This window comes from Hordeum vulgare, chromosome 3H (genome assembly GCF_904849725.1).
Source record: "Hordeum vulgare subsp. vulgare chromosome 3H, MorexV3_pseudomolecules_assembly, whole genome shotgun sequence".
In the NCBI taxonomy this organism is placed as follows: domain Eukaryota; kingdom Viridiplantae; phylum Streptophyta; class Magnoliopsida; order Poales; family Poaceae; genus Hordeum; species Hordeum vulgare.
The window spans coordinates 36,427,782-36,499,870 of NC_058520.1; the positions used below are offsets into that span (position 1 = coordinate 36,427,782).

The 72,089-nt window shown below is 43.7% G+C and overlaps 2 protein-coding genes across 5 annotated transcripts; one reads left to right on the plus strand and one right to left on the minus strand.

Moving 5' to 3' along the window:
• The first annotated feature begins 10,147 nt into the window (after positions 1–10,147).
• LOC123442831 lies at positions 10,148–17,446 on the plus strand. 4 transcript variants are annotated; one of them, XM_045118985.1, is made up of 19 exons: positions 10,156–10,283; positions 10,540–10,562; positions 10,667–10,842; positions 11,316–11,423; positions 11,682–11,694; positions 11,774–11,910; positions 12,200–12,295; positions 12,734–12,788; positions 13,268–13,352; positions 13,773–13,968; positions 14,062–14,221; positions 14,297–14,334; positions 14,772–14,841; positions 14,911–15,018; positions 15,144–15,169; positions 15,291–16,416; positions 16,498–16,607; positions 16,711–16,862; positions 17,093–17,446. In XM_045118985.1, the coding sequence occupies exons 1-19, from the start codon at positions 10,242–10,244 to the stop codon at positions 17,144–17,146; spliced, it is 2,775 nt and encodes a 924-aa protein (XP_044974920.1). In that variant the 5' UTR covers positions 10,156–10,241; the 3' UTR covers positions 17,147–17,446. The 4 variants fall into 4 exon arrangements, with proteins under 4 accessions (XP_044974923.1, XP_044974920.1, XP_044974921.1 ...); XM_045118986.1 differs by having other exon boundaries at positions 15,294–16,416; XM_045118987.1 differs by having other exon boundaries at positions 14,140–14,221.
• A 7,792-nt stretch (positions 17,447–25,238) lies between these two features.
• On the minus strand, positions 25,239–26,475 carry LOC123439447. The gene is made up of 3 exons (XM_045116158.1): positions 26,071–26,475; positions 25,881–25,994; positions 25,239–25,739 (listed from the first exon to the last, which is right to left on the minus strand). The coding sequence occupies exons 1-3, from the start codon at positions 26,404–26,406 to the stop codon at positions 25,548–25,550; spliced, it is 642 nt and encodes a 213-aa protein (XP_044972093.1). The 5' UTR covers positions 26,407–26,475; the 3' UTR covers positions 25,239–25,547.
• Between the last annotated feature and the right edge of the window lie 45,614 nt (positions 26,476–72,089).

Genomic DNA, 72,089 nt, shown 5'->3' on the forward strand with positions numbered 1-72,089 from the left:
GCGTGCCCTTGTGGACCTTCGCGGTTCAGTAGTAACTTGATACGAAGCTTCATGATCATCATCATTAACTTCATCTACAGTTGGAGTAGGCGCCACAGGAACAACTTCCCGCGCTGCGCTACTATCCTGTTCGAGAGGGGGTGTAATTACCTCATCAAGTTCTACCTTCCTCCCACTTCTTTCGAGAGAAACTCTTTCTCTAGAAAGGATCCGTTCTTGGCAACAAAGGTTTTACCTTCGGATCTAAGATAGAAGGCATACCCAATAGTTTCCTTAGGGTATCCTATGAATACGCATTTCTCCGCTTTGGGTTCGAGCTTTACTGGTTGAAGTTTCTTCACATAAGCATCGCAGCCCCAAACTTTAAGAAACGACAACTTAGGTTTCTTGCCAAACCATAGTTCATACGGTGTCGTCTCAACGGATTTAGACGGTGCCCTATTTAAAGTGAATGCTGCAGTTTCTAATGCGTATCCCCAAAATGATAGCGATAAGTCGGTAAGAGACATCATAGATCGTACCATATCTAATAAAGTGCGATTACGACGTTCAGACACTCCGTTGCGTTGCGTTGTGCCAGGCGGCGTCAGTTGTGAAACGATTCCACACTTCCTTAGGTGTGTGCCAAACTCGTGACTCAAATATTCTCCTCCACGATCAGATCGTAGACATTTAATTTTTCTGTCACGTTGATTCTCAACCTCACTCTGAAATTCCTTGAACTTTTCAAACGTCTCAGATTTGTGCTTCATCAAGTAGATATACCCATACCTACTCAAATCATCGGTGAGAGTGAGAACATAACGATAACCACCGTGAGCTTCCACGTCCATTGGACCACACACATCAGTATGTATTATTTCCAATAAGTCGGTTGCTCTCTCCATTATTCCTGAGAATGGAGTCTTAGTCATCTTGCCCATGAGGCACGGTTCGCATGTGTCAAATGATTCAAAGTCAAGAGACTCTAATAGTCCATCAGTATGGAGCTTCTTCATGCGCTTAACGCTGATATGACCAAGGCGGCAGTGCCACAAGTATGTGGGACTATCATTATCAACTTTACATCTTTTGGTACTCGCACTATGAATATGTGTAACATCACGATCGAGATTCATCAAGAATAAACCATTCACCAGCGGAGCATGACCATAAAACATATCACTCATATAAATAGAACAACCATTATTCTCTGACTTAAATGAGTAGTCGTCTCGCATTAAGCAAGACCCTGATACAATGTTCATGCTTAAAGCTGGTACAAAATAACAATTATTAAGGTTTAAAACTAATCCCGACGGTAGATGTAGAGGTAGCGTGCCGACGGCGATCACATCGACCTTTGAACCATTCCCGACGCGCATCGTCACCTCGTCCTTGGCCAGTCTTCGCCTATTTCACAGTTCCTGCTTCGAGTTGCAAATGTGAGCAACAACACAGGTATCAAATTACAGGAGCTACTACGAGCGCTGGTAAGGTACACATCAATAACATGTATATCACATATACCTTTAACGTTGCCGGCCTTCTTGTCCGCTAAGTATTTGGGCCAGTTCCGCTTCCAGTGACCCTTTCCCTTGCAATAGAAGCACCCAGTCTCAGGCTTGGGCCCGTTCTTTTTCTTCTTCCCGGCATCTGGCTTACCGGGCGCGGCAACAGCTTTGCCGTCTTTCTTGAAGTTCTTCTTACCCTTGCCTTTCTTGAAACTAGTGGTCTTGTTGACCATCAACACTTGATGCTCTTTCTTGATTTCTACTTCTGCAGACTTGAGCATCGAGTACAACTCGGGAATGGTCTTCTCCATCCCTTGCATGTTGTAGTTAAGCACAAAGCCTTTGTAGCTTGGTGGGAGAGACTGGAGGATTCTGTCAATTATAGCATCATCCGGAAGTTCGACTCCAAGTGAAGTCAGACGACCGTGTAACCCAGACATTTTGAGTATGTGCTCACTGACAGAACTGTTCTCCTCCATCTTACAGCTAAAGAACTTGTCGGAGACTTCATATCTCTCGACACGGGCATGAGCTTGAAAAACTAGCTTCAGCTCCTGGAACATCTCATATGCCCCGTGTTGCTCAAAACGCCTTTGGAGCCCCGTTTCTAAACTGTATAGCATGCCACACCTAACCAGAGAGTAGTCATCACTCCGCGTTTGCCAGACATTCAGAATGTCCTGGGCTGCTGCGGGAGCGGGAGGGTCACCTAGCGGCACATCAAGGACATAAGCCTTTTTAGCTGCTTCAAGGATGAGCTTCAAGTTGCGAACCCAGTCCGCATAGTTGCTACCATCATCTTTCAGCTTGTTTTTCTCTAGGAATGCATTGAAATTGAGGTTGACGTTGGACATCTACAATATTTATAAAGACAACTTTTAGACTAAATTCATGACAATTAAGTTCATTTAATCAAATTAAGTATGAACTCCCACTTAAATCGACATCCCTCTAGTCATCTAAGTGATACATGATCCATGTTGACTAACCCGTGTCCGATCATCACGTGAGACGGACTAGTCACCATGGTGAGCAACTCCATGCTGATCGTATTCAACCATACGACTCATGTTCGACCTTTAGGTCTCTTGTATTCGAGGTCATGTCTGTACATGCTAAGCTCGTCGAGTCAACCTAGGTGTTTCGCGTGTGTAAATCTGGCTTACACCCGTTGTATGCGAACGTTAGAATCTATCACACCCGATCATCACGTGGTGCTTCGAGACAACGAACCTTCGCAACGGTGCACACTTAGGGGAATACGTTCTCGAAATTTTAAGAGGGATCATCTTATTATGCTACCGTCTTTCTAAGCAATAAGATGTAAAACATGATAAACATCACAACGCAATCATATAGTGACATGATATGGCCATTATCATCTTTGCTCTTTCGATCTCCATCTTCAGGCATCACATGATCATCATCGTCACCGGCGTGACACCATGATCTCCATCATCGTGTCTCCGTGAAGTCGTCACGCCAACTACTACTATCACTACTACTACAGCTAACCGTTAGCAATGAAGTAAAAGTAGTAAGCACATGGCGTTGCATCTCATACAATAAATTAAGACAACTCCTATGGCTCCTGCCGGTTGTCATACTCATCGACATGCAAGTCGTGAAACTTATTACAATAACATGATCATCTCATACATCATACATGCAACATCACAACTTTGGCCATATCACATCACATGTCAAACCCTGCAAAAACAAGTTAGACGTCCTCTAATTGTTGTTGCAAGTTTTATGTGGCTGATTTGGGTTTCTAGCAAGAACGCCTTCTTACCTACGTGACAGCCACAACGATGATATGCGAAAGCTATTGACCCTTCATAAGGACCCTTTTCATCAAATCCAATCCGACTAGAGTAGGAGAGGCAGACACCCGCTAGCCACCTTTATGCACGGTGTGCATGTCTGTCGGTGGAACCAGTCTCACGTAAGCGTACGTGTAAAGTCGGTCCGGGCCGCTTCATCCCACAATACCGCCGGAAAAGAATAAGACTAGTAGCGGCAAGAAAATTGACAAATCATCGCCCACAACTTTTGTGTTCTACTCGTGCATAGAATCTACGCATAGAAAACCTGGCTCTGATGCCACTGTTGGGTAACGTAGCATAAAATCGAAATTTTCCTACGCATATTCAGATCTTCCTATGGAGAGACCAGCAATGAGAGAGGGGTAAGAGCATCTTCATACCTTTGAAGATCGCTAAGCGGAAGCGTTGCTAGAACGCGGTTGATGGAGTCGTACTCGCAGCGATTCCGATCTAGTGCCGAACCACGACACCTCCGCGGTCAACACACGTGCAGCCCGGTGACGTCTCCCGCACCTTGATCCAGCAAGGAGGAGGGAGAGGTTTGGGAAGAACTCCAGCAGCACGACGGCGTGGTGTCGATGGAGAGACGAGGTCTCCCGGCAGGGCTTCGCCAAGCACCGGCAGAGAGGAGGAGGAAGAGGAGCAGGGATGCGCCGAGAGAGAGGGAAAACCGTGTGTCTCAATGGCCAAAACCCCTCTATATTTATAGGAGGAGGGGGAGGGGGGTGCGCCACCCCTAGGGTTCCCCCCTAGGTGGTGCGGCAGCCACCAGATGGGAGGGGGGCGGCGGCCAGGGCAGGGAAAGGGGGGGCGCACCCTAGGTGGGCCTTGGGCCTCACCTGCGCCTAGGGTTTCCCCCTCCCCCCTTCTCTAGTGTGCATGGGCTGGGTGGGGGCGCACCAGCCCACCTAGGGGCTGGTTCCCTTCCCCACTTAGCCCATCTAGCCTCCCTTCGGTGGACCCCTGGGGCCACCTCCGGTGGTCCCGGTGGTCCCGGTACGTTACCGGTGACGCCCGAAACACTTCCGGTGTCCAAAACCATCCGTCCTATATATCAATCTTTACCTCCGGACCATTCTGGAGCTCCTCGTGACGTCCGGTATCTCATCCGGGACTCCGAACAACTTTCGGTAACCTTGTATAACAATTCCCTATAACCCTAGCGTCATCGAACCTTAGGTGTGTAGACCCTACGGGTTCGGGAGACAGGCAGATATGACCGAGACACCTCTCTGGCCAATAACCATCAGCGGGGTCTGGATACCCATGGTGGCTCCCACTTGCTCCATGATGATCTCATTGGATGAACCACGATGTCAAGGATTCAATCAATCCCGTATACGATTCCCTTTGTCTATCGGTATAGAATTTGCCCGAGATTCGATCGTCGGTATACCTATACCTTGTTCAATGTCGTTACCGGTAAGTCTCTTTACTCGTTCCGTAGCACGTCATCGTGTGACTAACTCCTTAGTCACATTGAGCTCATGATGATGTTCTACCGAGTGGGCCCAGAGATACCTCTCCGTCACACGGAGTGACAAATCCTGATCTTGATTCGTACCAACCCAACAGACACTTTCGGAGGTACCCGTAGTGCACCTTTATAGTCACCCAGTTACGTTGTGACGTTTGATACACCCAAAGCACTCCTACGGTATCCGGGAGTTGCACAATCTCATGGTCGAAGGAAAAGATACTTGACATTAGAAAAGCTTTAGCATACGAACAATACGATCTAGTGCTATGCTTAAGATTGGGTCTTGTCCATCACATCATTCTCCCAATGATGTGATCCCGTTATCAATGACATCTAATGCCCATGATCAGGAAACCATGATCATCTATTGACTAACGAGCTAGCCAACTAGAGGCTTGCTAGGGACACATTGTGATCTATTTATTACACATGTATTACTATTTCCTGTTAATACAGTTATAGCATGAACAATAGACGATTATCATGAACAAGGAAATATGATAATAACCATTTTATTATTGCCTCTAGGGCATATTTCCAACACGTGTGTCCTCATGGAAACATGGGCAGGCGTGGCGAAGGAGCAGATCGTGAGATCAAGGAGACCATGGCGGAGACCAGCCGCTCGATAAAAAGAACTATTCAAAAACATATAATATTGGTACACAGGATGCTACAATTTTTAGAATGCAGGCCATCCCGACATTTTATTGATAGGTAAGTCAAACTACTAATAACAACACTTAGGTGCCCGTGCCCCCGCGAAATTCAGATCATGTGTAGAAGCTAGCACTTTGTAGAAAGGTACAACCTTTGAGGTTCATTCTTAAGTAAAATTCAGAGCGATAATCCTACACCTACGGATAATTAACGGAAGGTTACGGACCTCCCTTCTCTTCTAACCAAACCTCCGCGGTGGGCCCGTGCCCCCAAAACTGACCAATGAAAAAATGCCGCATCACCATGTAAACCTTTCTTCCCCGTAATACCCTATAGATGTAGCATTGCTCAATTCAGAGTGTGTAAACAGACCTGGCAATACAACTCAATAGCATCTGTTTTGTATGGTTCTCATCCCATGGCAAAGGTGGAATGGGAACATGTTTGTTAGTTAAGTCCAGCATGAAAGAACATCAAGTAAAATTTATATTGTTCCTTTTTTTCCCGATGAAAAGTAGCTATTCATTCCTTTACATACTATCATCCGGGTAGAGCAAAAGAACAGAGCACACCCAGCAAATCCAGCTCGGCTCCTGCAGCTAGTTCATGATATGCAATGCACGTATAACCTTAATCGAAATTTTATTGCTCATCAAGTTAGGATGGGCATATATTTAAATGAATCAACTAATTCTCCCCTTCAGTCTGACCATCGCTCACGTATCGACCAAAATTTAGAAAATTCAATACAACATATAATTCATAATTGAGCATATACATAGCTGGTCTATTTACATATTTTCTGAAATTAATATATATATTTACCAAAATCTTCTAACTTATAGTGCAACGTCGTATGCATTTGTTTCTAATCTAATGCTGGAAACAATCAGTACTCTTGCATGTCAACCATCGCTTTGTAGGTCGCTCACCATCCGTGTCATTGTCGTTGATGGCAGCTTGTCCTTCGGCACACCCTACAGACTATGGAAATGATGAAGGCGATGAGAAGTTCCACGGCACACAAGCGCATGTCTACAATAAGACCTGCATAACTGCATAACTTAAAAGCATGTGGTACTTATCAGGACTTCAGTATTTTAAGAGAGAGCATTAGGAGTACATATACTCTAGTTGGTCAATATTCTGGTGCAGCTGCTAAAGAAAAATGATGAAGCTGTTAGATAACATATAAACCAAGTAACGGATTAATAGTTTTGTAGAGCGGAAAATATTTCAAAGTGGAAAAAAATTAGGCAAAATCATAGCACTAACTAACACTATGCTTTTGAATCCAACAACTTGTGTATTTTGTATAGGGGATGCAATGTCAGTTCAGAATAATTATATTAGTTTAATATCAAAGCAGTAAATCACTTGTTATCACTACAACAAGAAAATATTATAGCAGGTTGAAGAACCTTGCATTTCATTCATAGTTAATATCAGAAATAAGACGTAACTATAGATTAACAATCTCATATCACACGATACTTTCACTAAAACAATAGGCTCATCCATAGCATGATGCCTGAATGATTCCATAATTACAATGTGATGTTCCAAATTTTCTCATGACGTCAACAAACGAAAATACAATCTACTTACATATCTTAGATCTGGGTAATACCAAAGAACTTCTGTTACATTTTCAATAACCCCAAACATGCATACACCCTTCCTTTCTAAAAAAATAGCACCAACTGGTGTATACGGTCCCCTTTTTAGAAGTCAATATAAATCAAATGTTTAACCAGCAATACTCTCATTTTTTAAAGTTAAGCCAAATGAATTGATCATCCAGCAATAGTCTTGAATATCGTCTAGCTAGTTCAACATAAAGGGAAGAATTCATTCAAAGGTTAGAGAAGGTTATAGGATTCAGAATTGATTTGTATTATGAGCAATGGAGTGTTCGTTCAAAGATCATAGAAGCTTACATGATATCCAAAGTATGAGCAATAAGTTCATTTGTTAGGAAGGCAGTGTAAACCAAAAAATCACAAACGACCTAATTATAATTTATCCAGGAAATTAAAATCAGCGTCAAGCACATAGTAATTAGAGCAGAAGTTCGTACCCAAGCTACCATCGAGCACTGATTACAACCGCCCCTACATATTGCAGACTTCACTCAAAATACACATTGTGGACTCGCGACCATCCAATACTCGTAGTTCTAAACATACCGTGCAAGGCGGAGGGGACATTGAGCAGGGGAGGAAGACAATCAAACGATATAGCAAAAGAGTTCTAAGTTTACATCACAAAATAAATTTTTAATTTTCATGAGCCATGTCAATTAGACTCTGATGAATCATGGTTACATGGATTTCCATAATATTTTCGAAAGTTGCGATAGCACACATGATCTGTTAAGCCCTAATAGCCCCCAGAATCAGAGAAGCAATTTAGTTGCATTTAATGTTTCTATAGATTCTCCTTACAAACAGTTTTCTCCATTCTCTACCACTTCGAAGGTAATTTAGAATTTTAGTAATTTCGGAAGAAGCAAGACAACCAGAACATGAACTGTATGGTACAATATAGAGAAAACCTGGTGAATCAAGTTTTAACTCCTTGCTCTCAACTTCATCTCCTAGCTGACAGTAATCCAAGGCCTGAAATGTCGAATAACATTTTTCAGAAAAGTTAAGAAGATCATAGGGCCTCTGTATTTGATAAATGCACACAACCATTGTTGTGGATCAACATGACAACCTCTCGGATGAAAATAATGAGCCATATTTGTGAACAAAGCTGTTAATTTTGAACCATCTCTTAAGCTTGCCTGCTTCCTTTTTTACACCCTGAATTACATGCGCAAGGTCAAATCTAGATTCATAGGGAAAAAACAAAAAATGATCCAAGTAGTCAGTTTGAGTGGTATAGGCAACTGTCTGAAACATCAAATTCACTACGCTGGCTGATACAACCATAAAGTACATAACTTGCATATACTAATTTATTAAGCTCTACAGTGTGGTCACAAAATTGTTGAAGCAATCTGTAGACAAAGTTCCTTACCTATGCAGAAGCAAGTCTGGTCGTGGTGGTGGTCTGACTTGAGGTCAGAGGAGAGGAGACCGGCGCAAAGCTCCCTCGCTTGGTGGTAGTCATCGTGGAGCACGGCCAGACCATTACTCTCATGTGGACAGCCACGAGCACATCTGACCATGGATGAAGGAGGTCGTTGACCCAGAGGAATAGATCGACAACGGCCTAGCCCCCGCGAGCGATGGCCTCAATGGTGACACATCCGTAGTGCGAGGTATGGTGGCCACCGAGATCTCATCAGGCTCAGAGAAGTCGGTCAGGGTCGAGGACGTATTCGTGGAGTTGCAGGGCGTGGCGTCGTCCGTGACTGAAGGGCAGAAGGAGGCTCACGCGGGCTTGGGAGAGCGTGGGTAGCCCCTGCGCCGGCTTGTGGATGGGGCCGGCTTGTTGGACGAGCCACGGGTGAGGGAGCCGACAACGACCCCTGTAGAACGCCACGGGCATGTGCGCACTTGGGGAAGGGGTAGGAACGTCGGCGAGGAAGGTGGTGGCGACACGCGGCGGTGGGGCGTAGGCCGGCAGCGCGTGGCGACGTGGCGGAGGCTGGTGGCGTGGAGGCCGGCAGCACGCTGGAGGTTGGAGATGCGATTAGGGTTGGTGGGAGCGTGGGTGTTTTTTTCTCTTCGGTCGCTGTAACTGTTCAGGTTGACTCCATCAGGACTGCGGATTGAATAACTAAAATCTTAGGGGCTTTTTTTGCAAAAACGGCGCGGGTTTTCCGACAGAAACGATAGCCTCTTTATTATTGAAAAAAAGGTAAAGATAGTTGAAGAGAACTCCCCTCCGTTTTTAAAATAATTATAGTTGGGAAAAACTTGGAAGTAGATTTTAGTTAAATCGCACCGTCGCTCTTGGTGGCTAGAGCATGGCCTCAAATGATAGGTTTGTTGTTTGATTCAAATCTCCACGGGTGCACGTATAGTTTTTTCTTTCACTTCAGCTGACGGATGGGCCCCTACGTGCATGGATTAAATGTGATGTTGTGCTATACACAATCATCGCTACATGGTGTTTGACCGGTCAACCGTACGTCAGTTGAATGAAATATGTACACAAAAATGTATGAGGACAGTATGTGACAACTTTAGTAGCCTTATTTCGGCTATTCTGAAATCGATGAACTAAAATGAGTTTCAGAGCAACTTTAATTACCTCTGATGATTTTATTAACACAATACAGGCACATACATTTATACATTTATACATTTATACGTACACACATATACTTATTTCTATAAATGCATACACTCATGCACATTTTACTCCTATGAATTTCTTTAAAAGACTGAGCCAACACATCGTTTTAAAATTGTTCAACGACGCCATTTGGAACTTTGAAATTCATCTATGCATTTTGGCACAAAAAAAACAAAAAAACAATCGGGGTCACCCAATGATTCTCCCACGGTCCCACCCAATGACCCGATGTGAGTGGGAGTGCCAAGGCGCCACCCTCCCCCCTTTCCCATTTCACTTGCGCGCCTCCTCTCTCCGTGCTCGCGCTGCTCCTGCTCCCGACGCCGCCTCCCCGTCCCCGCTCGCCAGCGGCGCCGCGGCCTCGACGCCGCACCCCCAACCGACTACTCTCCGCCGCGGCGCCGCCACTCTCCCTCCCCGCCGGCAGCCTCCGCGCCCCCTCCCTCCCCCTCCGCCTCCGCGCCCTACGCGCGCCTCCCTCCCACCCCGTGCCACCCGGGGAGGTAGCTCGGCCGCTTCCCCGCGATGCTGCAGTGGACCGGAGGCTCCAGGAGGCAGGTGTACGCCGTGAGTTCTCGCATCCCCCGCCCCGCGTTTACTCCGCGCTCCAGCATCGATTGATTTGGGAATTCAGCACGATTCGGGCTGTTTTTGTTTGAAATCTGTACTATTTGGGTAGTTTCTGCACCGCAACATTGCAACGGCGGGTGCTGGCCGACCTAATAACCGTAGCATGCAGCAGTGTATTTCGTAACCAAGTGCTAACATTCGGTTGATTTTTTGGGAACCTGACGCGGTATGTTCGTCCTTGAAATGAGCGCAGTCCAGGAAATCGACACAGAGCAGGTAACCTTGCTAGGCTCACGGATTTCAAGCTGTAAAAGCTGCTTCGGCACGGTTATTGTTCTCATGTCGCTGTGACTGATTGTGGGAACAAACATGGTGGGCAGGCAGAGGCAGTACTTTGAACAGAAGAAGCGGCAGCAGCACACGGCAGGGCTGCAGAACCAGGATGGCACAGATGGTGCAGGCGGTCAAGCTGTCGGTGATCAGGCGCCTCGATCCCTTGACATCCTAAGCCTGAACAATTTGGCAGCTCCAGTCAGTCAGCGCAATGGCCCTGAAAGTGAGTTTCTGTACATGTTTTGCAGCCTTAATAGTGAACTTGCTACACATGATTTTGTCTGCGGTTGATCCTGCTGCTCTCTAGCACAATGCCAGAGAATCTGGTCGAGTAGGCTGGCCAATGTCACTCTAGTCAAATAGAAAATTTCAAGTATATGAACCAGAACAAACAATGGATCTGTTCTGGTTTCCTTCAGGAATAGAAGAAACTGGAAAACAGCGTTCCTGTAGCTATGCATTATAACTAGTGAGCTGCTCCTTGGCTAAGCCATAAATATAAATTCAACAATGGTATTATTTAACAGTTGCACTTTTACAATGCATTATCTACGTCTTATTTTGTTTTGCATGGTGTTTTTTGGGAGCACTTTTCCATTATTAATTAATGATGCATGCTTCATCATGAACCTGTATGCGTGCCATATTTTTAATCTCTTGATGTTTCTTAGTATGGTCCTTTTACTCTTATTTCAGATGCAGATAGTGTTCTTCCGCACATGGACAGCACACATTTTAGTGCTTCCCCTCTAGAGGCGCTGAAGAAGATCATTTCTTCATATAATATTGATCCGAGGGAAACAAGTAAGAGTACAGCTATATGTATATCAGATGCTGGAATTAATTATGCTTTTCTTGTTATATTTTATGGCATGCTTAGCAAAGATATATTAACAAGATCAATTGCATCCACAAATTTCACATCGTGTGTACTGGGTTTATATGTTTCTCTCCTGAATATGTAGCTGTCAAAAGTAGAACGAGATATGCTATTAACTGCTGAGCTGTGCAATATGCTAGGTAAATTTGAGTTTAATGTGAATTTTTCCTGCTATTTTGCAGGTTCTCAGCCTAGGTCAGTATCTCAATGCAGTACGATAAGAGTGTGCTTAATTGATCTAGTGTTGTGAGATACCAGTCTTGTATGTTGCCAGATTGTCATCACCCGTTGCTCATCAAGATGTTGCAGCTGCCGTTAACCCTCATGAAGATCCTCTTGCACGCAAAATATCCACATCGAATAACTATGATGCCACGAAGCGAAATCCAAATGTGGATCTCAACAGTGGTGGTGATGTTTCCTACTTTCCTTCACTACTGCCAGTCAATTGTTTATGGCCCTACCGGCTGAGTCATAGTTCAGGTTTATACGTTGCACGTATCTGAAAGATATTCAGTAATGAAAAATCACATAGCCCTAATAGGTGTGCTTAGTTAGGTCAGCAATTATTTAATCCAACCAGCGTTTCTTAGTCTTTCAAATTGCAGCATTGATTTATAAATGTAAATTGCATAATTGAGATTAATTCACTTGCTGTGTATTGTTGGAACTATTATTTAACTATGTTTTATCCTTGCAGAAATTTCACTTATTGATTTGGTCAGATACGAGGGATCAAAAAATAAATCTACCGCTCAACCTGCCCGTGAATCTCATGTTTCATTTTCTGTTAAAGGTGCATTTTCAATAACATTTAGTGCATACAATTATTTTATCTACAAACATCTTAATCTGGACTATTTTGTTATGGTTTTGTGCATTGATGTACTTTTCCTGGTTTCCATGAGAACATACACCTAAAGGACATTCTTGTGTTTTTTTGAAAGAAAAAAGAACATTCTTGTGTTTACATTTGTTTCTCAGGTTTAGCGTATACAAAAGAAATTGTTATGACTTACAAGGTCATATTGACAGTTTTTCTCATGTCAAGTATAGTTGGTAGGACTTCCAAGTTTGTTAATGTATTTTCATTATGGAACTCCTATGAGCATCGTGGTAGTACATCTGTGGTTTTTAACTTATTATCCTTGATGAATTCTGGGTCCATTTTGTTTTCCTCTTTTAGCAACATAAGAAGGTGATCTAATAGACATAACTATGCTTCTGTTTTCAGGCCTTGGCCATGTCAAGATGGAAACTCCTCTCCAGTCACCAAGATCCACCAAAAGGTTGCTTTGTGCTAAATGCCCGTTTCATCTATGAAGTTAATTCGGTTTAAAGAAGTCCAAATGATACACACTTTTCAGTTTTACAGAAAATGGTATTGCTAAATCATCTTTGTATTTATTGATAAAGTTCGAGAACAGTAGGTTGACATATCTGGGATACAATTAAAGTACCCATAGGCTCATGCAATAAATGAGTCAACTATTGTGAAGTTCTTTACCTCAAGGAAATCCATTCCTTACAATGAAGAAAACTGTCTTTAATACTAGTTGTATTGCTGGAATTAAAATTCATCACCAAGTGCAATAATGAATTATTGGTCTGGTTGGTTGGCTTTGGTCCACATGGTCTAGTTTCCCCACCGTGTCACTACAGTTAAGGGATAAAGCTTCTTGCCTAACATAAAAATAATAATGTCTGAACCTTTCTCACAGCTCAATGCTGTGCGCCTAGCTACATTACGATTATTTTGTTTTTGCAGGACTTTACCTTTGCCACCAAAGGCCTCGCGGTACACGCAAAATAAATCAAGAAGGTCCATCCCTTTTGATACCACAAAAGGACTGGTGAGAATCTCAGCTCCCTCATCTTTTGTTTGGGATCATGTACAAAAGTTTTGTAAGATAAGTACTCACTCCGTCCCAAAACAAGTGTATTAACCTTAGTACAACTTTAGACTAAAGTTAGTACAAAGTTGGGAAACTTATTTTGGGACAGAGGGAGTAGAAAAGAACATCAAAACAGGTATAAAGCCTAGAGAAAAGTAGAAACATGATTCCAAAATTATGGCTGGTTGGCTGCTCTCACCTGTAGCCGCTAGCTCTATTTTATTAATACTTTCTTACAGATCTGTATTGAAGAATTCACTTGTACAGCTGATGTGGTTTATGTTCTTGATTGAATTACTTGAGGGAGTAGCTGTAGATTTTTATATTCTTCCCTAGCTAGTAATGGCTTTCAAATGTTCTTTTCTATCATTTCAACAGGATTCTCTAATGTATGGTATTAGCATGATGAGAGAGCGAAGCACTTCACACAAAATGGGTAGTCTTGTAGATGAGTCAAGCTATGTAAGGAGGGAAAACTGTTATTTTTCACATTCATTTGAGAACTACAATGATAATCTCTATGCCGGGGATGAGGACATGTTTTGTAAACCTCAAGCTCCAAAAGGTTGGCAATGTAAGTTCTGCTGCGCCATCTTATTACCGAGTAGGGCCACTCCAATGTTGTGGCCTTAGAAAATATTACATTCTATTTTTCTACTGTGGACAGCAAATTGTAGTAGAAGATATGACGGTCTACCTGATGTAAATTCTGATCATTTGTGGAACATGGAATCATTCGATTCAGATGCTCATTTTCCTACTCCAAGAGCGGAACATTTTGATACAGTTGACTATGGTGTTAAAGAAAGATACTCTCCAGAGCGAAGGTTATTTCTCCACTTATATCAAGATACGACTAATAACTTCCAAGGGGCTATGAATAATTTATTTTATTGTTGCAGAACTTCAACAAGAACTAGCATAAGATTTGAGACTTCAGGTCAGAATTATCTGTGTTAGTGTTCTCCTTATTTCAATGCACCAGCCAGAGTTCCATATTACTGTTCCTGTACTTTCCCAATTGATCTCTAACTGGAATGTGATTGTGTATTATTTCATACAATAATATTGAAGTATCATGGATATTTTTTATGTACTGGTAGAGAGCATTGGAAATCTGAATCTGCTGTTCTATAGCTTGGCGAGTTGTCGAATTTTGTTGTACAGCTTGCTTTACCTTTTGTTAATACATCAGTACACTTGAGAAACATTGGCCTGCCTAATCTGGATCTGCTTTGTTTTCCTAGCTCCTATTTCTTTTACCATTGGCCTGCCTAGTAGGACGCTTGTAGTTTCCATGGCACTGTGACTAATTAGTGCAATCTCTCTCCTTTAAAAATAATAATCTGATCCTTTTGTGTTTCTTAATTGCGTCAGGGCATGACCTCTTTTCTGATCAGTCATTACTGGATGATGACATTGATATGTTACAGTTTGACTGGGAAAGGTAACAACAACAAATGCTCTTGGAATTTATATTAACACATCAATTTGATCTTGTTAAAATTCTGGCCAGGCAACCATCGTCTAAGAAAATCCACAACACAAACATCACTTTTGGCCCTTCTGCTTGGTCTTCTGACATGGTAGACGATGATTCAGAGAAAAGGAAGAGCCCATTGAGGTAATTAGCAAATTAACTTGACTGTCATGTTTGACTGGGTTCAGTTTTTCTTAATGCTCGTATCATGTGCCATGCAAAACCATGGGGCATTGCCCTAGCTGATCCTTCCAAATTATTCTCTGCAGTGAAGAATCAAGCTCATGTGCTGCAGGTTAGTGATGTCCGCTATCTGATTCTGTTCTTTTCTCCAGCGAAAACTCTTGACGTTGATGTATAGAGTATAATGTGCACTTAAACTAAGTTGTCTTCCTCTTTTTGGTTCACTTCCATAGCAGTGAAGGATATCTCGAGCAACAAACCAACACTGTCTGTAAAATGCACAGAGAAAAACATGAATGAGAAGGATGACTTCCATGCAAGCTTGGATAAGTCTGATATTCCAAATATCGATGCACATCTAGATGAAATGTCAGCATTCAGGGATGAAGAAGAATACTATAAAAGAGCAACAGACCAGAAGAATCGTGAAGCAGATTATTGGCCAGATAAGGCAATGGGCCAACAGAGAACCCAAGAACCAAGCTGCCGTTTATCACTTCAGGAGAAATTTGCTGACTGGGGTTCTTGTACCTCCCATCTGAAGGGCAGCACTCGACGAAACAACCCACCGAGTTGCACTGTAATGCGTGAGGATAAACCTTTTGATTCTATTCCAGATATGGGTGGATTTCAAACTGTGGGATCAACTGAATGGAGACCTACATCAAAAGTTCGTCCTGTTTTCCACAGACCTGACAGTGCGTATGATGAGATTCACCCGCAGAATCCTGTTTCAGATTTATTTGGCAATACAACGGAGTTTTCAGACCCATTCCGTGCCACGGACCTTCCGAGCAACATTGATATGTGTACTTTCTTGGGACAGAAGGCAGGCAAGAAGAAAGAAGATAATTTTTACTCTCTCAAGAAATCAAATGCAGACATATTTCATTCTGCCAGTTCCGTAAATGAAACTGTCGTCGGTCAACACACTACATATTCTCAGCAGTCTGGCAAGGATTCACTAAGGCAAGGGTTTGATCCTGGTATTGATTTTCAGGAGTCCAGACTACATTCATTCTGGGAAGATGGCCATGTTAGTGATGACACTTTTCGGAGCGATAATGAGCTGAATAATCTGTTGGCAAGAAAAAATGATGAGAAGAATAAAGGAGGGACTGAGAGGCTCGAGAAACTAGAAACAAAGACGTTGACACAAGCATCTAAACCTTCTGGAGATTTCGGAAATGAGATGAGTGAAGCTGAAACATGTTCTGATGGCTCGGAAGTGACCAACTATCCTGGGGTGCAGAATGGAATATCAGCAGCAGCAACGCAACTTCCTGGAAACTTGTGTCTTGAGGAAGCCTCAAGAGGAATTTTCCAAATTCATGCTCAAGTTGATTGTGCAAGAACAATGTAAGTAGTGTGCCCTTCAAATATCAGTCCCTACTCATTTCATGGACTTACATGGATGCTCTTTTCATTCTCCATTAACAGAGAAAATCCCGGTGTTGACTTTGAAGCTCCGGTGCATGTTAGAAACATTATTCATGATGATGGAGATCATACCAAGGCCAATCCAATGTTCCAGTCTCCTTTCATGGCAGGTCTGTTATCCATTCCACCATACCCCTTGCTTTAACTCTGTAATCATTGAAACACAAGAATATATATTCTCATCTATGTGTCGTTATATTTGCTGACCTCTAGAGAAGGTGGGGATTGAGAAGAAGGTAATATCAGGCGTGTCATCAAGCAACAGTGATATTCAGTTTGAGGTTATGCTTGAACGTCGTGTTCTCCGACGGTTTTGTCTTCAGAAGGTAGTGGTAGAAACACCAATGAAGGACAAGCTAGATAAGGTAAAGATTAAATAGCCCGGTCCTATTCGGTCATATGCCGTATCTTTTTCCTCCAAAAGACATTTATGCGCTCAAATGGTTATATTATATGCGACATTTCTGTTCCGGACGAAACTTGATATGCAAATTTACTTGATGCTCGAACCATGTGGCAATTCTGGCAAATGCAATTGTCCGCCCTCTGTCAGCAGTTGAATAGCTTCTGAAATTCGATCTTCTTTTTGATTCAGGTTACGCACTTCAGGACGATGGAGGATGGAACTGTCCTGCGAAGAAGTGTCTAAACAGCTAAAAGTAATCTAGTAACACAATGCCTTGTAAGATCCTGTGTAAGTGCCGCTGGTGGTGGGGTCCGCGAAATCAGCATCGCAATGCGGTGAAGCATGCACAACATTCGTCCATGTTGCGTGCTTCAACCTGTGATTGTTAGGAGATGCCTGTTTCAACATATGATTGTTAGGGGATGCTTGCCTGTGATTATTAGGAGATGACAAATCAGGGGGGTTGGGACCGTGGGGTGTACCTATAGTCATTCGACTCACTTAAACTGACGGAGCAAATACATATCCACTCTAATTAGTGCATACATGGCCAGTTTTTTTTTTCTGCGTGCACCTGGCCTGAATCTTGTCGATACTCCGTTCCCCTAGATGAAAGAATCATTTGCTCTGTTGATTTTGTTTTTTCACGAATGGGGTCTTTTATTACCCCGACTTCTTAAGAATATCGAGAGTAGCAAGCCAGCAACAGCATATATACTAGCCTTGCATTCCAAGAAAAAAAATGAAGAATAAATTAACTTAATTTCTACTTCGAATAAAGCTCGCAGGATGCTATCCTACCTTAAAACTAGGCAAAATCAAGCTCGCCGGAGTCCATCAGGTGCGGTAGCTGACTTAATCGAGCTCACTGGAGCCTAGCGGCGGTGCTAATTAAGTCGTCAGAGGTGTGCTAAGTCGTCGGAGGTGGTGAGGTCGACGTAAATCTTCTCCTGCTCGATCTTCTTGCGGCGCCACTCCTCCTTCACATCAAACGTGAGAGCCTTTGCAGCCCCCGTTCGTAAAACACGGCGTCGATCTCCTCCTTTCGACGGCGCTGCAGCTCCTCTTCCTCCTCCCGTGCACTGCGCGTGAGAATGACGGCCATAATCGCGTCCTCCTCTGTCGGGGGGAGGAAGCCCTTTGGCCCGACCATGCCATCGGCCCGCCGCTCTGGCTCCACCTCGGGCCCCGGCTCCCTCTTGATCATGCGGAGCGGGAGGAGCTCCTCCGGCTCCCTTTTCACAGGGGCGAGCGAGGAGCACGAGCTCGACTCCTCGGAGGAGTTGCATGCGTCGGAGAAGAGCCGTTCGCGCGCACGGTCGTACTCCTCCGTCTCGCAGCGGATGAGCGACGACGGTGATGACATGTCTTGGTTGGTGTAGCGCGTGGCGTCGGATGCCACACACCGCTTCTGCTTGGGGTCATCGCCATCGTCACGGTCGACGGACCAACTTTCAGGCCATATTTCGAGGAGGAAAGGGGAGATTGTGCTTGCCAGCGGCGAGAAATCAAGTGACTTGGGGTTGACAACAGCGCGCGGATAGGATTTTGTCCCTATCCAAGCCGCCAACCCGTAGATATACTGTACGGAAAGGGCGGTTTGCGGGTCACTATATTTTTCTTTACGGACCGAACGATTATACGGGCTCTGTCTGATCCTAAAACGGACCGAACCCGTATAGTCGCCGGCATTTTACAGTTCCGACCGTTTTACGGGTCTGTTAGAGTTGATCTTAGATTAAATACGTTGTTTCTTGTACTTAACTGAGTCCATCTGCTTGCTCTGCTTCATGCATGGCAATGGCGATGGCGTTGCCGTGCCGCGGCAGCCAGGTGACGACTCCTCCAAGGCCTTGCTCGACAGTGGACACTGAAACATTGGAGGCCACTACCTCGAGCCGTCCTCAGGCACAGGCAGCAGCACAGGCAGCAATTCCTGGGTCACCCATTTTGACGCAGCTACGGCGTGATTGGGGTATGGAATTCTACACCCGGGCTGACCGCGGAGGATCGTTCCACACGCAGCTACGGCGTGATTGGGGTATGGAATTCTACATCGTTTCAGAGCTTACAACAAGCTGAAGATGCCATTGACAGATATCTTCATGGCCGTCGTGATAGCACAATGTAAAGTTTCTCGACTTCGTTCTAGATTTTCTTCGCTTCATATATCCTTTCTTTTTTGTATATTCAAACATGGTGACATGGCAAGGTGCTTCTCTGATGTAGGCAGCAAAAGATAACCCCGGTTTTTACGGCATTAATTGGGGAATAACAAATGCTCCTAAGTTGGATTATGGAGAACCTAACAAGTTGCTGAAGAAGTTACTGGCATACAACAAATTTTTATACTCCTGTTTTCGGCCCACCTATTTTTGGTTGAACATTTATTTTGACTACCAGTGATAGTCATCGAAATGGTGCATAAATTATAAGGATTGCTGAAATTAACAAAGTACACATAGGTGTTATGCTAGTACCACTTTGTATGCTGGCATTTTTTTTAATTTGAACTATAATTCCAGAACAACTACTTTTATGTGTAATTTTTTTATTTGTACAATTGGTTTGCTTCTAGCAAGGCACACCAAAGCAGCTCTGTTCCATCATGTACGGTGCTGCCGTGCTGATAGCAAGAACAATTAATTCTACTAACCGGTCAAAATAGGGCAGTAAGAGCATTCACAGTGTGATGTTTTGCTGCCTCTAAAACAGCCTCTAAAGCCATAGAGGCAGCCGTTATATACTATGAGAACAATCTTTAAGTTAAATTTGCTTAGCATTGACCCTATGTTTGGAGGCAGCCTCCAAATCTTTTCATGAAATAAAATAATCTACTGACCCTACACGTCATACAAAAAAAGTATGATATGTCACGTCAAAAGGATGGAAAGTGGCCCTTTGGATAAGCAATATAGTATTGCTCATGATACATCTTAGAGGCAGCAAACATTTGCCATACACTACGTACTTTTGAGCTGACTCTAACAATTCACTATGGGTCCCAGTTTAGAGGCAATCCAGCCGCTAAACGTTGTGGATGACCTAAGAGAACACTAGCCCCTGATACGGAAATAAAATAATGGCTGCATTTTTTCTTGTTGCATTCAGAACTTGTTTAGTTTTGTTTCCTTTTTGTTGATTTGACAGAGTACATAATATCAGTTTGTATTCACCCCTTTTGATGAAGGACAATGTTATTAAATCATAGTGAAATGCTCTTACCTAATCTAGGTGCATGGAGCGAGCTGGTGTTTTTCGGAAGGAGATGTGTGTATACGTCCGTGTCTTTATTGGCCTGACAACAATTTTAATAGGACGATTCATTTTGTCCATCGTCGTTTGATTGGATTCACGTGGATACATGTGATAGTTTAACAAGCGAATTCATTATCAAAGTGCGTCCACTTCGCGTCCGCGTCGATCCATTTCCGGTCCAAATTTAGGACTAAAATGAGTCGGCGCGGACGAGAAGCGGATGCGCGCCCCCTCTTGGTGTCTGTTCCATCCATATCCGCCGGTCACCCGCGGTCAACTTAATTAATGACGGCCATCCTTCACGGATCCACGCGTCAGTGACCACGGTCAGCCTTTTTTAATCCGAGCGCGCGGTGAGGTTTGGCCTCATCTGCTTCCAGATCCCCGTCCCCATCTCGCCACCTCTCTGCTTCCTCATTCACGACGAGGACCAGGAGGCGGAGTCCGCCTACCAGGCGGCGTTGGTAGCCGCACTCCGTGAGAGCGAGGAGGAAGAGCGGAGTAAGGTCGAGGAGGAGGACGCGACATACAAGGCACAACTCGAGCAGGCCATCACGCTGTCCGCCGCCGGCGACTGCATCGTGCCCCCTCCGCCGAAGACTGAGCCCACGGAGCCGCATCTAGAGGTCTACCAGTGAACCGGCTGCCTCCGTGAGTGGGTTAGCGAGCTGCCCATCTGGTTGGGCGCGATACCGCAACAGGAGGCCGCTACCTCCAGCATTGGAGGGCGCGGCGCCTGGCGGAGGAGTGCATCGATGGCATGCGACAGATGGAGCTGAAGCCGGAAGCAGAGAAGGAACGACTGTAGAGGGAGGAGGAGGAGCCCATTCGTGCCGCGGCCACCGCCGCCATCGCCGCCACCAGCACTGCCTGCGCTGGCACAGCCCGCCCCTGTCATCAACGTCGTCTGGAACACGACGTTCCCCTGGGCTGGTCCTGCGCCGACGCTGATCGACCTCACCGGCCCCAATGCCGACGAAGAGGACGCCTAGGGTAGCCCTCAATTTAGTTTTTTAATGTTAAATTAATGTAATGAGGACCCATGGACTCTCGCATGTCTTCGTGGCCGGCTTTAATGTTTAATTTATGTTTGTTTGTATATTTAGAAATGTTTGTAATTTTTTTTGACTTGTCGTTAAAATGGATCGGGCCAGCATTGGACACATGCGTCGACTGAAACGCGGAAGCATACGTTGGTATCCGTCAGGTTGACCCAAACGGACAAAAGCGCCATCCGTTTAGGTCACCCGGTTGGAGTTGCTCTAAGAGCATCTCCATCAGGCGCCCAACAACCGCGCACGCTAAAAACAGTTTGCAGCACCGAAATAGCAAAATATAGCGCGTCGGAGTGCGCTGGCTCCAGCGGTCGCCCTAAAATATTGTGCACGCCGCTCCAGCAGAAACTGCAAAAATACGTAACACGCGCCCAACACAAACAACATACGAGACTACAAACGGGTTTTAGAAGATCAAATAAATAAAAAATAATCAACAATAAATAGTTCAATTTTTCACAATAGTCAACAATAAATAGTTCGACACTATAACATCAAACGTACAACATCAAACATACAAATCATCATTCTTATTTTGTTGGCCATTTCATATCCATCACTCCTCGATTAAATCCTTCTGAAGATTATCATTCGTTTCAGCACGTCGAATGGCACTTAATCGCACACCACTTTTAGCAATGGCTCGTAATAGGAGGCAACAAATCGGGCCACCCTCGCAGCCCGACGACACACTCGTACGGGTTGTCCCAAGAGCCCATATTAAGAGTAGTCTAAATCTTGGCCATGCTCATTCTGGATGATCATGTTATGCATGATCACAAAAGCGTGCATGATGTATGAAAGCATCTTTTGATCCCAAAATCTAGCCGGTCCTCTCACAATAGCAAATTGGGCTTGCAAAATCCCAAAATCTCTCTCCACATCTTTCCGAATCGCCGCGTGAGCATTGTGAAAATCTAGATTTTTCTTACCTTTCGTTTTTTTCAACGGCTTCATAAATGTTTGCCACTTTGAATAGATGCCATCCGCAAGATAGTAGCCATAGTTGTACGTATGGCCGTTTGCTACAAACTCCATCGGTAGTAGTTCACCATTTGCAATCTTATTCACTGAGTAGTGATCGATTACAACGCTGATGTCATTCAAAGATCCAGGCATTCCAAAGAAAGCATGTCAAATCCATGTCTCTTGATCAGCCACCGCTTCAAGGATTATAGTGAAACTTCTTTTCTAGCCGTGGAATTGCCCATGCCATGCCTTAGGACAATTCTTATAACTTCAATGCATGCAATCTATTGAGCCAAGCATGCCCGGGAAACCACAAGCTTTGTTCATCTCCAATAGCCTTGCGACGTCTTTACCATTGGAAAATCTCAAATACTCCGGGCCAAACACTTGTACAATCCCGACTGCGAAGCGCTTGACACACATGATGGACCGACTCTCACCCATGCCCAAGTGGTCGTCAACTAGATCAGCAGGAATACCGTATGCCAACATACACAAAGCGTTTGTCACCTTTTGAAAGGTGCTATTCCCGAGTTCTTCGGCGACATTCCTCCTCTGCTGAAAAAACCGATCATGGTTCGCCAGTTTCTCTGCAATGCGCCTGAACAACTCGGTGCTCATCCTAAAACGGCGCCGGAAGTACGACTCGGGGTACATGGGATTATCCACAAAATAGTGCCTCATCAATCTACTATCGGCATCGATCTTATCCCTCCAAATTTTCTCCCGACCCATAACCAAACCGTTGTGCTTCGGTTTTTTATTGATGTGCATAGCTAGGATCATTGCAAGGTCCTCCTCCTCTTCAATATCAAATTCTTCTTTGAAAGAATCATACGACAAACTCATCTACAATATTAAATTTAAACTAACCTATAAAAACTACAAAAAAACATGCATCAAGTTCATGTAAAAAATGTCAAGTTAAAACAATACATACCTTACAAGCGTTTTGTCGAACACCTTGTGAGCGCCGAGCGGCAGTTGGCGGCCGAGCACTCTTCATCGGAGGAATGGGGGCGCGGGAGGGCCGACGGCGATTAGAGGGAGACATAGGAAACAGAGACGGCGCAAGCATAGTTCAGGTAAGCACCGTCGGGTCGTCGGAGCAAATGGGGTGGCGAGGGCGGCGACGCCAGCGCCTGGATCCGGTGGTGGGTAGACGACGTGCTCGAGTCGTCGCTGTCTAGCACACGGTAGCGGGCGCACGAAATATGAGACGCGCGAAGGCGTTTCGCCCCGTGCGCCGGACCATTTTTCTCGCGCGCGCGTTTTTTGCGCCTCCGTTGGAGTGCCTGGAGCGGCTGCGCGCGTCCAATAATCATAGTTATATCAGCGCGGCGTTTATATAGCGCGACCGTTGGAAATGTTCTAAAAAAAAGACGTACAGAATCACTAGTGCTCAAGAGAGCCCTAAAATATACTAGTAAATGTAGTTTGGTTCGTGTCGCGGTGGACCAATACAACGAGGATCACAATCTTTTGGCGGTTTTCTCTCTCTCTCTCTTCCTCCGTCCCTCCCTCCCACCTGTCCTTCTTCCGGAGCTCTTTTATGGTACCCTAAATTGGATACAGGCCGTCCATCGATAAAGATCCAAGGATAGGTATTTTCCTGTATCAGTGAAATTGGATCAGTAGTATTGGTAGTACCGTCTGTCTCTCGTCCATCGGTATACGTGATCAGCTCGTGAGATAGAACGACCCTTTGTTTGATCGGTGATTCTCTGCATCTTCGACAGACGCCTCCCAACGCTTGCCTTCTCTTGGACAACACATCTCGAGCCGCCTACCCTTGTTCGCCTTGCGCCCCATCCCGACGGCCTACGGCCATGAGGCTCTCCGCCGCCCATATGGTTGAGCGCTCTAGCATCAAATTATTGTGCTTCGTGATTAACGGCGACAACGCATGCCAAACCACCATGCACCGTGGACGAGCTCCCCGCTCACCCAGGCAGGACTCAATCTGCTCATCCACGTGCACCATGCATTCCGACATATTGGCCTACGCCCACCATAGCAATCCCCTTTGCGAACAATCAGAGCTTTCACCGTCAGGTTTTTTGAACCAGAAGTGTCTGTAGTACCTCTAGCAATGAATGATGGGATCACACATATACTGCTCCCTCACTAGTAATATAGGGTACTCTAAAAACTCTCTTCTTCCGCTACCAGGATATCACTTTTTATCGTATTCATATCTTGCTTATCCGGCAGATGCTGCTCATTGCAGGATCTTGCAGATGAACTCAAAGAAGTTGTGCACCACGAATCATGCCGTGAGAAGAACAAGCCTTACCGCCATGTGAATTTCACTGCAAAGACTAAAATCGTGGGTTGGCACCCCTCAAACCCGAGGAAGAAAGACCTATCCATGTCTAAGCGCCTAAAATGCCTTTTTCGCGTGCAGCGAACTGCGAACCTGAATCTTGATAACATTTCTGTTATATATAAGATAAAAGGATCAGTTGCTATGTCGATTTTTATCGATGAATTCCTGTTGTAATTTCCAGAATTTTGGCTGTGGTCTGTTTATAGGTATGCCAAAAGTACCACGCATGTCATGTCTGAAGTTCAACATTCTTCCAATGAATAAGCATTACAATGCACACATGCAGATCACACAGACTGAAGAGTCTAAGGGTGTGTTTGGTAGCCTGCACGGAGGATGCATAAAGCCAAATGTTCCCTCTTCAACCCACTTTTAGGTGTTTGGCAGGGTGTATGGACTCTTCTAAGCATAGCTCCATCGATGCAAAAAAGGCCCAGAGCTATGCTGAAGGGAGCTCGCCCATACAGCCGAGCTGGGCTCAGCTATGCTGAAGGGAGCTCGTTCCCTCGCTCGTCCTCCTCCTCCCGACCTAGCCCCCTCCTCCTCCTCCTCCTCCCGACCTAGCCGCCAGAAGGGCGTCCCGCCGGCCCGTCCCCGCCGTCCCGCCGGCCCGCTGTCGCCTCCCCAGCACAGGTAGCCACCCTCCCATCCACCCCTCCCCCTCCGCCAGGCTGAGGCCGCCGGCTTGCCGGCCCGCTGGCGCCTCCACCCCTCCCGTCGTTTGATGCAGCCTGCCAAACACAATCTCAGTTCAACATGCGTCAATACATACACTGTTACCAAACAACTGCAGTTGCATGTACTGGGCATGTTTATACTCAGCATGTCTTAAACGGGAACAACTAGCATAGGATGGGAACTGCTTCCAAACACACCCTAATGCGATCCTGTTCCTGAATACTTCTATTTGCTCAGTTCTTCAACCAGAACTATAACTAGACTAGCTCTGCAATCATCTATAATTCATAATCATAAATCAAACTAGACCCGCTGTCATTTGATCTGGGCCAGACGTTCTCAGTGAAAACATCTCCTAATTGTTGAAGAGCCACTTCAGTCCAAGCTTCGGGAGCCCGAGCCAGTCGCCGAGAGCAGGAGGATCCACGAGTTTCAGGCTAATCTTGGAGATCCGCTCAAGGAGAGGAGGCCCCAAGAACCTGACGAATTTCTTCGCCAAGAAGCATCTCCATGATCCGCAGCTCGCACTCGGTATCAAGAACCCGGCCTGCAAGAAGGAACGCGCACGATTGGATCAGAACTCTGAACCAGATTCAAATGCTGTTGTTGGTTCTTGCAGTCACCAATGCAGGAGAAGAGCACGGCCATTTACAGATCGCGGCGCGAGTGCAGGGTGCAGGAAAAGTACCACGAGGCGAAGCGCCGCGACGGAAGCCACGGCGACGGCGAGAGCAGCGACGGAGCACAGCGCCACCGTCGTCGCCGGCCGCATCGGGGCTCGATCCTTCTGCCAGCACATGCGCTGAGAGGAACAAGAACGTCAGACCAAGCAACCGGATACACTAACCGAGTAATTAGAGCCATTATCTTGGACGAACCAGCGAAGAGGGGATCGCCTGAGAGCAAGAACCCGGCTTGGCCGCGGCGGCGCGCGGCGGCTTCTTGCGACGCCAAATGGAAGGGAGCCTGGTACGCAGGGAGCGGAGGAGGTTGAGGGCGCGCGGATTCTTGCCGGGGTCGGCGGGCGCGGGGGCGCGGCCGCACTGGGAGGTGACGGCGAGGCGGAGGCGGCGGCGGAGGCGGAGGAGGAAGGAGAGGCGCTCGCCGCCGTGGCCCCATCCGGGGAGGATGTTCTCCGCGGCGGCGCGGATCTCCAGCCCGCCACGGTAAGTAAGGCACGCGGTGACCGACCACGTCGCCGGCGGCGACGCCATTGCGGGGTGGTTCCAAGTTCGAATGCTCTCTCTCCCTGTGTGACAGGGCCCCTCGCTCGCTCAGATGGAGCGTGAAGAATAGTTGGGCCCGGACACGAAAACGACCCCAAAGCCTTTTCAGGAAAAAAATACGACCCCCCAAGTTTTCCTTTTTTAACACAGTACGACCCCCAAAGTTCGAAAAGAACTCGAGCCATACTTCACTTAGGCTGGCCACAGTGGGTATCATTCGTAGTTTTGGTACTAGCAAAGTCATTAAAGAAGAAAGAGAGGATTAGAGTAACATACTTCCTCCGTCACGTTTAGAAGCGCGTGCATGCAATTTTTTTAGGACCTAGGTGGTTATTGATTGGCTGCGAAATGAGTTAAAAAATAGCATTCACACTATGCATGCATATAGAAGTAGTACAATAGAGTACTAATTAGCTGCTAGGTGTAAATGCAACGTGCCTTAATCTTTGTCTATTTTGAAAACGCACGCAAGTCTAACTGTGCCTTCTAAGTCTGATCGTAATGGTAGTATCATAAGTAGTATCATGCATGCCAACTAGACATATTTGATGAGGTGACATGAAATTAAATGAGGAAAGAGAGGGTTGAGTATCATATTATGATACCGTATCATATTAAATGTTGTGCTACTATGTGTCATGCATGACAATAAACGAACTGTTCTATGATACTACTACATGATACTATGCATTACGGATGTAGTATCATACACTAGTATCATATGCATGATACTAGTATACGATACTCCCATTACAACTAGCCTAAACCGTGACGGAGGGAGTAGGTGGATACCGTAACATGTTAAATGCTATGCTACTATATGTCATGCATGTCAATAAATAAGATCACCTATGATATTAGTTTATGTTACTATGCACTATAAAGATAGTATCATACAATAGTAACATACGCATGATACTATTATATGTTACTCTCCACTATAAGCAGCATTATATTTTCTCTTGGAAAAAGTGTTGGATATTAATTATTTTAGAGAAAGTACTGATGTATATTATTAAACTTCATGAGCATTTATAAAATTTCTAACATTTTGTAATTCACGAACATATATACAGTTCATGCCGTTTTTCATTTTGGAAAGCCGGGAAAAAGCTGGCTGAATATAATGAGGGAAACCGGTTTTCCATAGCACACCGGGGAGTAATTCTATATCTACAAAATGTTACTTAAATTATTACACATAAGTTGATGTAGAGGATTATGATTGGTAATATTAGATGATAAGGCCCAAACCAGTTAAATTTAGTGGGGAGGGAATTTGTTTGAAAAGTTAAGTTAAACGCCTCTGAGTCTTGAGGGTGGATTCAAAGGTTTACATCTTCATGGGGAAGGGGAGGTTGGACTTGATTTCAGTGAGGGGCTCGAGGATCTAGTTAATGAGATCATATGTCTAGCGATCTTTAAGGTGCATACAACGTGTCACTTCAGTAACTCTGTGTTGTTTAACTCGTGCGCGACGTGGTCAGTGTCGTAGCAAGTGTTCTTTAAGCCGAAGGGTGCCAATCTGTTCATTGTCTAGTTTAGCCGTTTGGGAGATTGGAGAACATTCATGGATGGTGGCTCTTGGTTGTTTCATAATGCGGTAGTCGCAATCTATGAGTATGATGTTTTCATCAATGTAAATGATTACAAATTAGATAAAGTTTCAATATGGACTCGAATAGAAGGGATACTAGATGGTCGTATGAGGAAGGAGTTAGCCGAGAAGGTTACTGCTACTTGTAAACTACGCTGCGATTTTTTTCCGATGCAGGACAGTAGAGATAAGTATTTCCCTCAGTGAGAACCAATGTTATCGAACCAAAAGGAGTATTAAGATAACCCCCGTTGTCAACACCTCCACATAATCAAACACTTGCACCTAACACAAGCAAGAGGGTTGTCAAGCCCCTTGAACTTGTTACCGATAAGGATTAAATACTGATAGATAGATAATATAAATATAAAAGTAAATAACAGAAAACAAATGACTGCAATATTTTATAGTTTTTGTAATATAATTTGAGTAGATCCGGGAATCATAGTTTTCGCTAGATGGCTTTTCTTTTGAAGATAATATATGGTGGGTAGACAAATTACTGTTGGACAATTGATAAAACAACGTATAGTTATTACATCTTATTCATGGCAATGATCATGTATATAGGCGTCAGTCCATAAGCAAGTAGATCAACTCCTATCTGCATCTACTACCATTACTCCACTCATCGACCGTTATCTAGCATGCATCTAGAGTATTAAGTATGAAACAGAGTAATGTTTGGGGCAAGATGACATGATGCAGACAAAATAAACTCAAATTAATAAAGGACTTTAACTAATTAATTATCCTGCCACTTGATCACCTAGGATTAGGAGACCAGCTAACGACGTAACTACTGGACCAATAGAAAATACCAACTCGTAACATGATACGCTACTCCTACTCGTTTACTCAAGAAGACAGCAGTATATTAGTCTGACCAGTCCAAACTTAACCAAAATCACTTCATAATAAAGTAGCGTAGATACTCCTTCCGTCACGGTTTAGAAGACGTGCATGCAAATTCTCTAGGACCTAGTTGATTATTGATTGACTGTGAAATAAGTTAAAAAATAGCATTTATATTACGCATGCATATAGAAGTAGTACAATAGAGTACTAATTAGCTGCTAGGTGTAAATGCAACGTGCCTTAATCTTTGTCTATTTTGAAAACGCACACAAGTCTAACTGTGTCTTCTAAACCATGACGGAGGGAGTAACTGCAAACGATTAGTTGACATAATGAACATAATAACTGTGGAACAACGGCCAGCGGCGCACGGAATAGCGAACGATTAATTCGCCATGGTGCAACCAACGACCCGACGTTCGCTGCAAAGAACCCCTCAATTGGGCTAAAACAAGGGAGATGCATAATGAACTAGCTAGAGATCATATAAGTGAGGCAGATGGATGTTTACCAAGCATGCTGGTTGGAAATGAAATGAACATCATGTTGTGGCTGCTTGACGATACTTGCACAGGAGATAAGTAGCCATATGGATCTGCATCTAACCATATGGAATTGCCGCACATATCATGACCTGCATACTGCAATTCCATATGGTTTCCGTTTTCAAAGAGATAAGTAGCCCTAATTGCATTGATAATAGCCACGGCCAAACCGAGTCAAAATATGCAGTTCACCATTCCACCGCCACGGCCAAATCGAATCAAAATCGCTGCAAATATTATATGAAGTTCGTCATTACACTAAGCAGCCCTAATTGAATTTGTGATAGCCACCGCCAAACTGAACCATGAAGTAGCGGCAAAGTGAACAAAACCCTTGATGAACTCGAAGATGAACCACCCCTGGATTACTTGACAAAATGAACCACCCTAGGATTACTTGTCAAACTGAACCACCTCCATCGATCAGCTAGCCTGCGTATAAATGAAATCGAAATATGAGTAGTCATGGGACAAATTAGATGGAATGCAAAAATCAATGGATGTGCAGCACATCAAAACCCAGCTAGCGCATCACTATGCACTACCAGAATAACCTACTATGCCGACGGCCCAAAACCGTCGGCATAGACCTGAAAACCGTCGGCATAGGCCTATGCCGACGGTGGTCGTCGGCAACTTGTACGTCGGCATATCAGAGGGCGGCCGTCGGCATAGGTAGCTATGCCAACGGTGTCCACACAGCCATCGGCATATATACCCCGTCGGCAAAATTCTACAGGTGACGGTCGTTGACGGCGCCACCGTCAAATCTGCACCAATCACACGCAACCACGTGGTAGCTGCTGGGCCCTCCTGGTACACAGATATGTCGACGGCATAACCGTCGGCATAGATTTAGCGCTATGCCGACGGCATAGTCGTGTACCAGGAGGACCCAGCAGCTACCACGTGTCCACTATGCCGACGGCCTAACCGTCGGCATACTTGCTAACCAGAACCAAAAAAAAAAAGCCAAAAAGGCTAGCAATTTACAAATGTTTGTACACACATGATTCTACCCCATGGATTTGCAAACACATACCATAAAAAATGATGTACATAATATTTTCATTCTACAAATCCACTACAGCAATAGATGAGGCAGAGGGGCGGTGTCGGTGGCGAGGCAGACGAGGCAGCAACAATGCAGGCGGCATGCAGTCATTATAACAAACCGAAGATCCTACAAAATGAGGATGAATATGTAATCTATACACTAAATCTACCAAAAGAAAATCGCTAGAACAAGAGCATCTAACAAAAAAGGCAAAAAAAAAGCTTTGCTGAAGATAACTTGTCATGTAGGTGCTTGAACCAAACAATGCTACTGATATATACAGTACAGAGATGTTCCAGTTTCGGTTGTATCTATCAAGCAGCAATTTTTGTTCAAGACAAGCTTCAAAGAGAAAGAAATTGTTTTTTGATTGAGACTGATGATACTCACTCGTATAGATTTTTAATCAAAGTAAGACCAAAAAACCGACGCATATAAACTGAACCAAAGTGTGGTGCTGATTCGTATCTATATACAAAAGATGCAAGTGCCATCGAGTTGGTGTCAGTCAAAGTAAAAAACTAATGGACACATACAAAACTGAACTAAGGGTGGTACTGATTCACGTGTATGTACAGATTGAGGAGCCACCAGCTAGTTTCAGTCAAAGTTCAACCAAAAAAAATTGACACATACAAACTGAAGAAAACTGTGGTGCTGACTCATATGTATGTATGTAAAAAAGATGCAAGTGGCACCAAGATAGTTAGTTTCAGTCAAAGTGTAAAACAACTGGACACATACAAACTGAAGCAAAGTGTCGTGCTTTTTCATGTGTACGTACAAAAGCTGGTAACCAGAATTTGGATATAGGTAGTATGTTCGCGTGTTGAATTTTATAGAATATGTAATATATACTCTGCGTCTACCAAAAGGATCGCTCCCCTTACATGCAAATATAATTGAGTTCAATGGCTTTCTTCTCCCCTCACATGCACAAGACACACACCATCTAAACAGGCAGATCAGACCTTCACTGTGGGAGGGAAGCGAGTGCTACCTGTTGTCGTATCATCGTCGAGCTTGGGCGGTCCTCCCCTACAGGCCAATGGTCACCTTCTCCAAGGACATCTACAAGGGCAGAGCACATCATTGATGCAAGTGTCACTAAGATAGTTTCAGTCAAAGTTAAAGCAAATGTACACATGCAAACTAAACCAAACCGAGGTGCATACTCATATGTGTGTGCCATATGAATTTTGGGGTACCAAGCGTGGTTTTGTTGTTGCTACTTGGAGCAAGTTGTTTTAGCAGCAGCGCATACTAGTAATTGGCTAGGACCATTATTATAGCACAACCATTCGAGGATGGTGGCAGACACATCTATCTCACAAGTCTCTACTTGATGAACAAAAGCATAGGATATGCAATGCTATCAATCTTAGCACAAGAAAAAATACAACCTCTCCGATGGAATGGATCGATGCATCATGCACAATCATCAGTTATAAGTGGACTGAGATTTCTTTGCTATTCGAGTTAATGTTGTATCTCTACTGATTAAACAGTAGATGGATGGATGCTAAAACTGCAGAGCACTTGAGTTAATGTTGCATCTCTACTGATTAAACAGTAGATGGAGGGAGTAATGAACAATAATTTGTTCTCACCAGAATAACCGTAGTTAAGACTACTCTCCATCATTCTTTGACCATTTCATGTGAGCCGATCAAAGTGACATTATTCTGGAGATTGACTGTGTGAGTTAATCACGTTGCTCCGTTCCTGTAGGATTAGGAAAGAAAGCCAAACCGAGTCCTAGTAGTATTAGGATACCTAGTCCTAGTCTATTTCCATAGTCCCTTGTGGACGTGTATAAAAGGCACCCTAGGGGTGTTGCTTGTAACACCAGAAAAACGAAAAGCAATACAAAGTTTCACAGGACCGACACAACCCTGTTTGCCATCACATCGAGCATCTTGCAAGTTCTTGTGTGTTTAGTTTCCGCCGGGATCGATCAAAGCATCACGTGCAACGAGCTAGTTCAAGCTAGCTCAGGGAAGATCCATCCACCAACCTGTGTGCTTGCTTGCTTGCAAATACACGCACGTTAGTTTCTGGTTGATTCTAGGGATAAAAAACCAACAATTGGTATCAGAGCCTCGACGATCTACGATCTACGATGACGGACAGCGACGCTGAGTCGGTCAAGTCCGGCAAGAACGGCGACAAGGTGAAGAAGGGCGGCAAGTCAGCAACCAGTGGTGGGGGAACGGGCGACGCCAACGTCCAGGCGCATCGCAACATCCCCATCGAGTACCCGATGCTCACCGACGTCAACTACAGCGTGTGGGCGGTGAAGATGAAGATTATTCTTCGATCCCTTCGAGTGTGGGAGGCCATCACGGACGACGACATCGACGAGGAGCGCGACGAAGGTGCCATGGCCGCCATAGCCCAGTCCATGCCGGATTCCGTGCTGATGACATTGGCGGAGTTCGAGACGGCAAGAGAGGCGTGGAACGCACTCAAGGAGATGAGGATCGGAGAAGATCGCGTCACCAAGGCTCGGGCACAAGTGCTGAAGCGCGAATTTCACAAGTTGCAGATGGAGGAAACTGAATCGGTGAACGACTACGCCATGCGTCTTACTACTCTGGTGGGAGAGATCCACGCGCTTGGTTCAAAGCTCGAGGAGACTGAGATCGTGGAGAAGTTTTTTAGTTCAGTGACTGATAAATTCACGTACATCATCGACACGCTCGAGCATCTTTACGACATCAACGACATGACCATAACAGAGGCGATCGGACGCTTGCGGACATGGGAAGAGAATGCTCGTGGCTGTCGGAAAGGCAAAGGAGGAGGTAGTGACCAACTCATGTACTCGCGCAGATTGAGAGGCCCCAAGTAGCAAAGGAAGGCGTGATGGTGGCGAAGGATCAAGCAACGTGAAGCGCGACGGACAAACCGGAAAAGGCAAAGGAAAAGGCAATCCACAAGGTCGTGGTAAGGCGGACCAATCTAAAGGGCGGAAGCAATGGAACTTGGATATGTCCGAGGTCAAGTGCTATAACTGCAACGAGATGGGTCACTTTGCAAAGGATTGTCCGAAGCCTAACAAGCGGGAGATCAAGGCAAATTTGGCAAAGCAGGAAGGCGAAGGTCCAGGTCTTCTGATGGTCGAAGTTTGTGATCTCGCCGAAACGGTGGTTGTGAAACCAAGCCGGAAGGTGCTACTTCATGAGAAGAAAGTGACACCAAAGTTATCCGGTGATCAGAACATGTCGTGGTATCTCGACACGGGTGCCAGTAACCACATGACGGGGTGCAAGGAGAAATTCCTCGAGCTGGAATACGATGTTGAAGGCTCGGTCAAGTTTAGTGATGGTTCAGTTGTGGAGATTTGCGGGCAAGGATCTGTCCTCTTCGAGGGTCTTACAAGCGAACATCGAATACTCACCGGAGTGTACTACATCCCACGGTTTCGCAACAACATCATCTCTATTGGGAAGCTTGACGAGAATGGATGCAAGGTGAATATCGAGAACGGATTGATGACAATCTTCGACAACCTCCGAAACGTGCTAGCTCGTGTTAATCGCACACGGGATAGGCTCTATATCCTCAACCTTGATCAATCTCAACCGGAGTGTTGGCTCGCCAAGAGTGATGATGATTCGTGGTTATGGCATGCTAGATTTGGACACGTTAACTTCTATGGCTTGAAGAAGATGTCAAAGATGAAGATGGTATCCGGGATGCCATTTATTGACCATGTTGATCGAGTATGTGACGGGTGCTTGGTTGGAGAACAACACCGCAGGACGTTCCCTGCCCAGTCTACCTATCGTGCAAGTGATGCACTCGAGCTGCTCCATGGTGATCTATGTGGCCCTATCACCCCAGCAACTCATGCGGGAAAGAAGTATTTCTTCCTCGTGGTAGACGACTACTCGATATATATGTGGGTCGTTCTCCTACAATCTAAAGATGAGGCGTTTGAAGCGTTCAAGAAGCTGAAGGCTGCAACAGAGATGGAACACAAGCTGAAGGTTCGTGCACTACAGACAGATCGCGGCGGAGAGTTTACGTCGAACGAATTCAACGACTACTGCGAGAAGATTGGCATAAAAAAGTTCCTCACGGCACCTTACACGCCGCAGCAGAACGAGGTCGTTGAAAGGCGCAATCGAACCGTCGTTGACATGGCAAGGAGTTTACTCAAGAGCAAGAACCTACCGGGGACTTTTTGGGGAGAAGCTGTCTCGACCGCGGTCTATATTCTCAACCGGGCTCCAACAAAGGCGGTGATCGGCAAGACTCTGTATGAAGCAATTTACGGACGTAAGCCGAATGTGTCTCATCTATGGATGTTCGGGTGCGTGGCACATGTGAAGACGGCGGAGCCGCACCTCCCAAAGCTTGCCGATCGTAGCACCAAGATGGTGTTCATCGGAAACGAGAGGAGTTCCGGCACCAAGGCATACTGCTTCTACGATCCACAAACCAAGCGTCTATGGATTTCACGCGACGTCGTGTTTGAAGAAAATCAAGCGTGGAATTGGAATGCCGCAGCCAACGATGCTCCAAACGGTAACATATACAGGTTGAATTTCCAACTCATGATGATGCAGGGGAGGATGTCCAGGTGGTTGGCAAGATGCCCAACCAAGGTGACCACAATGGTAGTGATCATCATGGTGCCGACACCGATGACGATGCGCATAGGTTGCAAGGAGATAGCGACAACGCTGCGCACGGGACAGGCGGAGATCTCGACGACAACATCGACAACGAGGCACATAGTGACGACGACAATCAAGATGATGGTCCCGGTCACGACGAATACGCCGACGACGCGGATGTCGATGACACGCCCGGGTCTCAACCGTCTTCCTCAAGTGCATCAACACTGACACAATTTGTGTCGCCTCCTTCGCAAGCCACAACGGACTCCTCAGGGCCTCGTCACTACAAGACCCTCAAGAAAGTCTACAAGTACACAAAGCCAGTTACACTCAAGTACACCGGACTATGTCTGTTCAGAGTTGAGGAGCCGGCGAACTTCGTAGAGACGAGCAAAAGCCGTAGTTGGACGCACGCCATGGATGAGGAGATGAAGGCGATTGAGAGCAATGGCACGTGGACTTTGGTAACCCGACCTCCAAACCAAAAGACGATAAGTTTGAAGTGGGTTTACAAGTTAAAGAAGGAAACGGAGGGTGCCATTGTGAAGTACAAGGCAAGACTCGTTGCAAAGGGCTACGCACAACGTCAAGGAGTTGACTATGATGAGGTGTTTGCACCAGTTGCTCGACTCGAGACAGTGAGAGTGATCCTAGCTTTGGCAGCACAAGAGGATTGTAAGGTTCATCATATGGATGTTAAATTCGCTTTCCTCAACGGCGATCTCACAGAAGAAGTGTACATAGAACAACCCCTCAGTTACGAGAACAAAGACGAACAATCGGAAGTTGACAAGCTCAAGAAGGCACTTTGCGGGTTGATGCAAGCGCCAAGAGCTTGGAATTCAAAGTTAGACCAAAGTATGGTCACACTCAGGTTCAAAAGATGTGCCCTCGATGATCCGAAGGACAGTCTACAAAGCACCAAAGAAGAGGTGAAGATTGAAGACACGCCCAAAACGGAGTGTTGTCATCAAGCTACGAACGAGCGGACGACAGTAAAGACGGTCCATAAAATGCTGCAAGGGACAGCAAAGGCCATGCTGATGATAACAGTTATGAGAAGCATCAATCGTGTTTGGGACCCAGGTCGAAAGTAAGGACATCATGATTAGGGGGTGAATGTGAGTTAATCACGTTGCCCTGTTCCTGTAGGATTAGGAAAGAAAGCCAAACCGAGTCCTAGTAGTATTAGGATACCTAGTCCTAGTCTATTTCCATAGTCCCTTGTGGACGTGTATAAAAGGCACCCTAGGGGTGTTGCTTGTAACACCAGAAAAACGAAAATCAGTACAAAGTTTCACAGGACCGACACGGCCCTGTTTGCCATCACATCGAGCGTCTTGCAAGTTCTTGTGTGTTTAGTTTCCTCCGAGATCGATCAAAGCAGCACGTGCAACGAGCTAGTTCAAGTTAGCTCAGCGAAGATCCATCTACCAGCCTATGTGCTTGCTTGCTTGAAAATACACGCACGTTAGTTTCTGGTTGATTCTAGGGATCAAAAACCAACAGACTGACCAAGCCAGCACTGGATGGATCACCAAGCTGAAGAATTTTGATTGAAGAATTAGATGATCAGGTTCATATTCACCAAGGATAAATCAAACAAGCAACATCACATCTACATCCACACCCCCTCAGGATAAAACACGGCAGGATATAAAATATTACGCCTTGGAACATGATTAAATACGATTCAAAAAAGGAAAGAAGCAACAACAAACATAGAGAAAAGATGGAAATGAGGACTATGGCACTATGCTCACATCAATGTCTCTGAAGACTTTGTACATACCTGTTCCGTTCATGATTGTGTTGCTTCTAAACTTTTATTGACCCCTTCTGCCAAGAAGATCCTTCTTAATCTGCTAAATTCAGCATTATTGTCATCTATTGATTCATAAAGACTGATGCGCCACATGATTGGATTTGTTCTTATTATTTCCGCTTAGATTGTAACAAAAGCGAAAGCCTAAAAGTATAGCATTTAGATTCCATATCCGTTTTTCATGATAGTTTATACTGCACTAGTATATGGAACATTAGCTCCATTTGTCCAGCGAACTGACAACGCAACAAGGAATTTGTGTATTTCAGTTATTTGATATTTTTGTAACAACGACTCAAATGGTATTACCAAAATTTCATTAGGAGACACAGGCCTGACCGGCTGACCATAAAAAAATAAGAAAAAAGAGTAACAAACTCTACACAAGATCGTTTCTATTAAACTTGCCTCGTGCCAATTACGGTCAAATTATGTCTGCACATTTCATCCTCTGTCAGGTGCATGGCCAATATTTTGTAGGTGACTGCTAAGTGAGATTCACGGAATAGGAGAGGCAACACCTAAAGGAAGACCCCCTGTTTTGTTCTATTGACGGTTGTGTCACTCTAAGCTTTTACTGATCCATTATAAAATTATAAATCCATATTAGTTTGCTAAATCCAACTAAATTGCCACCGTTTGTCTACAACGAAATTGCCATGCTCCTGGATTCCGTGTTCACTACATCTTGTGACAAGGTTGGATTCGCCTTTACATTTCCTTGGGTCAATAAGTAAAATAAACTATTAAAAAACCCGTAAAAAGGGAATTACTAAAGAACAGGGAATTGCTAAAGATTCAGGTTCGATATCCCTCGGGTCAAGTATGGAGGAGCTACCTTTTTCGGTCGCGATAGAACCACAGGAGCAGAACCCTCATGCCCCTCCTTTCGAGCAAAACAGGGCTGCCGGATGGGCGCACGCCTACTCCTCCGCCCCCATGAGTGGGACATGGTCGGCGCCCTCCTGCCATCGTCACCATCCATTCGCGCCATGTTGTAGCAAAGGGAAGGAAAAGAGGAGATGGTGAGGTGAGGTGGGGAGTGAGATTCCGTGCGAGGAATGAGTGGAAGTACCAACCTGGGACAGCCCGGTATCGGATCCGCCGGCCGTTGGACTCGCCGTCGTCGGAGATGAGGTGGTGGCCACAAGTCGAGCTTTATAAACGGTCACATTACCGTCCGTGTCCGTCTTCTTCTTAAAGATCCATTTGTTTTGAATAGCCTTGCGACCTTCAGGTGGTACTTCCAAAGTCCACACTATGTTTTCATATATAGATCCTATCTCGGACTTCATGGCCTCTAACCATTTGTTGGAATCCGGGTCCACCATTGCTTCTTCATAATTTGCAGGCTCATTGTTGTCTAACAACATGATTGATAAGACATGATTATCGTACGACTCAGGAGCAGTACGTGATCTTGTCGACCTGCGAGGTCCGATAGTAACTTGATCCGAAGCTTCATGATCATCATCATCAGTTTCCTCCTCAACCGGTGTTGCCTCGATAGAGATTTATCTCTGCCCTGTGCCACCATCTAGAGGGAGCAGAGGTTCCACAACCTCATCAAGTTCTATCTTCCTCCCAGTCAATTCTTTCGAGAGAAACTCCTTCTCAAGAAAAGCTCCGTTCTTAGCAACAAACACTTTGCCCTCGGATCTGAGATAGAAGGTGTACCCAACTGTCTCTTTTGGGTAACCTATGAAGACGCACTTTTCCGCTTTGGGTTCCAGCTTTTCAGGCTGAAGCTTTTTGACATAAACATCACATCCCCAAACTTTAAGAAATGATAACTTTGGCCTCTTGCCACGTCATAGCTCATATGGTGTCGTCTCAACGGATTTTGATGGTGCCCTATTTAAAGTGAATGCAGTCGTCTCTAATGCATAACCCCAAAACGATAACGACAAATCGGTAAGAGACATCATAGATCGCACCATATCTAACAAAGTACGATTACGACATTCGGACACACCATTACGTTGTGGTGTTCCAGGCGGTGTCAACTATGAAACGATTCCACATTGTCTTAAGTGAGCACCAAACTCGAAACTCAGATATTCACCCCCTCGATCAGATCGTAGGAACTTGATCTTCTTGTTATGATGATTTTCAACTTTACTCTGAAATTGCTTGAACTTTTCAAACATTTCACACTTGTGCTTCATCAAGTAGATATATCCATACCTACTGAAATCATCAGTGAAGGTGAGAAAATAAAGATATCCGCCGCGCGCCTCCACACTCATTGGACCGCACACATCAGTATGTATGATCTCCAACAAGTCACTTGTACGCTCCATTGTTCTGGAGAACGGAGTCTTAGTCATCTTGCCCATGAGGCATGGTTAGCACGTGTCAAGTGATTAAAAATCAAGTGACTCCAAAAGCCCATCAGTATGGAGTTTCTTCATGTGCTTTACACCAATATGACCTAAGCGGCAGTGCCACAAAAAGGTGGTGCTATCATTGCTAATTCTACATATTTTGGTCTCAAAGTTATGTATATGTGTGTCATCACAATAAAGATTCAATATGAACAAACCCCTCACATTGGGTGCGTGACCATAAAAGATATTACTCATAAAAATAGAACAACCATTATTCTCTAACTTAAATGAGTAACCGTATCGCAATAAACAAGATCCAGATATAATGTTCATGCTTAACGCAAGCACTAAATAACAATTATTTAAGTTCATAACTAATCCTGATGGTAATGGAAGTGAGACTGTGCCGACGGCGATTGCATCAACCTTGGAACCATTTCCTACGCGCATCGTCACTTCATCCTTCGCCAGCCTTCGTTTATTCCGCAGTCCCTCCTTTGAGTTGCAAATATGAGCAACAAAACCGGTATCAAATACCCAGGCACTACTACGAGAGTTGGTTAGGTACACATCAATAACATGTATATCACATATACCTCGTTTGGTATTGGCCACCTTCTTATCAGCCAAATACTTGGGGCAGTTGCGCTTCCAGTGACCCATCCCCTTGCAATAATAGCACTCTATTTCCGGCTTAGGTCCAGCCTTGGGTTTCTTCGTCGGATTGGCAACAGTTTTGCCGCTCTTCTTGGAGTTACCCTTCTTGCCTTTGCCGTTTCTCTTGAAACCAGTGGTCTTATTGACCATCAACACTTGATGCTCTTTCCGGAGTTCTGACTCTACGACTTTCAGCATCGCGAATAACTCGCCGGGTGACTGCTACTTCTCAAACAACAACGCCAAAAATTGACACGTTGACGGAGACTTGCTTGCGTTGGGTTTTCCCTTGAAGAGGAAAGGGTGATGCAGCATAGGAGCAATAAGTATTTCCCTCAGTTTGAGAACCAAGGTATCAATCCAGTAGGAGAATCTCGTTAAATCCAGAGTACCTACGCAAACACAAACGAGCTTGCACCCAACGCTGTAAAGGGGTGGTCAATCCCTTCAAGATTGTATGCAAAGTGAGATCTGAAGGCGGAAAGTGCAACGAAGTAAAAGAGTAGGGCTGAAAATATGGTGTGGAGTAGACCCGGGGGCCATAGTGTTCACTAGAGGCTTCTCTCAAAATAGCAAATATTACGGTGGGTGAACAAATTACTGTCGAGCAATTGATAGAACCGCGTGAAGTCATGACGATATCTAAGGCAATGATCATACATATAGGCATCACGTCCGAGACAAGTAGACCGATACTTTCTGCATCTACTACTATTACTCCACACATCGACCGCTATCCAGCATGCATCTAGTGTATTGAGTTCATGATGAACAGAGTAACGCCTTAAGCAAGATGACATGATGTAGAGGGATTATCTCAAACCAATGATGAAAACCCCATATTTTTACCCTTGATGGCAACAACATGATGCGTGCCTCGCTACCCCTTCTGTCACTGGGTGAGGTCACCGCACGGTATGAACCCAAAACCAAACACTTCTCCCATTGCAGGAATCATAGATCAAGCTGGCCAAACAAAACCCACAAATCGAAGAGAATTACAAGGATATGAAATCATGCATATAAGAGATCAGAAGAAACTCAAATAAGATTCATAGATAATCTGATCATAAATCCACAATTCATCGGATCTCGACAAACACACCGCAAAAGAAGATTACATCGGATAGATCTCCATGAAGATCATGGAGAACTTTGTATTGAAGATCCAAGAGAGAGAAGAAGTCATCTAGCTACTAGCTATGGACTTGTAGGTCTATGGTGAACAACTCACACATCATCGGAGAGGTCATGGTGTTGATAAAGAAGCCCTCCGTATCCGATTCCCCCCTCCGGCAGGGCACCAGAACATGCCCCAGATGGGATCTTACGGAGACAGAAGCTTGCGGCGGCGGAAAAGTACTTTCGATGATCCCCTCATTTTTTCTGGAATTTTTGGGAATATATAGCCGAAAGACCTAGGGCAGAGGTGGCCCAGGGAGCCCACAAGCCTGGGAGGCGCGGGCCCCCTGGCCAAGGCTAGGGGGCTTGTGGGGTCCCTGGTGGCCCCTGATACGTCTCAAACGTATCTATAATTTTTGATGGTTTCACGCTGTTATCTTGTCTTCTTTGGATTTTTATGTACCTTTTATATATTTTTTGGGACTAACTTATTAATTCAGTGCCAAGTGCCAGTTCCTGTTTTTTCCGTGTTTTTGACTCTTTTCAGATCTGATTTTGGAACGGAGTCCAAACATAAGAAAAACCCCGAAATGATTTTTTCCCGAACGGAAGAAGATCAGGGGGCCTTTGGGCCAAGCCAGGTGGGCTCCAGGGAGCCCACAATCCCCCACTCCGCCACCAGGGGGGAGGTGGCGGTGGGCAGGCTTGTGGCCTCCCTGGCCGCCCCCTGACCTAGGTCTTTGGCCTATAAATACCCAAATATTCCGCAAAAAATCAGGGAGCCTTGAAAATGCTTTTCCGTCGCCGCAAGCTTCCGTTTCCGCGAGATCTCATCTGGAGACCCTTCCCGGCGCCCTGCCAGAGGGGACTTTGGAGTTGGAGGGCTTCTTCATCATCATCATCGCCCCTCCAATGACTCGTGAGTAGTTCACTTCAGAACTACGGGTTCGTAGTTAGTAGCTAGATGGCTTCTTCTCTCTCTTGGATCTTCAATACAAAGTTTTCCATGATCTTCATGGAGATCTATCCGATGCAATCTTATTTGGTGGTGTGTTTGTCGAGATCCGATGAATTGTGGATTTGTGATCAGATTATCTATGATATATTTGAGTCTTTGCTGATTTCTTATATGCATGATTTGATATCCTTGTAAGTCTCTCCGAGTCCTGGGTTTTGTTTGGCCAACTAGATCTATGATTCTTGCAATGGGAGAAGTGCTTGGTTTTGGGATCTGCCATGTTGTGACCTTTCCTAGTGATAGTAGGGGCATCAAGGCACACATCAAGTAGTTGCCATCAAGGGTAAAAAGATGGGTTTTTTTATCATTGGTTTGAGATTATCCCTCTACATCATGTCATCTTGCTTAAGGCGTTACTATGTTCTTATGCACTTAATACACTAGATGCATGCTGGATAGCGGTCGACGTGTGGAGTAATAGTAGTAGATGCAGACAGTATCGGTCTACTTGTTTTGGACGTGATGCCTATAGAAATAATCATTGCATAGATATCGTCACGACTTTGCGCGATTTTATCAATTGCTCGACAGTAATTTGTTCACCCACCGTCTACTTGCTTTCATGAGAGAAGCCACTTGTAAACACTACGGCCCCCGGGTCTATTCACATCCATCGTTTACACCTCCGCTTTTACTTTGCTTTGTTACTTTGTTGCTTTCAGTTCTCACTTGGCAAACAATCTATAAGGGATTGACAACCCCTTCATAGCGTTGGGAGCAAGTTTTTGTGTTTGTGCAGGATCTTGAGATACTCCTCCACTGGATTGATACCTTGGTTCTCAAACTGAGGGAAATACTTACCACCGCTACGCTACATCACCCTTTCCGCTTCGAGGGAACACCAACGCAAGGCTCCAAGGCCACGGGGGAAATCCTTTGCATACTTTCCTAGGAAGTCCTTTAAGACGTAGCCGCAGCAGAAAGATCAAGCCAAGTATTCTTCCGTCGACGTGCCTATTTCTGGTGCCGTTGGAAGGTCTTTTGTTGCAGTAGCAGAAGTATTTCTGGCGCCGTTGCGGAGGAGGAGAAATCAAGATCTATCCAAGTAGGTCTCACAAACTCTTCTCTTGCATTTACTTTTGTTGCGAGTTGCCTCTCGTTTTCCTCTCCCCCACTTCACATTTGTTGTTTTCATTTGCCTTTCTTCTTTTGCCTTTTCGTGCACCCTTTTCTATCGCTTGCTTTCTGTTCGCTTGTGTGCCATGTGCCTTCTTTTAGCTTGCATCTTTGCTTGCTAAAAATCCGTTGATATGGATCCTCATCCACTAGCTAGTCTCTTAAGAGACCCACTATTGTGGAACGAATTGCTAGTGAGTTGAGGGCAATTGACTATTTCTATGGAGTTTTGCTTAAGATGCGTGAATCTAAAAATTGTGAGGAAGAAATTCATGAAGTGATTCACGAGGGCACCTTGGATGAAAAGCATGATTGCAATGATTTCACTATAAATCCTATTAGTGAAAATCATGCTAAAAATAGGCAAAACCCTAAGCTTGGGGATGCTAGTTTTGCTTTGTCCACTACTTGTTGCAATAATCATGATTGGGGTGATTATATTTCTTATGATCTTGAAAATTTGTTCAAACCTCATGATGAATATGATAATTGCAATATTATTGAAAGTGGGTTTGGAGAAGTCATGACTTTAGATGATAATCCCACTATTTTTGAAGAGCGTCAACTTTGCATGCACGTGGATCATGAAAAGAATATCCTATGGGATAGCTATATTGTTGAATTTGAATATGATCCCACATGTAATTGCTATGAGAGAGGAAAATATTTTGGTAGAAACTTTCATGTTACCAAATCACCTCTCGTGATGTTGAGATTGCTCTTGTCTCTTTCTTCTTCCTTGCATATGGCAACTATTGGTTGTCTTGACAATCTGTTTTCCTATAAAATGCCTATGCATAGGAATTATGTTAGACTTAGATGTGGTTTTCACATGCTTTAGGATGCTCTCGTTATGCTTCAATTCTTGTCTTTTGTGAGAGCATCATTGAATGGCTAGCTAAGGGCGTTAAACAAAAGCGCTTGTTGGGAGGCAACCCAACGAATCTATCCTTTTAATTTATGTTTTGTGTTTCCCACAATTTCATAATTCTGTTATAATTGTGTTTTTTGTGTTTCTTTTTTACGTTTGTGCCAAGCAAAACCGTTATGATTAGTCTTAGGGATGATCGTTTGGTCATGCTGGAAAAGACAGAAACTTTCTGCTCACGAAAATAATTTTCATTATTTTTCTATAAGAGATTTTGAGTTGATTCTTTTTGCTTCTGATTGCTACGCAAATTCTTCAGACTGTCGTAATTTTTCATAAATTTGGAAGTACCATAGGTATACGAAATATACAGATTTCTACAGACTGGTCTGCTGTTAACAGATTCTGTTTTTGTTGTGTTGGTTGCTTATTTTGATGAAACTATGGATAGTATGGCGGGGGGTATTAGCCATGGAAGATTGAAATTACAGTAACCCAACATCAGCACAAGTAGAATTTAAGTTTGCTACAGTACCTAAGGAAGTGGTGGTTTGCTTTTTTGTACTAATGTTATCACGAGTTTCTGTTTAAGTTTCGTGTTGTGAAGTTTTCAAGTTTTGGGTCAAGTTCTTATGGACAAAGAGATAAAGAGTGGCAAGAGCTCAAGCTTGGGTATGCCCAAGGCACCCCAAGAGATTCAAGGATGCCATAAAAGCCTAAGCTTGGGGATGCCCCGGGAAGGCATCCCCTCTCTCGTCTTCAATCCATCGGTAACGTTACTTGGGGCTATATTTTTATTCACCACATGTTATGTGTTTTTGCTTGGAGCGTCTTGTATCGTAGGAGTCCTTTATTTTTGTTGTGTCACAATCATCTTTGCTGCACACCTAGAGAGAGAGACATGCACACACCGTGATTTTGTCGAGCTTCACTTATATCCTTTGGTAGACAATTCAGCTCACATGTGCTTCACTTATATCTTTTGAGCTAGATACTTTTGCTCTATGTGCTTCACTTATATCTTTTAGAGGACAGCGGTGCGTGGCTTTGTAGTTGATCTATGCTTTGAAAGTAGTCTCAAAAGGGGTAGTTATCCAAAGGGATACGAAAACTTCCACCTTCATGTGCATTGAATAGTTAGAGAAGTTTGATTCATCTCAATTAGTTTTGAGTTGTGGTTATGGTAATATTGAAGTCATGCTAGTAAGGTGTTGTGGATCTAGAAATACTTGTGTTGAAGTTAGTGATTCCCGTAGCATGCACGTATGGTGAACCGCTATGTGATGAAATATGAGCATGATTAGTATATTGATTGTCAGCCTTTGCGTGGCGGTCGGGATCGTGCGATGGTTTATACCTACCAACCCTTCCCCTAGGAGTATGCATTGAATGCTTTGTTTCGATTACTAATAAAACTTTTGCAACAAGTATATGAGTTCTTCATGACTAATGTTGAGTCCATGGTTTAGATGCACTTTCACCTTCCACCATCACTATCTTCTTAGTGCCGTGCAACTTTCGTCGGTGCACAAAACCCACCATTAGCCTCCCTCAAAACAACCACCATACCTACTATTATGGCTTTTTCAAAGTCATTCCGAGATATATTGCCATGCAACTACCACCATGACATGTGCCACCACGTCTACTTTGCCTTTGCACGATCGTAAGATAGCTAGCATGATGTTTCCATTGATGTCTATGCCATGCTAGATCATTGCCACGGTACACTACCGAAGGCATTCTATATAGAGTCATAGTTGCTCTAAGTTTTGAGTTGAAAGTGTGATGATCATCATTAATGGAGAATTGTCCCATGTGAGGAAATAAAAGAGGCCAAAGAAGCCCATAAAAAAAGAGAGGTCAAAGAGCCCACCAAAATAAAAAAAAATGAGAGAAAAAGAGAGAAGGGACAATGCTACCACCTTTCCACACTTGAGCATATTAAGCACCATGATCTTCATGATTGAGAGTCTATTGTTTTTTCACCACCATATAGCTAGTGAGAGATTTTCATTATATAACTTGGCTTGTATATTCCTATGATAGGCTTCCACAAAATTGCCTTAGGTCTTCGTGAGCAAGCAAGTTGGATGCACACCCACTAGTTTTCTTTAAGAGATTTCACATACTCATAGCTCTAGTGCATCAATTGTATGGCAATCCCTACTCATTCACATTGATATCTATTGATGAGCATATCCACAGCTCATTGATATGCCTAGTTAATGTGACTATCTTCTCCTTTTTGTCTTGTAACCTCCACCACATTCCACACCATCTATAGTGCTATAACCATGGCTCACGCTCATGTATTGCGTGAGAGTTGAAAAGGTTTGAGAAAGTAAAGGTGTGAAACAATTACTTGTCCAATACCGGGGTTGTGCATGATATAAATTCGTTGTGCAATGATGATAGAGCATAGCCAGACTATATGCTTTTGTTGGGATAACTTTCTTTTGGCCTTGTTATTTTGAAAGTTCATGATTACCTTGCTAGTTTGCTTGAACTATTATTGTTTCCACGTCAATAGCAAACTATTGTTTTGAATCTAATGGATCTGAACATTCACGTCACATAAGAGGAATTACAAAGGACACCTATGCTAGGTAGCATGAAAGCATCAAAAATTCATTCTTTATCACTTCCCTACTCGAGGACGAGCAGGAGTTAAGCTTGGGGATGCTTGATACGTCTCAAACGTATCTATAATTTTTGATGGTTTCACGCTGTTATCTTGTCTTCTTTGGATTTTTATGTACCTTTTATATATTTTTGGGACTAACTTATTAATTTAGTGCCAAGTGCGAGTTCCTGTTTTTTCCGTGTTTTTGACTCTTTTCAGATCTGATTTCGGAACGGTGTCCAAACGGAAGAAAAACCCCGAAATGATTTTTTCCCGAACGGAAGAAGATCAGGGGGCCTTTGGGCCAAGCCAGGTGGGCTCCAGGGAGCCCACAAGCCCTCACTCCGCCACCAGGGGGAGGCGGCGGTGGGCAGGCTTGTGGCCTCCCTGGCCGCCCCCTGACCTAGGTCTTTGGCCTATAAATTCCCAAATATTCCGCAAAAAATCAGGGGAGCCTCGAAAATACTTTTCCGCCGCCGCAAGCTTCCGTTTCCGCGAGATCTCATCTGGAGACCCTTCCCGGCGCCCTGCCGGAGGGGACTTTGGAGTTGGAGGGCTTCTTCATCATCATCATCGCCCCTCCAATGACTCGTGAGTAGTTCACTTCAGACCTACGGGTCCGTAGTTAGTAGCTAGATGGCTTCTTCTCTCTCTTGGATCTTCAATACAAAGTTCTCCATGATCTTCATGGAGATCTATCTGATGTAATCTTCTTTGGCGGTGTGTTTGTCGAGATCCGATGAATTGTGGATTTGTGATCAGATTATCTATGATATATATTTGAGTCTTTGCTGATTTCTTATATGCATGATTTGATATCCTTGTAAGTCTCTCCGAGTCTTGGGTTTTGTTTGGCCAACTAGATCTATGATTCTTGCAATGGGAGAAGTGCTTGGTTTTGGGTTCTGCCATGTGGTGACCTTTCCCAGTGACAGTAGGGGCATCAAGGCACACATCAAGTAGTTGCCATCAAGGGTAAAGAGATGGGGTTTTTATCATTGGTTTGAGATTATCCCTCTACATCATGTCATCTTGCTTAAGGCGTTACTCTGTTCTTATGGACTTAATAAACTAGATGCATGCTGGATAGCAGTCGACGTGTTGAGTAATAGTAGTAGATGCAGACAGTATCGGTCTACTTGTTTTGGACGTGATGCCTATAGAAATAATCATTGCATAGATATCGTCACGACTTTGCGCGGTTCTATCAATTGCTCGACAGTAATTTGTTCACCCACCGTCTACTTGCTTTCATGAGAGAAGCTACTAGTAAACACTACGGCCCCCGGGTCTATTCACATCCATCATTTACACCTTCGCTTTTACTTTGCTTTATTACTTTGTTGCTTTCAGTTCTCACTTGGAAAACAATCTATAAGGGATTGACAACCCCTTCATAGCATTGGGAGAAAGTTTTTGTGTTTGTGCAGGATCTTGAGATACTCCTCCACTGGATTGATACCTTGGTTCTCAAACTAAGGGAAATACTTACCACCGCTACGCTACATCACCCTTTCCGCTTCGAGCGAACACCAACGCAAGGCTCCAAGGCCACGGGGGAAATCCTTTGCATACTTGCCTAGGAAGTTCCTTAAGGCATAGCCGCAGCAGAAAGATCAAGCCAAGTATTCTCCCGTCGACGTGCCTATTTCTGGCGCCGTTGGAAGGTCTTTTGTTGCAGTAGCAGCACCATGCCCTGGTTCTCAGGTTCCCCGATCTTCTTCTGTTTCGGAAAAAATCTTTTTGGAAGTTTCGTTCCGTTTGGACTCCGTTTAAAATCCTCCTCTGAAAAGGGTCAAAAACACGGAAAAAATAGGAACTGGCACTTGGCACTGAGTTAATAAGTTAGTCCCAAAAAAGATATAAAAGGCATACAAAACATCCAAAGTTTGACAAGATAATAACATGAAACCATCAAAAATTATAGATACGTTGGAGACGTATCAAGCATCCCCAAGCTTAACTCCTGCTCGTCCTCGAGTAGGGAAGTGTTAAAAACTGAATTATTGTTGTGGAAAGGTACCTAGCATAGTTGTCCTTTGTAACTTCATTCATGTGACATGAATGTTCAGATCCATAAGATTCAAAACAATACTTTTCTATTGACATAAAAACAATAATACTTCAAGCAAACTAGCAAGGTAATCATGAACTTTCAAAATAACAAGGCCAAGGAAAGTTATCCCTACAAAATCATATAGTCTGGCTATGCTCCATCATCCTCACACAACTAATGTAAATCATGCACAACCCCGGTATTGGCCAAGTAATTGTCTTCGCACTCTTACTTTCTCAAACTTTTTATAACTATCATGCAATACATGAGCGTGAGCCATGGATATAGCACTATAGGTGGAATAGAGTGTGGTGGTGGTTGTGAGACAAAAAGGAGGAGATGGTCACATTGACTCGGCGTATCAAAGGGCTATGGAGATGCCCATTAATAGATATCAATCTGAATGAGTAGGGATTGCCATACAAAGGATGCACTAGAGCTATAAGTATGTGAAAGCTCAAAAGAAGAACTAGTGGGTGTGCATCCAACTTGCTTGCTCACGAAGACCTAGGGCAATTTGAGGAAGCCCATCATTGGAATATACAAGCCAAGTTATATAGTAAAGATTCCCACTAGCATATGGTGGTGACGAAACAAGAGGCTCTCAATCATGAAGAACATGGTGCTATTATGAAGCACAAGTGTGGAAAAAGATAGTAGCATTGTCCCTTCTCTCTTTTTCTCTCTTTTTTTATTTTTTTTTATTTGGGCACTTGGGCCTCTTTTTTCTCTTTTTTTATTTGGGCACTTTGGGCTCTTTTTTTGTTTCCTCACATGGGACAATGCTCCAATAATGACGATCATCACACTTTTATTTACTCACAGCTCAAAACTTAGAACGATGATGACTCTATAGGAAATGCCTCCGGCAGTGTACCGGGATGTGCAACGATCTAGCTTGGAGTATGCCGTTGAAACATCTCGCTAGTTATCTTACGATCATGCAAAGGCAATATGAGAGTGACGGCACAAGTCATGAGACGGAACGGTGGGAGTTGCATGTCAATATATCTTGGAATGGCTATGAAAATGCCATAGTAGGTAGGTATGGTGGCTGTTTTGAGGAAGGCATATGGTGGGTTTGTGTACCAGCGAAAGTTGCGGCGCACTAGAGAGGCTAGCAATGGTGGAAGGTGAAAGTGCATCTATACCATGGACTCACATTAGTCATGAAGAACTCACATACTTGTTGCGAAAGTTTTTATTAGTAATCGAAACAAAGTGCTAAACGCATACTCCTAGGGGAAGGGTTGGTAGGTGTTAACCATCGCGCGATCCCGACCTCAACATAAAGGATGACAATAAATAGATCAATTATGCTCCGACTTCCTAACATAGCGGTTCACCATACGTGCATGCTACGTGAATCACTATCTTTGACACAAGTATTTCTAGATTCACAACACCCTACTAACATAACTCTTAATATTACCAAATCCATGTCTCAAAACTAATTGAGAGGAATCAAGACTTCTCTTTCTACTCAATGCACATGAAGATGGAAGTTTTTTGTATCCTCTTTGGGTACCTATCACCTTTGGGACTACTTTCATAGCATAAGCCAACAACCAAGTCACGCACCGCCGTGCTCTAAAAGATCTAAGTGAAGCACATAGAGCAAAATTATCTAGCTCAAAAGATATAAGTGAAGCATGATGAGCATTCTAGCAAAATCACGATGAGTGCATGTCTCTCTCTCAAAAAGGTGTGCATCAAGGATTATTGTGACACAACAAAAAGAAAACACTTCTACGATACAAGACGCTCCAAGCAAAACACATATCATGTGGTGAATAAAAATATAGCTCCAAGTAATGTTACCGATGGATTGAAGACGAAAGAGGGGATGCCTTCCCGGGGCATCCCGAAGCTTAGGCTTTTTGGTGTCCTTGAATTTGTCTTGGGATGCCTTGGGCATCCCCATGCTTGAGCTCTTTCCACTCCTTATCTCTTTGTCCATGAGAACATCACCCAAAACTTGAAAACTTCACAACACAAAACTTAAACGGAAACTCGTGATATCATTAGCACAAGAAAACAAACTACCACCCCTTTAGGTACTGTAGCAATCTTGATTTATATTTATATTGGTGTTAGGCTACTATATTCTCACTTTTCCATGGCTAGTACCCCCGATACTATCCATAGTTTCGTCAAAACAAGCAACCAACTCAACAAAAACAGAATCTGTCAAAAACACACCAGTCTGTAGCAATCTGTATACTTCGTATACTTCTGGTACCTCAAAAATTCTGAAACATTAAGACTGCCTAGGAAAAAGGTATATCAACCAGAAGCAAAAAGAATCAACTCAAAATCTCTTTCTGAATAAAAATGAAAAGTCATCTCGTGAGCAAAAAGTTTCTGTCTTTTTCCAGCAGGATCAAACAACCATCACCAAGACTAGTCATAAAGGTTTTGCTTGGCTCAAACACAAAAAGAAACACAAAAACACAATCATAACAGAATTATGATGGTGTGGACGCAACAAAACAGAAAGAAAAAGATAAATTCATGGTGTTGCCTCCCAACAAGCGCTATTGTTTAACGCCCTTAGCTAGGCATAAGGCGATAAAATCACGTATCGTCGCCTTATGTGCTCAAACCATAAGTAGCCCTCATCATGGATTCATAAGGAAATCTTATTTTCTTTCTAGGAAAGTGCTCCATGCCCTTCTTTAAAGGAAATTGAAATCTAATATTGCCTTACTTCATATCGATGATATCACCGATAGTCCTTAGGAAAGGTCTACCAAGAATAATAGGGCATGTAGGATTGCAATCAATGTCAAGCACAATGAAATCCACGGGTACATAGTTCCTATTTGCAGTAATAAGAACATCATTGATCCTTCCCATGGGTTTCTTGACAGTAGAATCCGTAAGATGCAAATTAAGAGAACACTCTTCAATCTCATTAAAACCCAGAACATCACATAAATACTTTGGAATCGCGGAAACACTAGCACCCAAATCACCCAAAGCATTGCATTCATAGTTTTTGATTTTGATTTTCATAGTAGGTTCCCACTGATCATGAAGCTTTCTAGGGATAGAGACTTCCAATTCCAGTTTCTCTTCAAGAGATTTTATCATAGCTTCGACGATATGATCGGTAAAGGCCTTGTTTTGGCTATAAGCATGTGGAGAGTTTAGCATGGATTGCATCAAGGAAATGCATTCAATCAAGGAGCAACTATCATAATTGAATTCCTTGAAATCCAAAGTAGTAATTTCATTACTACTCAAAGTTTTAATATCTTCTACTCCACTTTCAATGCTTTTAGCATCAAGATAGATGGACTCCGAATCATTGGGGCGTTTTTCAACCGAAGTGGATTCATATCCAGCCCCATCATCATTGGGTTTCACACAAGAAAACAAAGATTCAATGGGAGTCACACCAAGCACTTTAAGATCTTCATGCTTCTTATCACGAGAAAACGCCTTTTTAAGCCATTCATGTCTAGCACGAATTTGGGCGGTTCTTTCTTTGCTCTCACTCATGGAAACACGCATAGCTTTAAAAGTTTCATCCATATTGATCTTGGGAGGAGAACATCTAACTTTCAAAGCATCAATATCACTAGACATTCTATCAACGCTCGTAGCCAAATCATCAATTTTGAGTAGTTTTTCCTCTATGGACGCATTGAAAATCTTTTGCGAGTTGATAAACTCTTTGATATTACTCTCTAGATTAGAGGGTAATCTATTGTAATTTCCATGAGTATTGTTGTAGGAGTTGCCAAAGTTATTAGAGGGGTTACTAGGAAAAGGCCTAGGAACATAGTTTCCTCTAAAAGCATTGTTGTTGCCAAAATTATTCCTACCAACAAAATTAACGTCCAAGCTAGCGTTGCTACTCTCAATCAAGGAAGACAAGGGCATATCATTAGGATCTAAAGGAGCACTTCTACTAGCAACAAAATTCATTAACTCATCCATCTGAGCACTCAACGAGTTAATTTCTTCTATAGCGTGTACCTTCTTACTAGTAGGTGATCTTTCAGTGTGCCACTGAGAGTAGTTCGTCATGATATTGTCTAGGAGTTTTGTGGCTTCTCCTAACGTGATTTCCATGATTGTTCCACCTGAGGCGGAGTCCAAGATATTTCTAGAAGCGAAATTCAAGCCAGCGTAGAAGATTTGTATAATCATCCAAAGACTCAAGCCATGAGCGGGACAATTTCTAATCATCAATTTCATTCTCTCCCAAGATTGTGCAACATGTTCATGATCAAGTTGCTTAAAATTCATGATATCATTATGGAGAGAGATAATCTTAGCCGACGGAAAATACTTGGATATATAAGCATCTTTGCACTTATCCCAAGAATCGATACTATTTTTGGGCAAAGACGAAAACCAAGTTTTTGCTCGATCTCGCAACGAGAAAGGAAAAAGCTTCAATTTAATCACATCATTATCCACATCTTTCTTCTTTTTCATATCGCAAAGATTTATGAAGGTATTAAGATGGGATGCGGCATCTTCACTAGGAAGGTCGGAAAATTGCTCTTTCATAACAAGATTCGTCAAAGCGGCATTTATTTCGTATGACTCCGCATTAGTGGTGGGAGCAATCGGAGTACAAATAAAATCATTATTATTAGTATTCGAGAAGTCACAAAGTTTGGTGTTTTCAGTCATGGTGACTTCAGCAAGCAAACAAGCACACAAGCGAACAAGGAGCAATCGAGAGAAAAGGGCGAACGAAAAGGCAAACGAAAAAGGCAAACGAAGAAAAGGGCAAATCTTTTTGTAAATTTTTGTTTTCAGAAGTGGGGGAGAGGAAAACGAGAGGCAAAAAAGTAAATGCAAGAGATGAGTTTGCGACACTTACTTGGATGAGTTCTTGACTTGATCCTCCCCGGCAACGACGCCAGAAATTCTTCTTGCTACTTCTCAAACAACAGCGCCAGAAATTGACACGTTGACGGAGACTTGCTTGCGTTGGTTTTTCCCTTGAAGAGGAAAGGGTGATGCAGCACATGAGTAATAAGTATTTCCCTCAGTTTGAGAACCAAGGTATCAATCCATTAGAAGAATCTCGTTAAGTCCAGAGTACCTGCACAAACACAAACGAGCTTGCACCCAACGCTGTAAAGGGGTTGTCAATCCCTTCAAGATTGATTGCAAAGTAAGATCTGAAGGCGGAAAGTACAACGAAGTAAAAGAGTAAGGCTGAAAATATGGTGTGGAGTAGACCCGGAGGCCATAGTTTTCACTAGAGGCTTCTCTCAAAATAGCAAATATTACGGTGGGTGAACAAATTACTGTCGAGCAATTGATAGAACCGCGCAAAGTCATGACGATATCTATGGCAATGATCATACATATAGGCATCACGTCCGAGACAAGTAGACCGATACTTTCTGCATCTACTACTATTTCTCCACACATCAACCGCTATCCAGCATGCATCTAGTGTATTGAGTTCATGACGAACAGAGTAACGCCTTAAGAAAGATGACATGATGTAGAGGGAAAATATCAAACCAATGATGAAAACCCCATCTTTTTACCCTTGATGGCAACAACACGATGCGTGCCTCGCTACCCCTTCTGTCACTCGGTGAGGTCACTGCACGGTATGAACCCAAAACCAAGCACTTCTCCGATTGCAAGAATCATAGATCAAGCTGGCCAAACAAAACCCACAACTCGAAGAGAATTAGAAGGATATGAAATCATGCATATAAGAGATCAGAAGAAACTCAAATAAGATTCATAGATAATCTGATCATAAATCCGCAATTCATCGGATCTCGACAAACACACCGCAAAAGAAGATTACATCGGATAGATCTCCATGAAGATCATGGAGAACTTTGTATTGAAGATCCAAGAGAGAGAAGAAGCCATCTAGCTACTAGCTATGGCTCCATAGGTCTATGGTGAACTACTCACGCATCATCGGAGAGGTCATGGTGTTGATGAAGAAGCCCTCCGTATTCGAATCCCCCCTCCGGCAGGGCACCAGGACGTGCCCGAGATGGGATCTTGCGGAGACAGAAGCTTGCGACGGCGGAAAAGTACTTTCTATGATCTCCTGGTTTTTTCTGGAATTTTTGGGAATATATAGGCGAAAGACATAGGGCAGAGGTAGCCCAAGGAGCCCACAAGCCTGGGAGGCGCGGGCCCCCTGGCCGCGGCTAGGGGGCTTGTGGGGTCCCTGGTGGCCCACTGCCCTGGTTCTCAGGTTCCCCGATCTTCTTCTGTTTCGGAAAAAATCTTTTTGGAAGGTTCGTTCCGTTTGGACTCCGTTTAGAATCCTCCTCTGAAAAGGGTCAAAAACACGGAAAAAACAGGAACTGGCACTTGTAACTGAGTTAATAAGTTAGTCCCAAAAAAGATATAAAAGGCATACAAAACATCCAAAGTTTGACAAGATAATAGCATGAAACCATCAAAAATTATAGATACATTGGAGACGTATCAGTGACTTGTTCATCCCTTGCATGTTATAGTTCAACACAAAGCTCTTGTAGCTAGGTGGCAGTGATTGAAGAATTCTGTGAGTGATAGCCTCTTGCGGGAGTTCAATCCCCAGCTCAGCTAGACGGTTTGAGTACCCAGACATTTTGAGCACATGTTCACTGACAGACGAATTCTCCTCCATCTTGCAAGCATAGAATTTATCGGAGGTCTCATACCTCTCGATCCGGGCGTTCTTCTGAAAGATAAACTTCAACTCCTCAAACATCTCATATGCTCCATGACGTTCAAAGCGTCGTTGAAGTCCCGGTTCCAAGCCATACAAGACTGCACATTGAACTACTGAGTAGTCCTCCTTACGTGATTGCCAAGCGTTCAAAACATCTTGGTCAGACATAGTGGGTGGTTCATCTCCTAGCGCAGCATCGAGGACATAATTCTTTTTCCCAGCTTGTAGGATGAGCCTAAGATTTTGAGCCCAGTCTACAAAGTTGTTCCCATCATCTATCAACTTAGCTTTCTCTAGGAACGTATTGAAATTCAGGGTCGCTACTGCGTGAGCCATTGATATACAACATAAAATATTGCAAACTGGGCTTAGACTATGTTCAAGATAATTAGAGTTTAACTAATCAAATTACTAATAAACTCCCACTCAAATAGACATCCCTCTAGTTACTTGAGTGTGGCATGAAACAAATTCACTAACTCAAATCCGATCATCACGTGAATTGAGTGTAGTTTCAATGGTAAACATCTCTATGCTAATCATATCAACTATACGATTCATGCTCGACCTTTCGGTATCTTGTGTTCCGAGGCCATGTGTGCACGCACTAAGAGGACACACATCCAAACCTCAAAAGCGCATGACAACCTCTGCTTCCCTCTGTGAAGGGCCTATCTTGTACCTTTACTATGTGACCTTGAAAGAGTCATGGTGATCTACACCAATTCCTTATTTCGCCTTTATCTTGGCTAACAGCATATGCTTGGGAAAGATCTATATTCATATGTCAACTTGGAAGTAAGTATTCGTGAATTATTATTGTTGACATTACCCTTGAGGTAAATTGTTGGGAAGGGAAACTATAAGCCCCTATATTTCTCTGTGTCCGACTGAAACTTTGATCTCATGAGTACCACGTGAGTTGTAGCAATTGTAGAAGACGAAAGGATGATTGAGTATGTGGATTTGCTTTACAAGCTCTTATTTGACTCTTTCCGATGTTGTGATAAATTGCAATTGCTTCAATGACTAAAGGCTATCGGTTGTTATTTCTTGGTAAGGTTCTTGATCCATGCTTTACTTTGTGAAGGAATTATCACTTTAGCATGAGAGATTATATGTTGGTATTGTTGTTCTGATCATGATCATGATGCCTGCATGTTCGTATCTTGTTTTGTCGACACCTCTCTCCCTAAACATGTGGGCATGTTTATTGATCTAGGCTTTCGCTTGAGGATAAGCGAGGTCTCAGCTTGGGGGAGTTAATACGTCCATTTTGCATCATGATTTCATGTTGATATTTATCGCTTTATGGGCTGTTATTACACTTCACGATACAATACTTATGCCTTTTCTCTCTTATTTTGCAAGGTTTACATGAAGAGGGAGGATGCCGGCAGCTAGAATTCTGGCCTGAAAAAGGAGCAAGTTTGAGATACCTATTCTGCGCAACTCCAAAAGCCGTGAAAATCAACGTGGATTTTTTTGGGATTTATAAAAAATACTCGGCCGAAGAAGTGCCAGAGGGACGCCAGCAGGAGGCCACAAGCCTGCTAGGCGCGACCACCCCCTGGCCGCGCCTAGGGGGTTTGTGAGCTCCCTGCTGGCCCATTGGCCCCCCTCTTTTTCTACAAGAAGGGTTTCGGTCTATTAAAAATCAAGAGGATGCTTTTCGGAGGATTCACAACCGCCACGAGGCGGAACTTGAGCACAACCAATCTAGAGCTCCGGCAGGACGATCCTGCCGGGGAAACTTCCCTCCTGGAGGGGGAAATCGTCGCCATCGTCATCACCAACACTCCTCTCGTTGGAGGGGACTTATCACCATCAACATCTTCGTCAACACCATCTCATCTCCAAACCCTAGTTCATTTCTTGTAACCAATCTCCGTCTCGCGACTCCGATTGGTACTTGTAAGGTTGCTGGTAGTGTTGATTACTCTTTGTAGTTGATGCTAGTTGGATTACTTGGTGGAAGAGTTGACGTTCAGGTCTTTGATGCTACTCATTACCTCTCTGGTCATGAATATGATTATGTTTTGTGAGTAGTTACTTTTGTTCCTGAGGAGATGGGATAAGTCATGCTATAAGTAGTCATGTGAATTTGGTATTCATTTGATATTTTGATGTGTTGTATGTTGTTTTTCCTCTAGTGGTGTTATGTGACCGTCGACTACATAACACTTCACCATTATTTGGGCCTAGAGGAAGGCATTGGGAAGTAGTAAGTAGATGATGGGTTGCTAGAGTGACAGAAGCTTAAACCCTAGTTTGTGCGTTGCTTCGTAAGGGGCTGATTTGGATCCACTAGTTTAATGCTATGGTTAGACTTTGTCTTAATTCTTCTTTCGTAGTTGCGGATGCTTGCGAGAGGGGTTAATAATAAGTGGGATGCTTGTCCCAGTAAGGGCAGTACCCAAGCGCCGGTCCACCCACATATCAAACTATCAAACTAACGAACGCGAATCATATGAACATGATGAACACTAGCATGACAGAAATTCCCATGTGTCCTCGGGAGCGTTTTTCCTCCTATAAGACTTTGTCCATGCTTGTCCCTTGCTACAAAAGGGATTGGGCCACTTTGCTGCATCTTTGTTACTTTTGTTACTTGCTACTTGCTGCGAATCATCTCACCACACAACTACTTGTTACCGATAATTTCAGTGCTTGCAGATATTACCTTGCTGAAAACCACTTGTCAGATCCTTCTGCTCCTCGTTGGGTTCGACACTCTTACTTATCGAAAGGACTACGATAGATACCCTATACTTGTGGTTCATCAGGGCCCCTCTCGGTGAAAACCCGGAACCCATTCGTCACTCCTGGTACACTATTGGTAATGCCTGAAATCTTTCTGGAAACCAAATGAAACCATCCTATATATCAATCTTTGTTTCCGGACCATTTCGTAAACCCTCGTGACGTCTGTGATCTCATCCGGGACTCCGAACAACCTTCGGTCACCAACACCTATAACTCAACTATATCGAAACGTCACTGAACCTTAAGTTTGCAGACCCTGCGGGTTGGAGAACTATGCAGACATGACCTGAGACACTCCCCGGTCAATATCCAATAGCGGGACCTGGATCTCCATATTGGATCCTACATATTCTACGAAGATCTTATCGGTTGAACCTCTGTGCCAGGGATTCATATAATCCCGTATACCATTCCCTTTGTCCTTCAGTATGTTACTTGCCCGAGATTTGATCCTCGGTATCCCTATACCTATTTCAATCTCATTACCGACAAGTCTCGTTATTCGTTCCGTAATACAAGATCCCGTGACTAACACTTTAGTGACATTGCTTGCAAGTCTTATATGTGATGTTGTATTACCGAGTGGGCCCCGAGATACCTCTCCGTCACATGGAGTGATAAATCCCAGTCTTGATCCATGCTAACTCAACGGACACCTTCGGAGATACCTGTAGAGCACCTTTATAGTCACCCAGTAACGTTGTGACGGTTGATACACACAAGGCATTCCTCCGGTGTCAGTGAGTTACACGATCTCATGGTCATGGGAATGAATACTCGACACGCACAAAACAATAGCAACACAATGACACGACCACATGCTACGTTTATAATTTGGGTCTTGTCCATCACATCATTCTCCTAATGATGTGATCCAGTTATCAAGTGACAACACTTGCATATGGTCAGAAAACCTTAACCATCCTTGATCAACTGGCTAGTCAACTAGAGGCTTACTAGGGACATTGTTTTGTCTATATATCCACACATGTATCTATGCTTTCATTCAATACAATTATAGCACGGATAATAAACAATTATCTTGAAACAGGAAATGTAATAATAACTATTTTATCATTGCCTCTAGGGCATATTTCCAACAGTCTCGTCTAACCCTCACACAGTCGCCCATCGGATCTAGCCCTTTGACTTTCGCCGGACGGGGTTTGACCGGTGGACCTTTTCACCGGGTTGCCATAGCCCAGCCCATAGCTACACCCACGAACACGGTCCCCGCCCAACCCACCCCAAGAGTCCCTCCGTGTCGGCCCGACATGGCCGTTTCCCCCCTCCGTGACATGGCGGCAGCAACGCCCGTGAGGGGGGCACACCCCGGAGCCGAGTGTCGGGTGCTTGCACCTGCTACCACACTTCCACAAGCGTAGGAGGGCCCACCGCAACACCTGGCGGCATTGCTACCCCCCCATGCACCCCGTTCGTCTAACCCTCACACAATCGACCGTCGGATCTAGCCCTTTGACTTTCGCTGGACGGAGTTTGACCGGTAGAAATTTTTGTTGGAAATACGCCCTAGAGGCAATAATAAAATGGTTATTATCATATTTCCTTGTTCATTATAATCGTCTATTGTTCATGCTATAATTGTATTAACAGGAAACAGTAATACATGTGTGAATAAATAGATCAAAATGTGTCCCTAGCAAGCCTCTAGTTGGCTAGCTCGCTAATCAATAGATGATCATGGTTTTCTAATCATGTACATTAGATGTCATTGATAACGGGATCACATCATTGGGAGAATGATGTGATGGACAAGACCCAATCCTAAGCATAACAGTAGATCGTATTGTTTGTATGCTACAACTTTTCTAATGTCAAGTGTCTTTTCCTTCGACCGTGAGATTGTGCACCTCCCGGATACCGTAGGAGTGCTTTGGGTGTATCAAACGTCACACGTAACTGGGTGACTATAAAGGTGCACTACAGGTACCTCGGAAAGTATCTGTTGGGTTGGTACGAATCGAGATCGGGATTTGTCACTCCGTGTGACGGTGAGGTATCTTTGGGCCCACTCGGTAGAACATCATCATGAGCTCAATGTGACTAAGGAGTTCGTCACAGGATGACGTGCTATGAAACGAGTAAAGAGACTTACCGGTAACGAGATTGAACAAGGAATAGGTATACCGACGATCGAATCTCGGGCAAGTTCTATACCGATAGACAAAGGGAATTGTATACGGGATTGATTGAATCCTTGACATTGTGGTTCATCCGATGAGATCATCGTGGAACGTGTGGGAGCCACCATGGGTATCCAGATCCCACTGATGGTTATTGGCCGGAGAGCGTCTCGGTCATGTCTGCATGCTTCCCAAACCCGTAGGGTCTACACACTTAAGGTTCGATGACGCTAGGGTTATAGGGAAATGTTATATGAGGTTACCAAAAGTTGTTCGGAGTCCCGGATGAGACCCGGACGTCACGAGGAGCTCCGGAATGGTCCGGTGGTAAAGATTGATATATATGATGGATGGTTTTGGACACTGGAAATGTTTCGGGCGTCACCGGTAGCGTACCGAGACCACCGGGACCACCGGAAATGGTCCCGGGGGTCCACCAGGAGGGGCCCCAAGCCCCAAGAGGTAGCATGGGCCAAAAGGTGGAGGGCAACCAGCCCAAAGTGGGATGGTGCACCTCCCACAAAGGGGCCCAAGGCGTAGGAGGTGGAGAGGGGGGGGAGGGAACCCTAGGCGCTGGTGGGCCTAAGGCCCACCTAGGGGTGCGCCACCCCCTCCCCCTACCCTGGCCGCCGCACCTCCCATCTGGGGGGCTGCAGCACTACCTAGGTAGGGAATACTAGGGGTGGCACCCCCCTCCCCTCCTCCTATATATACCTAGGGGTTTGGGGCTGTTTTGCACACCGTTTCTTCTCTCCCTCGGCGTAGCCCTGCTCCCCTCCTTCCTCCTCCTCCCACAGTGCTTGGCGAAGCCCTGCCGGGAGACCTCGTCTCTCCATCGACACCACGCCGTCGTGCTGCTGGAGATCTTCCCCAACCTCTCCCTCCTCCTTGCTGGATCAAGGTGCGGGAGACGTCACCGGGCTGCACGTGTGTTGAACGCGGTGGTGCCGTGGTTCGACACTAGGTCGGAATCACACCGTGATCTGAATCGCCGCGAGTACGACTCCATCAACCGCGTTCTAGCAACGCTTCCGCTTAGCGATCTTCAAAGGTATGCAGATACACTCACCCCTCTCTCGTTGCTGGTTTCTTCATAGGAAGATCTGAATATGGCGTAGGAAAATTTTGAATTTATGCTACGTTACGCAACACTTTTCACCGGGTTGCCATAGCCCATCCCATAGCTATACCCCTGAACATGGTTCCCGCCCAACCCACCCCAAGATTCCCTCCGTGTCAGCCCGACGTGGCCGTTTACCCCTCCGTGACATGGCGGCAGTGACGCCCGTGAGGGGGGCACACCCCGCAGCCGAGTGTCGGGTGCTTGCGCCTGCGACCACGCTTCCACAAGCGTAGGAGGGCCCACCGCAACACCTGGCGGCATTGCTACCTCCCCACCCATGTAGCCCGTCCCGTCTAACCCTAACACAGTTGACCGTCGGATCTAGCCCTTTGTCTTTCGCCGGATGGGGTTTGACCATTGGACCTTTTCACCGGGTTAGCATAGCCCAGCCCATAGCTACACCCCCGAACACGGTCCCCGCCCAACCCACCCCATCATTCCCTCCGTGTCGGCCCGACGTGGCCGTTTCCCCCCTCCGTGACACGGCGGCAGCGATGCCCGTGAGGGGGGCACACCCCGGAGCCGAGTGTCGGCTGCTTGCGCCTGCTACCACACTTCCATAAGCCTAGGAGGGCCCACCCCAACACCTGGCAGCATTGCTACCCTCAGGTACCCTGTCGCGTCTAACCCTTACACTGTTGACCGGACGGATCGACCCCTTTAACTTTCGCCGGATGGGGTTTGACCGGTGGACCTTTTCACCTGGCTGTGATAGGTCAGCCCATAGCAACATCTTAGAACAAGGTCGGGGCCCAACCTACCGCAAAATTTCCTCCATATAGACCCGAAACCACCGTTTCCCCCTTCAGGTGCAAGCGGCAGCGCCGTCCGTGAAGACTGTGTGTAGACTATGTATAGCATGATTTTTTAGCGCCTATACACATAGCTAAATAGATTTTTTAGCGTCTCTCTCTCTGTCTTTCTGTCTGTCTGTCTGTCTCTCTGTCTCTCTCTCTCTCTGCCGCAAACGCAAGTGCAACACAAATTAAATAGGGGAAGGAAGGAAATTGGCATGGTGTGTGCACCTAAATAGGCATCACGCCTTGGCCCGCGGACCACAGAGCCAGCAGTATCTCGTCCCAGGCTTGGACGACATGGACGATGTGTTGGCAGGCGACAACGGATTTCACGCCGAGGAGGACATGCCACGTCGTGTCGCCGGCGTGGTGTCTGTTTGAAGTAGAAAGTAAAGAGAGATAAATGAAATATGATTCATTAGTCTTTATTGGTGATAGTGATACGTCTCCAACATATCTATAATTTTTGATGGTTTCATGCTATTATCTTGTCAAACTTGGGATGTTTTGCATTCCTTTTATTTATTTTCTGGGACTAACTTATTAACTCAGTGCCAAGTGCCAGTTCCTGTTTTTTCCATATTTTTGACCCCTTCCAGAGCAGATTTTGAAACGGAGTCCAAACGGAAGAAAATCCCCGAAAAGATTTTTTCTGGAACGGAAGAAGATCGGAGAGCTTGGGGGCCAAGCCAGAAGAGCCCCAGGGGCCCCACAAGCCCCCATCCCGCGGCCAGGGGGGCGCCATGCAGGCTTGTGGGCACCCTGGAGGTCCCCTGACCTAGATCTTGCACCTATAAATTCCCAAATATTCCCAAAAAAATCAGGGGAGCATCGTAATCACTTTACCGCCGCCGCAAGCTTCTGTCTCCGCAAGATCCCATCTGGGGCATGTCCTGGTGCCCTGCCGGAGGGGGGATTCGTACACGGAAGGCTTCTTCATCAACACCATGACCTCTCCGATGATGCGTGAGTAGTTCACCATAGACCTACGGGTCCATAACTAGTAACTAGATGGCTTCTTCTCTCTCTTGGATCTTCAATACAAAGTTCTCCATGATCTTCATGGAGATCTATCCGATGTAATCTTATTTTGCGGTGTGTTTGTCGAGATCCGATGAATTGTGTATTTATGATCAGATTATCTATGAATCTTATTAGAGTTTCTTCTGACCTCTCTTATGCATGATTTCATATCCTTGTAATTCTCTTCGAGTTGTGGGTTTTGTCTGCCAACTAGATCTATGATTCTTGCAATGGGAGAAGTACTTGGTTTTGGGTTCATACCGTGTGGTGACCTCACCCAGTGACAGAAGGGGTAGCGAGGCACGCATCGTGTTGTTGCCATCAAGGGTAAAAGGATGGGGTTTTCATCATTGGTTTGAGATTATCCCTCTACATCATGTCATCTTGCTTAAGGCGTTACTCTGTTCGTCATGAACTCAATACACTAGATGCATGCTGGATAGCGGTCGATGTGTGGAGTAATAGTAGTAGATGCAGAAAGTATCGGTCTACTTGTCTCGGATGTGATGCCTATATGCTAGATCATTGCCTTAGATATCATCATGACTTTGCGCGGTTCTATCAATTGCTCGACAGTAATTTGTTCACCCACCATAATACTTGCTATTTTGAGAGAAGCCTCTAGTGAACACTATGACCCCGAGGGTCTACTCCACACCATATTTTGAGCCTTACACTTTTTACTTCGTTGCACTTTCCTCCTTCAGATCTCACTTTGCAAACAATCTTGAAGGGATTGACAACCCCTATGAAGCGTTGGGTGCAAGCTTGTTTGTGTTTGCGCAGGTACTTTGGACTTGACAAGGCCCTCCTTCTGGATTGATACCTTGGTTCTCAAACTGAGGGAAATACTTACTGCTCCTGTGCTGCATCACCCTTTCCTCTTCAAGGGAAAAACCAACACAAATCAGAGAAGTAACAAGAAGAATTCCTAAGCGCCGGGGAAGGACTTTTGTTGCCGCAGCACATAGCAATAGGGTATTTGAACCCGGGCGGAAGTATACATGTTGCTTGCGAGTCATGTAAACTCGAAGTTACTTAAGAGCCAAGTTAGATAGTTGCCTTGAGAGTCAAGAAAATGCATGGTTTCTTGAGGACTAAGTAACATATCTAAGAATTAACTTAATCCTAATTAGCTTACTTAATAAGCAACTAATCTATTCTTAACACTCCCCACGTACAACGCCTCTTCTTGAGTATATGCATCATCTTGACAAATTCTTTAAATAATCTTGAAAGACTCCACCAAAAACTCTGTGGGAAAAATATGAGGATAATTGTGCAAATATGTTGCTAAAACTCCTTTAAACCCAGTGGGAAAAATAGTAAGGAAAAAATAATGGAACATATAATGATTATTGTCTTTTGATAACTCATAGGATAAAACCTTTGAAGAAGGATAAAACTCATTGGTGAGTTTGTAGAACAATTAATATGTCTTGAGTACTTCTTTTAAAAACCTGAGTAGAAAAAATAGAAAGTATGACATATGAGATATTGCCTCATTAAAAACCATTATGAGAAACTACAGGAGAAAACTCATAAGGGAAAAGAGTGCAATCTAATATGCCATTGAAAACTCCTTTAAAACCCAATGAGAAAAATATAAGGAGAAACTAGTATGACATATGTGAACACTTGTATTTATATTGTCTCCTGAAAAAACCTTTTAGGAGAAACCATTAAGGAAAAACTCATGAAGGGAAAAAATAGTACAATATATGCAATCTAATGATTGTTATTAGGTTATACTTTGGGAGATTACTCCCCATGAAATTTGCAAATCTACAGGAGGTGTGAGACCAGTTCCATTGGCATGATCATGACATTATGAATAATCCGTTGGATTTTCCAATATATTGTTTGCAAATTGTTTCCTCACTTTCTATAATTCGCGAGGATAAGTGAATTTTGAGTAATGCGCTTTATGATACCGCTCTTCATATAACCTATACATATCGAGTAACACAAGTGCTAGAATCTTGATAAAATCAAGTTATGTGATTCTGGTGAATCTGAACCACATGATTTTGAGCGTGGTTAATCATTGTGCCAAATCATGCATATTTTGCAATGCTTTCAGATAAACCATTTATGTTAGAATGATAAGTGGAAATAACCATTAAAGTCCATTTAGATGACTTCCATATGAAGGTTATTCCAGCAAATTCAGCCCTTGATATGGCATTTGGGGGATCAAATAAGAGGCCAAAATCATTACATCATATCATAGTCATATCTTGTATTTTATGATGGAATTTTCCAAGATTTATTATGAGCTTCAGATATAGGATGATATTCCATATATCAAGCATGTACCTTTTATTAGGGGTTGCACTCTAAACAAACATAGCAAATATGGTGTCCGGCCTGACATAGTTTGCAATCATATGAGTGCTTTGATATTTGTGAGATAGAACTTCAGGTTTTTATGTCACTTCATTAACACCCCTAGGTAAGAATATATTTGTACCCGATCAGGGCAGTATGACCATACATGTCATTTATTGATATGATATATCCAAATTGAACTTCTTGTATATGTTTTGGATATATGTAGACTGATATGTATTCTTCAGAGAATGTTCAAGTTGTAAACTTAAGCTAAATTTGGTTGAATCCAAATTTTCCGTCTTTGAGATGATTTTGTGTATGTTTATGTCTTGTAGAGACACTGATGATGAAATCATTGATATACACTGAGGTGATGTAAGGAAATAAAATTTTGGGATTCCTTTATTAACACATAAAGAATCATCATCCTTTGAGAAATCCTTTGAATAAGGAATTCATCAAGCCGGTAGTACCATATGATTCATGACTATTTCGAGCCATAGATTTACTTATGAAGGTTTACACAATACATGTTGCGATTTATTTTTGGATTCAAATCTGTAAGCCCTTCAGGGACTTCAATATAGATTTCCAAAATGAGTGACTCATATGAGTATGTAGCCACTTCATCCATTAGCTGCATGGATAATATTATTTGTACTGCCAATGATATTTATTATCGAAAAATAACTCCACTCATACCAAGATGGTATGTTACATCGTAATCGATGTCGGGTCTATGCCTGAACCCTTTTGCTACAAGCCTTGCTTTCTCACCACCTCATTCTTTGTCTATGAATGAGAAGTTTTAGTATTCCATATGAAAGATACTTATGAGGAGTAGGTATTACTGTGGTAAATACCACTTGTTTGCAGAGCGAGTGCTATTCTTCATTACTTGCTTCCTTTTACGTGAACCAATATGAGTGCAAGAGGCACTCTACCATGGATTTAGGTTTAGGTCCCAAAAGGTTTTAGCAATTTTGAGAATAAATATATGTCGACAAATGTAGTCTTTATTTTATATGATTCTGGTGGAATAGATGGAATTTGTAGAAATGTATTTATTCCTTTTAACTCCTTGTGATTTCCTACAACAATGGAGTCAAGGTGTTTCGATGTCCCGACACAAAAATATTTGTGCATTATGTCGGGCTTTGGACGATGAGTATCCAATGAGGTGTCTTTCAACTTGATGTTGAATTACATTTACTAGCTAAGGATTTGATTTCCTTTGTTTCCACGGAAGCATATGCGAGATTATATCTCATGTGGTTAGATTTCTCCCCCTCTTGCTCTCATTTGGGGAGAAGAGTGGTTTATCAAGTACCTTCACTCTTTCTAACACTTTAGTGCTGGAATATAAAATTGAGTGACACCTTTGTCATTAGTAAATGTATGTGGCAGATTTGCAACATGTTGCAAATATGCGATTCTAAACTTCTTGTTTAGATTCTTTGAGTACGTGGATATAAGGATTGAATGTCAATAACATCTCTAATTTATTTCTCTGCATTATTTGTGGTAGCAATCTCTCCCCAATGTCGGAAATGTCCTTATTGCTGATGCAATCAGCATACGAGTTGTGAATAATTTTGATTGACAGATAAATTGTTATTCCTCACATAGATCCCTAATTTTCCGTGAGGTCCCATTGATGCATGCTGGAGTGGTGATATCGGTATGTAACCGAATTATCGCAGATAGGAAATACTTTGTTGATTTCCACGTAATTACTACAAGGGGAAAATAGTACGCTATGCAGTTGGTATGATTTAGATCATAATACGGTGTGTAAGGTCGTAATTGCCCAGCAAGAGGCTGGTAAATTTACAATTCTTTAAGATTGGTCATGTAATTAATTTCACTATCGTTGATAAGATATTGAATTAAACCATTCCGGTTATGTACATAAGGTACCATTGCTAATGAAATGGGTTCAACAACATTGTCAATTTGAATGGGTATATCGGTTGTCCAGGATAATTTGCTCTTACTTTGATAAGTCGAGCGATAAATTTGGTAAGGTCATTCATGGTTGTGTATGTCAAGAGACACACTTTAAATCCTTTTGTAAATGTTTCCATGATTGACAGGAAGTATCTATATAAGACAACAGAATGGCTGAGTACTCAACATATTTTTTGAATGTGTTCAAGGAAGAATGAGTGGCTCATTTAGAATTGTAAGGTGAGACTGCCTTAAATTAATTTCCACTATAACACATGCGGTGCACATAAAATTTGATGATGTTGGAAATTTTGCAACTTGTTAAGTTCCGACCAACAGAATTGTCAATAATTTTCTAATCATCCCCAAACCATGATGGCTAAGACTATCAAGCCTAATATTTGAGTTATTAATATTTAGAAAATCGCTGTGTACGCAACAATATTGTGTATGAAATTGAAACATACATTCAAATTTATCAAATATTGTATCCAAATGATATGATATTAGACATTTTACTACATGTAGTAGTACAAGTATAGGCTAATAATATGTTGGGATAATTAGGAGATTACCTGAGGTCTCCAATATTATTGAGTGCAAATAACTTCATCCTCCATTTAGTGCACTAGACTTTAGTTCTCCTTCTAATGAAGATTCTTAGAACAAGCATCTACCAGAATATTTTGGTTGTTATTTATATTTTAAATTTATCCCGTTGAATTTATCAGCCTTTTCAATAAATTTGTGATGTGGTTTGACCATATCTTTGAGGGTTTGGTAGTCATATGTATAATATTTATGTAACCGCACATTTGACAAACTTGAGAGTTGTCTTTGTCATCGTTTGAAAACAATATATTCCATATTAATAGGTAATTCCGTCTTTGGTTGTATTTTACCCGCCACTTTACTTTGAAGTCCTCATGGCTATTTTCCGTCGCCACTAACTTGGCATTTAGTACCAATAAGATTTTCAAATGATGGTATAGCACCTGTGGGATGAGTGTGATGATTTTAAGAAATTCCATGTTCCTTCATCATGGAAAATGGTAGTACCATCATAAGAGGATGTATAGTGTATTAAGGGATTTTCAACCATATCTTTTCCTGTAGCAATTATATCAAAACATTGGTATGCTTGATCGCCTCTGAGAAGAGCGCCACAAGGATTTTGCTTTCACTCTCATCAGAGGAGAGGCTTTTATTATATGATGACTCCTCACATCTTCTCCTTCTCTATTCTTCCTGAAATAGGACTTGTCATGTGCAGCAATTAAATCGGAAAAAGGAGCACGATGTTAGACTCCCATTTATCTTTTCTTGAGGACAACGTTGTTTCTAGCGGTCGATGTTGAAGATAGCCGGAGTTGCATTTGTTTATGTGGAGGTCGGTGACATTCGTCTCTTGTTTCCGTTGGCTTCGTGTGATAGGCTGATTCCTTTTTCTCTATGACCAAATCACTCATGCGGAGAGCAAAGTGCATGATAACGTGTTTGAAGTAGAAAGTAAAGAACGAGAGAGATGAATGAAAGATGATTCATTAGTCTTTATTGATGATAGTAATGGAGTATTTATACCCGGGCGGAAGTACACATGTTGCTTGGGAGTCAAGTAAACTTGAAGTTACTTAAGAGCCAAGTTATTACATAGTTTCCTTGAGAGTCAAGGAAGTGCATGGTTGCTTGAGGACTAAGTAATCTATCTAAGAATTAACTTAATCCTAATTAGCTTAATTAATAAGCAACTAATCTATTCTTAACAGTGTCAACCCTTTTGAGCGGGCCCTGCACCTCTTGCCCTTGGATGACGGTGTCCACCAGGTGGCCTCATGTCCCTTGGTCGACCGCGCTGACCAGGGCCAATCCATAGGCCGGGCAAACAGGGCAACTGCCCCAGGCCATGAGAGGATGAGGGCCCCAAACACTAAACTATACTACTAACCACCATAATATTACCAATTAGGTTGAAATATCATAGAATATGTGGGGACAAACATAATTCTCAATTTGGATGAGCAAAGTCCACACTGCAAACAAATAGCATGTATAAGGTATAAATAGATCACTTGTGATATTAAATTAAGTTAGGTTCTTTGTAATAAACACCATCTTAGGTAGATTTATATGTGCAATTTCATGCAGAAGTTTTGATTTGAAAGACTAATATCTGCACTAGATAAATCCAAACACATCACATAAGTGCATACGAAATAACAAAACCAGTACATAGAAATAGAACCAACGTTATTTTTATCTTTGCATAGGTGATTCATATAAGTGATGCTACTTCAGAATCAACTATCTAGTAAAGAGCACGCACATAGTGTCAGTTTATTATTTGACTTAATTTGCAAGATTTAGTTGGCAACTATTCAACTTATACTCTATAAATTTCTATAGATATACTTACCCAATAAGACACTAGAAACAACTATTAACTTTTTTTTGACAATATGCTTTAGGAAGATCTATCATGATATTTAACGATATTAAAATAAACGTGGACGCGCACACTCATCCCCCCTATATATATAATTTATGCAAACCATCAAATTAATTTTTGTTAGGATAATTAATTTTAATTTAGTATTTTTTTGTTAATGTACATTACAATCATAGGACAAAGAATACCATAATTAATATTTAGCAATGTTGTTGTGTGACTAATTATGCCAACTAAGTGGAAACCATCATATTCGTTTAGGTTTTAATCTGATGAAACAATATGTTTAGAGAAATATAAAAGTTTGGTATAAAATTTATTTATTTTCGACTTCGCCCCGGGGCCCAAAATTTGCTTGGACCGGTCCTCGCTGATGACCAGGCGGCGGTCGTGCGAGCCGGCCAGCGAGTGGGCAGCCCGCAAGCTCGCCATGCACTCCAAAAGCGCCACCCACACGTCGTCCACGGTCACTCTCGCCTCAACCAACGTGACCGGCTTCACCACATGGGAAGCCGCCGCCCCCGTCTCAACGGCAAGGCGCAACTGGTTGAGCAGGTTCCGATGCTCCAGCACCGTGTGGTGCACCGAGGTGACCCGCTGCTCCAGCCGCAGCCGCATCGCGTTCCGCATCTTGCCGATGCCGCTGGCGCCGCCGTCGCTAGTGGGTGGGTGGGTGGGGGCGAGGGGCTGGGGGTAGAGGCGTGGCGTGTGCCAGTGTCTTCTAGACTATAGTAGAACTCACAAAAGGACATGGCAAAGCAATGGAGAGGCCGGGCCCCATAGAATCACTCTGCTGGAGCAGTAGTTTCCTGACGGCCCCGGTGCCTTTCTGGCCACGAGACCTTTAACACCTTCGGTCCCAAAAAAATAAACCATTACTAACTTTACAATACTGCTGATGAAAATTTGAGTTGAGATAAAGAGAAAATTATATCTACGTTACCTCAACTTTGATCCTAGGGTTTAATTTCATTACTGCATTTAAAGAAGTCAAAATACGGTCACCGCAGCGATCGTATTTTAACTTTTTTAAATACAATGATGAAATTAAACCCTAGGATCAAGTTCACGTACTTTAGACTTAATTTTCTCTTGAAATGAAGGATAGTACTGCTTGCATAGTCTGGAGCAACTCTAACCGATCCTTAAAAATAGTTTACGGTTCCTTTAAAATGTATTTACACTTTTCCTACTTTTCATTGCACCTTTATGCACAGATTCGACATGCGCAGATGACTGCACGACTTAAGTGTTATCCGAACAACTGGACCCTCCCGCAATGAGCCCGCCCACAAAGCTTCGGAGCGAATTGATCGCGTCCAACCACGTGACAGATGCACAACCGCTTCGTTTTATTTTTTGATCGGGTTCCTAAATCCTACACCCTTCGTCTTAAAATGAGTGATTCAAAAATGACTCAACTTTATAGTAAAATTAGTATAAAATTGAGTCATTTTTTAGTCATTTATTTTAGGACGGAGGAAGTATTTAAGAGCAAGAACTGCTTGCACGCTTACAGATAGGCCAATTATCAATGATGCTATTTTTAGCTTACCAGGCTTGACGCCCTCCTGGTTTACATCCGCTTCGTTGGCTTGTAGAGGTGCAGGTGAATGAATTGACTTCCTCGAGTGCAAATACGACGAGGCATCCCCGCAGTACGAGGCGACGAGCGTGGGGCCGCTGCTGCCCTCGATGTAGACGTTTTTTTAGAATCATGCACTTCCTTTATTTAAACTTTCTGAGAGGGGATCTCTTTTGACAAAACCTGAATAATACAATCTGGTGGCTGCTGAAGCCTAATCCTATCCAGTTCATGAGAAACCCCTATTTTAGCTGAAACATGGGCTACTTTATTTCCCGATCTCCTAAGAGCAAGTATAATAAGTAACAGTCAGCAGGCTGTAAGGATTAAAATACTATATTTTTACTGAGTTGGATGAGAGAGAAGAGGAGAGAGAAGGGAAACAGGCTCTTCGTGAAGAGCCAGCTCTAGCACGTGCTCCTAGGTGCTTTGTGAGAATGAAAGGTGGGTCATATATTATAAAAGTAGTACTCTTTTGTAGCTAACTATTGTACAAGCTAACTATAAGATGGGCTATAAGATGGCTT

Excerpts from the sequence above, each read along its gene's own strand:
- LOC123442831 (XM_045118985.1), top strand. The coding sequence starts at position 10,242 with ATGCTGCAGTGGACCGGAGGCTCCAGGAGGCAGGTGTACGCC. Across the intron at positions 12,789-13,267 it reads TCACCAAGATCCACCAAAAG|GACTTTACCTTTGCCACCAA; the intron begins GTTGCTTTGTGC and ends TTGTTTTTGCAG. Across the intron at positions 15,019-15,143 it reads AAAAGGAAGAGCCCATTGAG|TGAAGAATCAAGCTCATGTG; the intron begins GTAATTAGCAAA and ends TATTCTCTGCAG.
- LOC123439447 (XM_045116158.1), bottom strand. The coding sequence starts at position 26,406 with ATGGCGTCGCCGCCGGCGACGTGGTCGGTCACCGCGTGCCTTACTTAC. Across the intron at positions 25,995-26,070 it reads AGGCGATCCCCTCTTCGCTG|CGCATGTGCTGGCAGAAGGA; the intron begins GTTCGTCCAAGA and ends TGTTCCTCTCAG. Across the intron at positions 25,740-25,880 it reads TCGCGGCGCTTCGCCTCGTG|GCCGGGTTCTTGATACCGAG; the intron begins GTACTTTTCCTG and ends TCCTTCTTGCAG.